This window comes from Chiloscyllium punctatum, unplaced genomic scaffold, assembly GCF_047496795.1.
Source record: "Chiloscyllium punctatum isolate Juve2018m unplaced genomic scaffold, sChiPun1.3 scaffold_100, whole genome shotgun sequence".
In the NCBI taxonomy this organism is placed as follows: domain Eukaryota; kingdom Metazoa; phylum Chordata; class Chondrichthyes; order Orectolobiformes; family Hemiscylliidae; genus Chiloscyllium; species Chiloscyllium punctatum.
Genome location: NW_027309834.1, coordinates 884,854 through 956,942, shown reverse-complemented (window position 1 = coordinate 956,942; position 72,089 = coordinate 884,854).

The window sequence follows — 72,089 nt, the reverse complement described above, 5'->3', positions numbered from 1 at the left end:
ATGTTTACATTCGTTCTGCTTTATTAAATTGTGTGTTATCCTGTCCATACCCATTCATGGATGTGTGGAGAAGCACCCGCTGAGCTTCCTAGTGTGCTGCCATTCATTTAGTACTACCCTTAGTCATCGCCTTTATTACGGTTACGATCCGTCTGTCATTGGTCGGCCCATCTGACCGTTCCATTTACAACTTCCTGTAAATTTAGACCTTCTTCCTCATTTCCAACCAAATGGCTAATCGTCTTTAAGGTTACAAAATCACACCATGTTATAGTACAACAGTTTTATTCAGAGACACTAGCTTTCGATGCGTTGCTTCTTCATCAGGTGATGATGTGTTTCGAAAGCTGTTGCCTCCAAATAAACCTGTTGGACTATAATCTATTGTTATCTGACTCTTAACTTTGTCCACCCCAGTCCAACATTGGCACATCAGAATTACAAGTCACAAGGAAACAACACCGATCACTGTGGTGCACTTTTGGACATCAACCTCCAGTAACACAAACAGCCTTCTAACACCATGCTCTGTATGCTAACACTAAATTAATTTGGATGCAATTTGGCAAATCATGGATGAGTGCGAATTGTTCCCTTTTTAATAAGATTAGGTTTCCTCCAGTGTGGAAACAGGCCCTTCGGCCCAACCAGTCCACAAAGAGTAGCCCATCCAGATCCACTTCCCTCTGACGAATGCACCTGGCGCTCTGGGCAATTTAGCATGGCCAATTCACCTGACATGCATATCGTTGGACTGTGGGAGGAAACCGGAGCACCCGGAGCACCCGGAGGAAACCCACGCAGACACAGGGGGAACTGGCAAGCTCCACACAAACAGTCGTCCAAGGAGCGAATTCAACCTGGGACCCTGGTGCTGTGAGGCAGCAATGCTAACCTCTGAACCACTGTGCCGCTTGAGGTACCAGCGGAATATCTGGGCATTTTTCCTAATCTTACCCTGCCAGCAGTTTCCATGCCCCTGTTTGAGTCAGTCCCCTCAAGTGCTTGATTTGCTTCTTCTTTCTATTTTAAATGTCCTGTCCCTTATCCAGCCATTAGTTGCCTTAAACGTAGATTAGACAGACAGAGAAACATGCTGTTTAATTCCAACTTGTCATATGTTCAGTGAGTTTTCTAAGTTTCACTGCGGTCACCTCTCAATCTCGCTGTTTGAGGGATTAATCTGGGGAATGTCCATTGCACTTCCTCTGCGGTCAGTATATTCTTTCTCAGATTGAGTCACCAACACTGTACACAATACTCCAAATACAGTCTCACCAACACGCTGTGAAACTGTTTCAACATATCTTTCAATCTATATTCTGATTCCCTTAAATGAACGCGAACATAACTTTAACTTTCCACTTACATATATTCCTCAAAATGCCTTTCACATTTTTATTATGAACTCACTGTATGAGTTCTTACCGAAAGCCTTCTGATAATCCAAATATGCCAATTCTACTGGGTCCCCATTATCTATGCTGTAAGAAACAATTTCAAATAATTCTGAAGTTTGTCAAGTATGTTTTCTCTGTCAGAAACACATGCTGATACTCTCAATTGTTGCTGTTAATTTCTAAATATCGAACATCACGTGGTCTGTAGTAGATTCCAACGGTTTTCTTATGGATGTCAAGTTAATTGGTCTGCGGTATCCACACTGTCTCCTCTTCCGTTACAGATGCTCGGATCCATTCCATTTACCTACAATTCTTGGAACATGTTTACTTCCTTCCATTTATCTACAATGGCTTCAGGCCTCTGCACAAAGTGCAGGAAAATAAAACACAGCCATCGACAGCACAGATAGTACTTCTCTGCTGATATATTGCTAATATTTTGATGTGAAGTACATCTGGTTTGTCAGACTTAGAAATGCGCAATCCAGCTACAGGTTCACGTATTACCTTGTTACTGACTTAAGTGTCAAAAGTTCCATATGATCATTTGGTAATTCTGGGTGATTTTCTGGCTCTTCCTCCATGAAGACAGAGGCAAAGTAACTGGTTGATATCTCGGCCATTTCCCTGTTCCCAACAATATATTCTCCGCTCCTGATTACACAATTTCCTATTTGACCTTGCTTTATTTTGTTTTCTTTGAAATACAGATTGTTGATTTATGCAGATTTTGTGCTCTAACATTGTGCAAAAGGCCCTTGGGCCCAGCAGTTCCACACTGCCCCTTCGAAGAAGAACCCATGCAGACCCATTTCCAAACGATCTACGTTTACGCCAGACGAATGCACCTAATGAACACATCCCTGAACACTATGGAGCAATTTAGCATGGCCAATTCACCTAACCTGCAGATCTTTGGATTGTGGGAGGAAACCGGAGCACCCAGAGGAAACCAGCGGAGACAGGGGGAGCATTGGAAACTCCACACAGACAACTTCCTGAGTATTCTCACGTTTTCACAATGTCTGAAATTCTTCTGAAGTCACTTCCTATGATTAATATAATTTTTAATTTCTTATGTTAACCATCATTATGTCACTTCCCCGACTTTGGTAATTGAACCTTTAAAAAGACGTATTTTTCAGACTATGCAATATTTCTATAGATCTCCTGGTCCTGACCAGATATATCCAAGAACACAGCAATCGGGGAGAGAAGAAATTGCGGGAGTTCTGGCTGATAATTTTGCATCATCGTTAGCCACAGGTGAAGTCACCGAATGCTGATGGGGAGCGACTGTTGTGCCCTTATTCAAGAAGAGCTGCAACGAAGAACATAGGAACTATAAACCTGTTAGCTTCACAACTGTGATAGGTAAGTTACTTGAGAAGTCTCTGAGATAAGATATATATATATATATATACACATTTGGAAAGACACGGAACAGTCAGCACGGCTTTTTGCATGGAAGATCACAATTTACTAATTTTTAGCGTTCTTTGATGAACTGACCATGAATGTTGACGAGGGTAGGGTGACAAAAGTAGTCGACATAGATTTCAGAAAGGCCTTTAGATTGGATTAGATTCCCTAGTCTGAGAACATGCCCGCCGGCCCAATAAGTCCACACCACCCCTCCGAAGAGCAACCAATCCTGACTAATGCACCTAACACTACGGGCAATTTAGCATGACCACTTCATGTAACCTGCACATCTTTGGACTGTGGGAGAAAACCAGGAGGAAACCCACGCAGACATGGGAGAATGTGCAAACTCCAAACAGTCAGTTGCCTGAGGTGGGAATTGAATCCAGGTCCCTGGCGCTGTGAGGCAGTAGTCCTACCCATTCAGCCACTGCGTCGCCCCAAGGTTCCATGTGAAAGGCTGCTCTGAACTGTTCGATCACATGGAATTCAGAGGGAGCTGGAAAACTGAACATACAATTGGTTTGATGTGAGATAGCAGAGTGTAATAGTGGAAGGACGCTTGTCGGATTGAAAGCCTGTGGCAAGTGGAGTGCCTCAGGGGTCTGTGTTGGGACCATTGCTGTTATGTCTATCAATGATTTTGTTGAGAATGTACAAGGCACGATTAGTAATTTTGCTGATGACACTAAAATAAGCGGTATAGTGGACAGTGAGGAAGGTTATCAGAAATTGCAGCCGGATCTTGAACAGCTGGGTAGTGGATCGTGAAATGACAAATGGAGTTTAATATAGGTTAATGTGAGGTCTGTCATTTTGGAAAATCAAATCAATGTAGGAGTTTCATGGTGAATGGTTAGGCCTTAAGGAGTGCAGTGGAAGAGAGGGTCCTTGGAATTCAGGTGCACGGTTCTCTCAAATTAGAGTCACAGGTAAACGACAGTGTGGAATGCTTTTGGTACACTGGCCTTCATTAGTCAGGGAATTGAACAGCGAAATTGGGGAGTTACGTTGCAGTTATACAGGATGTTGGTGTGGCTGCGCTTGGAGTACTGTGTTCGGTTTTGTTCAATTTGCTCCATGAAGGATGTGATGAAATTGGAAAGAGTGCAGAAGAAATTCACAAGGATATCGTCAGTACTCAATAGTTTAGTTATAGGGAGAGTTTGGACAGGCTAGGTAATTTTTCTTTGGAGTGTCCAAGACTGAGATGATATATTGCAAAAGTATATAAGATCATGAGAGACATGGATAGGGCGAATGCACTCAATCATTTTTCCAGTGTTGTGAATCATAGACTAAAGGGCATCAGTTTAAGGTCAGAGCGGAAAGAATTAAAGGGAACCTGAGGGGCAACGGTTTTTACACAAAGGCTGGTACACATTTGGAATGAGCAGCCAGTGGTTGAGGGGGTTATATTAACAACATTTAAAAGGAATTTAGACAAATACATGGATAGGAAAGGATTAGATTGAAACGGGGGCAATGGCAGGGAGATGAGGTTAGTGTGGATGCACAGTTTGGTCGAAATGAACCTGTTTGGAATAAAGGGTCTGCCTCTGTGCTTTAGTACTCTATGACGCTAACAACCATTGCTTGTCTCCCACTGAATGTCATATTGTACTTTCCCAATTCACTGGAGCGAAATTGACCCTCCAGCCTCCAGGCTTCCATGATGTTTGACTATCATGTTCAACATTCGATATGATATGCAGATGCCGTGTAAAATGCAACATATTAATGTCACTTTTCCTCAGAACAAGGTTATTAATTAGTCATTCTGAGCAGACATCACCAAATCCAAACAAACCTTGTCTTTAGTTTAGATCACAACATACTCTTCAAGCTACCTGATACACATTTCTGGAATTTATTTTTCACAGCATTAGCAGTCACTTAGTTTACGCAGTTTAAGTGTAACGTGAGATAATTTAGTATCCCTGCAGCATCAACAATACCAATTTTCCACAGCATAAGATATACAAAATTTGAACGACAATTTTACACAGCATGCTTTTTTTAACAATTTTACAAGGCCACTTGCTCCAAATACCTGGTCCACGTAACATAGGATTTCATTCAATCCCTCCAGACTGACACACACAGTTTGGTGTGGGTTAGAAAATGTTATTGGGAAATACAGGCTGGGTTCGAAAGACACCTCTGGTCTCTTTACAGAGTGTTTCCGCTCTGCAACTTGTGGTTCGTTTGTTGGTCATGTAGTGGACCCAGATTCACTGTGAATACAGCTCACCGACATAACTCAGAGATGATACACAAAATACCTTGCTCTCTCTGACTGCAACATTCAGGAAAATTACAACCATTAGCTTTCCAGTTACAAGATATGAGAACATAAGGAACAGGATGAGGTAATTCGGAAAGTCAATCTTGCTGTGCCATTGTATACCATCATGGATGATCCACTGTCAGCATCAATTCCATTCAATTCCCAATTCTTCACACAATTCTACTCAATGATATTGGGCAAAAACCAATCTACTTCCTCTGTAAATACTTTCACTCCCCGAACTCACTTGTCGAGAGAGTTCCTGACATTCACTATCCTCTGTGAGAAGAAGACACTCCCCACACAGGCACAATAACCTATTGATATGTTCAAAAGAGGTGAATACAGGAGCCCAGCTGAGAGTGACAGACCCTGATAACAAGGCAGGAGTTGGCTCAGGATGGTATCAAGGAACGCTGACTCAATTACATTTAATGGGAATCAACCACAATATCTCCTCTGGTTTGGGCCGTCCATAGCACAAAGAAAAATGTTCGTAGTTTGTGGACACCAAGCCTTTCACTCCCAGGACAACCCTTCAGGAGTTTTTCAGGATACCTTCCTGAACACAAACGTCTCCAGCTGCTGCATCAATGTCTTTCCTCCACCATAAGATCAGAACTTGTGATGGTAACTGAAGATCAGACAATTTTCAGAACATTTTGTCTCCTGTCATCTCCTGAACCAGTCTGTATCCATGAGCAGCGAGACCCGACAACGTTCAGGCTTGTGCTATTAAGATGCCGGTAACAGCCAGACACTGCACATTTCCACAGTTAAAAGAGGAACACATTCATAATCTCATGCTGGTTGCACATGGATATGAGGAAGTATTGCAGTCCATCGAAATGAATGAGCAAGGAGAGGGACAAACCATTAAACCTTGTGCTTGTTTCACAGGAAAAGATGCAGTCTATCCAGTGCATCTAACAGGAACGTGCAAATTCCAATCAGACCCTTGTACGTGTTCGAACGCATTTGCGACCAGGACGAGAACATTCAGCCCCTCAAGGGCTTATGCAGGAACAGGAAGATGTCATTGATGCTCCAACGTGACAAACCAATGGAGCAGAGACTACACTCAGAGACGACTCCATGATGTTCCTCGTGGCCCCATTGCATGTGGACTGCGTGCTATATTAACATGGTTTCCTGGTAGTGAGGAGAGAAGCCAAATGTTTTGTGCCAAGTCTCAAGGAGGCATCTTCCACCTCCGAGAACACAGACCCATGTTCTCCATCGAGGAGAGAAGCTGTTGGGAATAGTTAACTGTTTTAGTGTGAAGGTATTGTGGCTGCTATCGGGATTGTGGATAACATGACGTTCAGTGCAGAATCACACATACCGAATGCACTATATTAATTTCGGGAGACTGTATGCAAACCCTGAACCTGTCTCTTTCAATCGACATGGAAAGTAGGGCAGAAGTAGGGGAAACGTTCTCAGAGGCACTTAAACTATCGAGAATTATAGCCCGAGTAAAAACCAAACAATGGAATTATCACGTTCTTACTGTCTGTTTAGAACAGAATGAGTGATTGTCCATTCCCCTCAAGTTTCAATGCAATCATCTCTTATTCTCTCAAAGTGCTAGAGATTAATATTCACTCACTCCTCATGGTACTATGATCCCAGTGATTAGTCTGTTGATGCTATTTCACACTCTCTCTGTGACGAGGAGATAATTCCTTATAAAGGAGAGAAAATCTTCCAACAATACCCTAAATTCTGCCTCAACAACACTCTCAGGGATGATCATAATAATTCCCTTCCCTCACTTTGCCGTCTCTGTTTCTTTACTGTGGTGTGAAAAAGCCATTCCCTTTCTATGCCCTGAGACTGACGTGAAATTTACAAGTTCCTTACCTCTGTACATCAACATCAATAAAGCCAACACCAGAGATGGAGATGAATATCACTCTTGTGGAGAACTTCAAAGATGTCGAATAAACTTAAAACAAGGAATGGTCACCTACCCCAATGGAAATGATCTGTCGGAATATGGTAAACAGGCAGAGGAAGGAGCTATCTTTCCTTTGCTCTTCCCTCACGGGATGTGTGCTGCCCTGGTCAGACCAGCATGTTATACCGATCTGAAACTGAGTGGCTGGTTCAGCTGTTCCACAGGACAGTAAAGAGTAAACTACATTATTGTGGGATTGCAGTCACACGGAGACCTGACCAGGCAAGGATGACCCATTGTCTTCTCTAAAGGACATGAGGCAAGCAGACGGGCTTTTTCTCACAAATGATAATGGTTTCATTTTAATTGTATTAATTTCCTTCATGTGATATCAATGGATTATTATTCGATGGCAGTAGATTATGAGTCAATGACTTGAGCACGATACACTGTCTTACATCTGACAGATTTTGTGCAGCGAACAAGTTAAACATCTCAAGTGCAATTATTTTGTAACGGACACGAGTTTGAAGAGACTTGAAGAAACAGCTGTAACGGATTTCACAAAAGCACAAACAACAGTTCATTCAGCAGTTGCACTGAGACTGAGTCGGAGACTGGGATATCATAATGGTGGAATTAGACAGGATTGGCATGTGGGGATGTTATGGAAATATAAATCTGTGCAGGACAGAAAGGATTATGGAGTTTGAAAACAGTCTGATTCCTTCTCGCATATCAGTGAGTAATTTGAAAACACTAATTTGCTTTATATAATTTACAAGGAACTATGTTTTTGATTGGAAGTGAAGACATTGATTTCCATTTTCCAAACATAACATATCATGAGCAGAAATTCAGTTTAAACCAGTTTCACAGTCAAAGCGAATGACTTACTAGGAACACCAACTATAGCGAGGATGGGATAATAACCACCTCGAAAAATCCAAAGGATATCCTGGATCCGCCATGCTAATGGTATCCAAAGTTGAGAAAGGAAGTAAAGACCCAAGGATAAACTCCTGCCCATTGTTGGAACATTCAAGTCTAATGTTCTCAGATTCTAATCTATTGTTTGAACAATTCAATCTAATGTTCTCAAATTCTGATCCATTGTTGGCACATTCCATTCTCGTGTTCTCAGATTCTGATCCATTGTTGGAACATTTCAGTCTAATGGTCTCAGATTCTGATCCATTGTTGGAACATTCGTGTCTAATGTTCTCAGATTCTGACCCATTCTTGGAACATTCGAGTCTAATGTTCGCAGATTCTGATCTCTCCACCCCTTCTCTCTGGAGGTGCTGATCCTTGTTAGTGCTGTCGGTGATGTTCCCTCTCACTCTATGGCATAAAACATTGACAGAGTCCATTTATCATTTATCGATGGAAACCTCCACTGGGATAATTAGAATCCACAAAGATTGACAATAATCACAGTCAGTGAACAAGTAGCTCCAGTTAAGCCATTTCAATTCAATGTTGATTTTATTAAAATTCAAGATAACGTTTAAGATTTAAACATTCAGCATGGGAAATGTGGGAGTGACTGAGGGAAAGGATGTTGGAGATAACAGATTTCTTGTGTGTAAGCATTCAATCTGCCTTGGATATGGGAGTAATTAAATAGGACTGTTGGAACATAAACTAGTTTCTCCATGTATAAATGGAAACATACAGCCTGAAATTATTGATCAGTGATTATAATGTTGAGTGAACTTTTATAGTCCATAATCTGGTGGGAAAAGGTGCTCAAGACAACATGCATGATAACAGGCAAACTACATGGATATGTTCACAGAGAATTGTTCGTGATAAATACAATTCAGATTGTTATTCGAGGATCAGACGGGGCAAGTGAGGGTCATGCTGCTGATGTTATTGATGTCAATGAACTATGATGAAGTATCATTTACTGGAATTCAATTACTATGTGATTATGACATTGTGGAGGGGGCAGAAATTAGAGAGAATTTGAGGAAATTGCTGATGAGACTGAAGGGAGAGATAATGATATTGCCAGTCGTCTGTATTGGAACGTGCCTCTTTATAAATCAAAAGGTCAGATTCAGGACGCATGTATAGTGAGGGATGAGGACAGCCAACATTTACCGTAAGACCAGACGACATAGGAGCAGAAATTTGGCCTTTCAGCCCACTGAATCTGCTCCGCCATTTGATCATAGCTTTAAGCTTCTCAATACCATTCTCCGGCTTTCTCCACATAACCCTTGATCCCCTTGACAATCAAGAACCTATCGATCTCAGACTTGAATATACTTAATGACCATTTCTCGATAGCTTCTGTGGCCTTGAATTCCACAAATTCCTCACTCTCTGGCTGAAGAACTTTCTCATTATCTCTGTTCTAAAAGGTCTTTGCTTTATGCTGGGCCCTTCGGTCCGAGTCTCTCCTAACAATAGAAACATTTTTCCAACGTCCTCTCTGTCCATGTCATTAAGTATTTTGTAAGTTTCAATTAGATCCCCACATATTCTTCTAAACTTCATTAAATATTGACCCAGAGTCCTCAAATGTTCCACATATGTTAAGCTTTTCACTCCTGGAACCATTCTTATGAATCTTCTCTGAACATCATGCAGTGCCAGTGCATCCTTCCTGAGATACAGGGCCCAACACTGCGCACAATACTGTAAATGTAGTCTGACCAGAGCCTTATACAGTCTCAGAAGTATATCCCTGCTTTTATATTCACACCCTTTTGACATGAATGGCATAATTACATTTGCCTTCCTAACTACTGACAACCTGCAAGTGTACTTTGGAAAACTCCTGGACTAGAACTCCCAAGTCTCTTTGCACTTCAGACTTCTGATTTTACTCTTAATATTGAAAATAGTCCATGCCTCTTGTCTTTCTGGCAAAGAGCACGACCACACACTTTCGCGCACTTTACTCGACCGAGCAGTTCTTTAACCAATCTGCCAACCTGCCCACATCCTTCTGCAGGCGAAGGAGAGGACTGCAGATGCTTGAGATTACAGTCCAAAAGTGTGGTTCTGGAATATCACAGCCGGTCAGGCAGCATCAGAGGAGCAAGAGGGGCGATATTGCAGGCATAACTCTTTGACAGGAGCGAGGGGGATGGGCTGAAGGGGGCTGAAAGATAGGTAGGAGAGGGTGAGGCTGGGGGTCTGGTACCGTGGAAGGCGATAGTTAGATAAAGGTGGGTTGTAGTCATGAAGGTCAGAGAAGATGGACAGATTGAACAGTTCAAAGAGGCATTGCGAAGTTAGAGTGTTAGATGCGAAGATAGGTGGAGTTGTGGACAGTGAGGAGGGCTGTTGTCGGCTGCAGAGGGACTTAGATATGATGCAGAGCTGGGCTGAGGAGTGGCAGATGGAGTTCAACCCTGCCAAGTGTGAGGTTGTCCATTTTGGAAGAACAAATAAGAATGCGGAATACAGGGTTAATGGTAGGGTTCTTAGTCAGGTGGACGAACAGAGGGATCTTGGGGTCTATGTACATAGATCTTTGAAGGTTGCCACTCAGGTGGATAGAGTTTGTAAGAAGGCCGATGGAGTATTATCGTTCATTAGCAGAGGGATTGAATTCAAGAGTCGTATAGTGATGTTGCAGCTGTACAGGACTTTGGTTAGGCCACAGTTGGAGTACTGTGTGCAGTTCTGGTCGCCTCACTTTAGGAAAGATGTGGAAGCTTTGGAGAGGGTGCAGAGAAGATTTACCAGGATGTTGCCTGGAATGGAGAGTAGGTCGTACGAGGATAGGTTGAGAGTTCTCGGCCTTTTCTCGTTGGAACGGCGAAGGATGAGGGGTGACTTGATAGAGGTTTATAAGATGATCAGAGGAAAAGATAGAGTAGACAGTCAGAAACTTTTTCCCCGGGTACAACAGAGTGTTTCAAGGGGACATAAATTTAAGGTGAAGGGTGGAAGGTACAGGGGAGATGTCAGGGGTGGGTTCTTTACCCAGAGAGTGGTGGGGGCATGGAATGCGCTGCCCGTGGGAGTGGTAGAGTCAGAATCATTGGCGACCTTTAAGCGGCATTTGGATAGGTACATGGATGGGTGCTTAATCTGGGTTAGAAGTTCGGCACAACATCGTGGGCCGAAGGGCCTGTTCTGTGCTGTATTGTTCTATGTTCTATGTTCTATGTTCTTTCAAGTTGCAGGAAGGTGAAATGAGCAAACTGGTGAAATTGACATTGATATCCTGTGGTTGGACGGTCCCAAGAGGATGAGATGTTGTTCCTCCAGGTGTTGGGTGACTTGAGTTTGGCAGTGGAGCAGCCCCAGGACTGGCATGTCCTTGGCGGATTGGGAGGGAGAGTTGTGTGTGTGTGTGTGTGTGTCTGTGTGTGTCAGAGATGTTCCCTGAAACGTTCCAAAAGTTGGCATCCTGTCTCCTCAATGTACAGGAGACAGGGAACAATGTACACAGTACAAAGTCTACGGGGTGTGGAAAGATCCTTTGGGACCTTGGATGGAGGTGAGGGGGTAGTTGTAGCCACGCATTGTTGAGGACAATGTGGGGTCTATCCTTGTTGTGGTAGGAAGCGTAGGGTTCAAGTACAGAGGTGTGGGAAGTTGAGGAGATTTAGTGGAGCACCTTTCTGCAAGCTCTCCACGTCTTCAATGCTATCCGACCCTCTTCATATCTTTATACTGTCTGAGCATCAGGCTGTGGGTGCTTTGGTGGCTTAGTGGTTACTACGGCTGTTTCACCATACTAGTGGCCCAGGTTCGATTCTCACCACAGGTAACTACCAGTTTGGTGTCTACCCCTTCTTCCCATATCTGTATGGGCTCCCTGTGGGTATTCTGGTTTCCGCCTGCAGTCCAAACAGACCTAGATTAGGTGAAATGGGTATGCTAAATTGCTCATGCATTAGGTTATTAGTCAGCGGAGAATGGGTCTGGTTGGGTTACTCTTTGGAGGGTTGGTGTGGACTTATTTTGCCAAAACGCCTGTTCCCACACTCGAGTGATTATAATACTAAAAATTAGCCAAAGTGCCCTCAGTTCCTTCATCTAAATCGTTAACTGTATGACGTGACATTTGGTGATCCCAACACTGAATCTTGTGGAACAATGTTTGTCACTGACTGCCAAGACACATTTTATCCTTACCCTCTGCTTGCTTCTATCGATGCGAGCACGTTGCCTCTGACACTATGGATCCCCTTTCTCAATAACCTCCAGTGTAGCAATTTGTCAAAGGACGTCTTGAGGTGCAGGTAGATAATTAGATTTAGATTATTTACAGTGTGGAAATAGGCCCTTCGGCCCAACAAGTACACACTTACCCGCCAAAGCGCAACCCACCCATACATTTACCCCTTCACCTAACACTAGGGGCAATTTGGCCTGGCAAATTCTTCTGACCTGAACATCTTTGGACAGTGGAAGGAAACCCATGCAGACATGGAGAGAATGTGCAATCTCCACACAGTCAGACGCCTGCGGCGGGAATTGAACCGGAACTGTGGCAAAACACTGCGAGGCAGCAGTGCTAACCATTGTGCCACCGTGCCGCCCACAAGCATCCATTGGTTCTACTAATCTGCTCAGTACCTCCACAAAACATTCTCGCGGGTTTGTCAGGCATGACCCCCCCCCTTGTTGAAACCATGCTAACTCTTCCCAACTTTACCATCTACATCCAAATAATCAGAAATGGCACCCTTTACATCTGACGCTAGGTTAATCAGTCTGTAATTTTCTGTTTTCTGCCTTAATCCCTTGTCAAACGGGGTGTCACGTTAGCGATTTTCCAGTCCACTGTGTCCTTTCCTGATTGTAGTCATTCCTGCAAGATCACAACTAACTCTTGCACGACATCTTCAGCTATCTCCCTTACAAGAGTGGGGTGTAGTCCATTTGGTCCAGATGATTTATCTAGATTCTGGCCATTCAGTTTTCTAACGCATTCTCTTTGGTGATGACCACCATACTCCGTTCTTCCGCTCACTCTGTTGAATTTTTGGGAAATTAATCGGACTCTTCCACCGTGAAGACTGATGCAAACTTCCTCAGCCATTTCTTTGTTCCCCACCACTACCTCTCTGGCATCATTTCCTATTTCTACTTCGGCCTCTCTTTTGAACTTTATATATCTAAGTGGCTAGTTTACCCGCTTCTTTAATTTTCTCCCTCCTTATACATTTTTGTTGCCCTCTGTTGGTCTTTGTAAGCTTCCCAATCCTTTGGTTTCACACTGTCCTTCACCACATTCTGTACTTCTCTCTTTTGATTTGATGCTATCCCTGACTTCCCTCATCAGCCATTGTTGCGTCATCCGCTCGTACCATGCCTCTTTCTCCTTGCAATGAATCTCTGCTGTGTCTCCTAAATTGCTCCTGTCATTGCTGTTCTACTGTCTTTCCTGCTAGGCTACTCTCCCAGTCAATTCTACCCAGCTTCTCCCTTATGCCTCAGCAGTTGCCTTCATTCAGTTGAAATACTGTTGTCTCTGATTCTATCTTCTGTCTCTCAAATTGCAGAATAAATTCAACCATGCTATGATCGCTGCCTCCGACGATTTCCTACAAATTAAACTCGCTTATCTAGTCTGCCTCTTTGCACAACACTAAAACCAGCATTTCCTGTTCCCTCGTGGACTGCACCACAAGCAGCTCAAAATATTCTTGTAGACATTCCATTAATTGCTTTTCTTACAACCACTACCAAACTGATTTTCCCAGTCCTCCTGCATATCGAAATCCCCCATGATCAATGTAACCTTGCCTTTTCTACACATCTTTTCTATCTCCTGATGTATATGATTGCCGAACTCCTAAGCACTGTTTGGAGGCCTGCATAAGACTCCAACTGTGGTTGCTTTAACATTGTGCTTCCTCAGTTTTACCAATGCAGATTCTACACCATCTGACCCTATGTTATTTCTTGCTATTCATCTAATTTAATTTTGTACTAGTAAAGCAACACCATCTCGTCTGCCCACGTGCGTATCTTTTAGATAGGGTACATATCCTTGAACAGTTAGCTCCCAATCCTGATCCCCTTGCAGCCATGTCTCCGTGATGCCAATCACGTCATACCTGCCAATTTCGATCCGGGTCACGAATTCATTTACCTTATTCCTTACACTGCATGCATTCAGATATAACATTGTCAGTCCTGTATTAACCATCCCTCTTCTCATTGTCATTCGGTTTTCAGTGTACTTGAAGTTTGTTTGTTAACCATTTCTAGATACTCTATCCTATTTATGTCTGTGTTGGAGATTTTAAGAATCTTTTAATTCAGGTTTCTAATTACCCCTATAACTAATTCCCGTTCCCCTATCGCCACCACCATTCCTATTCCATTTACATCCCTGTCTACCGCCCTAGTTATACAATTGAATTGGACTCTTATCCCAGCATGGATCTGTTGAAGACTGTCCCATTGGAACAGGTCCTTTCTTCCCAAGTAATGAAATGTGTTTATTCAACACAAAATACAGTGACAAAATTATTTTCTGGACAAAAGAAAATATGAAATTTATAAAGAGATAAGATTGTTAAAATACACTCATGATATTGAACTATATGAAGTGAAATGTGGTTTACTAAACCATGGAAGTGGTGTGCAAACCTTTTCAGTCATTACTTGACCCACAGCTGAGATGCTGATTTCCCCTCTGACAGTGATCCCCCTCACTGAGTTTCTCTGGCCCAGTCTTTCGCACAGTCTCTCAGGAGGTTATCAGTTCCTGCTGCTATTGGCACAGTCCATTTAAATTAATCGACATTCGCTCTGGAGCCAGTCAATTGGTCTATTGGATTCTGTTTAGCTGTCAGCCACTCAACGCTGTGATATTATAGGAGATAAGTGACTGGGATCATAACCAGTATCAGCATGGTGCTCTCAGGGTATGGCTCTCAGACGAAGAGCTTGCGGTTCAGGGGAATTTTAAAATAAAGCTTCCATCTTTTGTATATTTCTCCTCATGTTGCCCCCTGATCTATTTAATTTCATCTCCGTTTCACACCCCTTCATTTCTCACTCACTCTGTAACTCCGTTTTCTCTCCTCTCTGTTTATCTCCCATCACATTCTTTATTTCTGCTTCATTCTTTTTCTCTCTCTCTCTCTCTCTGTATCTCCAATAACTCTCTCTGCTCTCAGATAGTGTAGTTGGAGTGCTCTGGGTGCACGAAGGACTGAATAGCTTCCGTCTGTGCTTTATTAATTCTGAGGTTCTCTGACCCACAATAAAAGTGTTAGGTGCCTCGAGAGACAAGCAGATTCAGTGAAGGACACAGGGCACAATCATTCATTATCTCTTGCTGTTCTCTTATATACAGCGACCTCGAAATATCTGTTAAAACAAAATAGATTGAAATTCGAGCAGTTGGAAAGACGTTCGCCAGATGATATTGCATTCAGGATTTAATAAACAGTTGCCACACCCAAAATGTGAATTTGCCTGATAGCTGCTGCTCCCAATTATCACTCCCTAGCTCCTGCCGAATACTGACGTAACTTGCCTGACCCCAGTTCCATAGCTTCTCAAAATGTCCTGACTTATCCATGATCTTAGCTACCTTAAAACTGAAGGAATTTCCAAAATGTTTCCAAAATGCTGTCCCCTGTAATTTCAGTCACCGTTCCAGGCTCATTAGCCAATACGAAGTCGAGTAGAGGACTATCCACATACCGTTTCAAGTAACCCGCTTGGATGCACCAAACATATTCAGTCTAATCTCAGCCACTTACTCTATGGAGTCCCAGTCAATATTGGGGTTGTTGAATCACTCACTTTGACAACTCTGTTTTTATTACACCTTTCCATAATTGGCACACAATTGTTGTCAAAGTCTAGGTGGCTGTTGAAAGGAATATAGCATAATCCGAACACAGTAATTGCATCAATCTTATTTTTGTTATGTACTCATATTGCCTCAGCGGATGATCCCTCCAGTACGTCCTCTCAGTGCAAATGCAACATTATCACTGATTATTAATACAACTCCTCCGCTTATTTTAACTTCCTCTCTATCTCGCCGAACAGAACAAAATCCTGGAACGTTAAAATTCCAGTCCTGACCCTCTCCAAACTAAGTGTCTGTAATGGCTGCAACATCATGGTCCCATGGATTGATTCAGACTGGAAGCTCATTTGCCTTACCCATAATAATTATTGCGTTGACATAAACACACTTTGCCCAATGCCATCAGATCCTGACCTGATAGTTGGTTTGAGTTTCCCTGATGTAAATTCGTCTCTTCTATTCTCTGCTAATCAGTAATACAGACAATATTTAAACAGACAATTCCAGCTTCCTCCCTTGTTCCTTCAATACGTACATTGAATCACACACTGTCCAATTCCAGTAAAGTGCTGAATAATTATTTTACATTAAACAACTGTCTCCAGCCACTCACTGTATATTTTACAACTCTCTCTGAACCAATGGATTGACATCTCCCTTGTCCCTCTGTCAAACAAATTTCTATAATATTAACATAGCAGTTATATATATTCACCTAAGCTCCAAGTTCATCCGTCTTGCCTGTCATACTCCTCATACAATAATCAGCACACTTCAGACTGCCAGGCCCATTGTGTTTGGTAACCTCTTCTGTTTGTTGTTGGTCTTAGCTGTACTGGCATTAGTCGCCAACCCCGCCTCAGTCGTGTACTTGTGGACCTACTGCACTGGTTCCCTCTGTGCCCCCCTCCCCCCAAAGGCCACACTAGTTTAAACCCTCCTGAGTGACAATAGCAAACCTGCCTGCCAGGAGATTGCAGCCGGTTCAGGTATATCTCATCCTTCTTGTGCATATCTTATCGACTTGGGAATCCCAATGATTCACATATCGGAAGGGCTGCCTCCTCGACCAGCTCTTTGCCGATGTATTTAACTGTACTTCCTTCCTATTCCTAACCTCATTGGCACATGGAATAGTCTTGTCGCATCAAAATTTAAATATAATTTCAGCATAACTCTGTAAAGACTTTATTTCTTTAAATAGACAGACTTGACAATAAATACTTAAGAAGGAGAAAATGAGGAGTGCAGATGCTGGGGATCAAACCTTACCAATGTGTTGCTGGAAAAGAGCAGCAGGTCAGGAAAAATCAAAGGAGCAGGAGAATCGACGTTTCGGGCATATGCCCTTCTTCAGGATTAAAGAGAGTGTGCCAAGCAGGCTAAGATATAAGTTAGGGAGGAGGGACTTGGGGGAGAGACGTTGGGAATGCGATAGGTAGAAGGAGGTTAAGGTGAGGGTGTTAGGCCGGAGAGGGGTTGGGGGCAGAGAGTTCGCGAAGAAGATTGCAGGTCAAGAAGGCGGTGGTGAGTGTGAGGGTTGGGACTGAGAAAAGGTGGGGGGAGGGGAAATGAGGAAGCTGGAGCAATCTGCATTCATCCCTTGGGGTTGGAGGGTTCCTAGGTGGAAGATGAGGCGCTCTTCCTCCAGGAATCGTGTTGCCATGGTCTGGCGATGGAGGAGGCCAAGGACCTGCAGGACCTTGGCGGAGTAGGAGGGGGAGTTATAGTGTTCTGCCACCGGGCGGTTGTGTTGGTTGGTGCGGGTGTCCCAGAGGTTTTCTTTGAAACGTTCTGCAAGTAGGCGGACTGTCTCCCCAATGTATACGAGGCCACATCGGGTGCAACGGATGCAGTAACTGATGTGTGTGGAGGTGCAGGTGAATTTCTGATGGATATTGAAGGATCCTTTGGGGTCTTGTAGGAAAGTGAGGGGTGAGGTGTGGGCGCAAGTTTTGCATTTCTTGTGGTTGCAGGGGAAGGTGTCGGCAGTGGAATTTGGGTTGGTGGGGTGTGTGGATCTGACAAGGGATTCGCGGAGAGAATGGTCTTTCCAGCACGCTGATAGGGGTGGGGAGGGAAATATATCCTTGGTGGTGGGGTCCGTTTGGAGATGGCAGAAATGACGAAGGATGATCCGACGTATCTGGAGGTTGTTGGGTCGTAGGTAACGGCTAGGACCGCACCAAACTCCAGAAAGAACCCCACTAGTCCTCAGCTACTCCCCCACCAATCTCCAGTCAGAACCCAACTGGTCCTCACCTACCACCCCACCCAACCTCCACATATGTCAGATCATCCTTCGTCATTTCCGCCACCTCCAAACGGACCCCACCACCAAGGAAATATTTCCCTCCCCACCCTTATCAGCATTCCGGAAAGACCATTCCCTCCGCAACTCCCTTGTCAGGTCCACTCTTCCCACCAACCCAACCTCCACTCCTGGCACCTTCCCCTGCAACCACAAAGAATGCAAAACTTGCACCCACACCTCACCCCTCACTTCCCTCCAAGGCCCCAAGGGATCTTCCATATTCGCCACAAATTCACCTGCACCTCCACACACATCATTCACTGCATCCGCTGCACCCGGTGTGGCAACCTACTTGCGGAACTTTTCAGAGAACACCTGTGGGACACCCGCACCAACCAACCCAACCGCTCCGTGGCTGAACACTTTAACTCCCCCTCCCACTCCGCCAAGGTCCTGCAGGTCCTTGGCCTCCTCCATCGCCAGACCATGTCAACACGACACCTGGAGGAAGAGCGCCTCATCTTCCGCCTAGGAACCCTCCAACCCCAAGGGATGAATGCAGATTTCTCCAACTTTCTCATTTCTCCTCTCCCCTCCTTATCTCAGTCACAAGCCTCGGACTCAGTACCGCCAAAACGTCGATTCTCCTGCTCCTTTGATGCTGCCTGACCTGCTGCACTTTTCCAGTAATAAATACTTAAGTATGAGTTCATTAACTGGGAAAGAGGAGTCTCTGATTCAGTCCAGTGATGACAGCATCTCATACTATCACCTCCACCAAAGCTGCTTAACAACTAACTCAAGTTTGCCAGAGCAGCGAGGAGAGAACGAGGAGGGAAGCGAGGGATGCGAGAGATTAGGGCTTAATTTATATCTGGGCAGTGGCTATAGCCGAGATACAACACGTGTATCTCCCTAATGCCGCCATCCTCTAACCGGAAGGAAAAGACCCTGTAAGGTAAGGCTTTTATTTCTTAAGCTTCTTCTTCATTTATTTAAGTGCTTTGTTTGCTTTTAGTTAGTTCATATATAGCTAACCGTACAATGACAGGGGAATACAGAGCCGTGGTATGTGACTTACTTGATGTGGGAGCTCAGGAACTTGTCTGACGTTGCTGACTCTGACACTTGCAAGAAGCGTGTCCAGCTCCGGGTGTTGTTTGACTGCATGACGGTTTTGCAGCTGCTGATGGACTCACTGAGCAGCATCCGTGATGCTGAGGAGTTAATAGATAGAACGTTTAGTGAACTGGTCACACCGCAGGTTAGGATTGCTGAGTGAGACAGTGAATGTCTCCAGCTACGACATGATACAGAAACAACACATTAACCGACTCACCATCGTTATTGTATATAACTAGTGCTGAATTTGTTGTTGATTTTTTTTGTTTGTTTTTAACTGTTTTTTATATCTCTGCTTATGGAACATGTAGCCAATAGAAGAACAAATTTCAATTTAAGGAAGATTCATATTTCGCAGAGTCCCAATTAGCCAATGAAATCACATCCTTTCTTTGTCAATCTTGCACATTATCTTCTGAAAGAATTCTGGCAGACTTGTCAATGGGACCTCTCCTTGACAAAGTCATGCTGACTCAGTCCTATTTTACTACGCACCTCCAAGTACTGCATTACAAAGGCCCAGTTCTTCAGCGAAATATCCCAGGCCAAGCCATCTCCAGCTGCTTCATCAATATCCTTCCCTCCATTCTATGCTCAAAAGTAGATATGTTCAATGACAAATGTGCAATTAATGCAACCCACAACTCCTCAGTTGAAATTTAACATAACACTATCAATTAGAGAATGGGTTACTTTAGATTTTGTACTATGCAATGAGAAAGTCTAACTAATAGCGTTATAGTATTGGACTCCGTGAGATCTGACTGTAGCGCAGTTCATTCTGAAACTAGAGATTGAAATTTGAGCAAAGGAAACTAAGAGGGTATGAGTGGCAAGTTGGCTGAGTTGGCAGGATGGTGTTTTGGGCAAATCACAAAACACTTTGCTGGTAGACAAGCAACAGCTAGTATTTGAAAAAGATACATCATTTATAACAGATATACATTCTTCAAATAAATAAAAATCTAATTGAAAAGATAAATCAACCATGGCTAATGAGGCTGGTACAACTGTAACATTTAAAAGGCACCTGGATGGGTATATGAATAAAAAGGGTTTAGAGGGATATGGGCTGGGTGCTGGCAAATGCGACTAGATTAAATTGGGATATCTGGTTCGGCATGGACGAGTTGCACCGAAGGATCTGTTTCCGTGCTGTACATCTCTATGACTCTACTCTCCAGCCTCATTGTTAATACTAGGCTCGAAAAACCCATTAATGAACGATGTCAGGCCAAATGCCTTATGATTTCTTGTCTGTTGCCTCCTTCCTTCCTTGCACAGAAATTTTACATTCCGATTTTCCAGTTGTCTGGGATTGTCCCTGACGATACTTATTTCTGAAAATCCACCAGCAGTCCTCCACAATCATCTCCTCTATTTCCTTGAGAAATTTGACTTGTTATCCTTCCAGTCTGTGTGCTTTATCCATCTTCAAACATTGCAGCTTCCACAGCACATACTCATCAGCACCGACCACCACCCTCATCTCTTGCCCTTGACTGTCTTGCAGTTCTGGAATGCTGCTCGTTCTCAACCATTGTGAGGACTGATGCAAAGCACCTATTCAGTTCATCCTCCAATTCTTTGTTCTCCGTGTCTCTGTAGCCAGCCTCGTTTTCTAGTTGTCCAAGGTTCACTCTTGCATCTCTTCCTTTCATAGATCTCAACTAAACTCCTGGAGTCTTCTTTTATATGGCGAGCAAGCATATACGTTCCACATTCTCCAACTTGTTGTTTTTTAAATTATCTTCTGCTGCGAGAGAAAGGCTTCCCATTCTAAACAAAAAGACTGACAGAGAGTATTCCACGAAAGTGACTGCTGAAAGCAACATGTAACTCCAATAATCCTGTCACCTATCATTGGTTAGCACGGTGACATGACTCTGTTGCCTCACAGTGCCAGGGACTCGGGTTCAATTCCAATCTCTGGAGCCTATCTGTGCAGTGTTTGTACAGTCTCCCCTTGTTTGCATTTGGAGCGTTAACTCCTTTCGTCTTTCCACTGTCTGTATCTGTGTTTATGCCATTGGCAGTACTTTTGCTTTAGGACGATGAAGAAATGCAGCAAATGCAACCGGTTTTCGTAAAAGCGACCCAGGTGCTCAGGCTGTCCTGGGTGTTTAGGAGACTTGCGTGTACACTTGTGTGAGTGCAGTGTCACTGGCTCCCACTCTATTCCTATCAGTTCCTCAGTCCATCCATCACTGCATGCAGCCTTTCCTCGAGCCACTCCTGAGACTCCCTAGAACTCATCACCTGGCATTGGATGCTCCCAATGCAGGGCTGTGTCTGCAAAGCCACTGGGCACTTTCTGACCCACGAGGGCTGCTGGGTAAAGACCCTGCCATTAAAAGGAACAGAATAACTAAAATCCAATTGAAAATCAAATCAGAGTAGACGGGCTAAAATGCATCAATCTGCTCTGTCTCTTTCTGGTCTTTTGGACTAACTTCTGTTTATACTTGTCCATCTGCAAATAGAAGTTCAATATCGAACATAGAAAATTTACAGCCCAGGAACAGGCCCTTCGGCCCTCCACGCCTGAGTCCATTCAAATGTAATGTCTAAACCTTTCAGTCAATTCCGACGCATCGGTATCCCTTTTTCCCCTACCTACTCATTCATCAGTCCAGACGCATCTTAAATGAATCTACCGTACCTGCCTCTACCACGTCCGCTGGCAACACCTTCCAAACGCCCACCACCCTCTGTGTGAAGTACTTGCTGCGTGTATCCTCCTTAAACTTTCCACGTCTCACCTTGAAAGCATGACCTCTCGTTATTGAATCCTGCACCCTCGGAAAAAGCTTATCTCTACCACGCTGTCTATACCCTTCATGATTTTGTGAACCTCAGTCAGGTCCCCGCTCAATATCCTTTTTTCGAGTGAAAATGTACCTAATCTACTCAACCTCTCTTCATAGCTAGCACCTTCTATACCAGGCAAGATCCTCATCAACCTTCTCTGCCCCCTCTTCAAAGCGACCACATCTTTTTTGTGACATTGCGCCCAGGACTGTACACAGTATTCTAAATGCGGTCGAACCAATGTCTTGTACAATTTTAACATGACTTTCCAGTTCTTATATTCAATATTCCATCCTATGAAGGCATGTGTACTATATGCCTTCTTGACCACTCTATCCACCTGTGCAGCAACCTTCAGTGGACCTGCACTCTCAGATCTCTCTGCCCATCAACTTTGCCCAGGGCTCTACCATTCGTTGTACAATTAGCTCTAGAATTAGACTTGCCTAAATGCATCACCTCACATTTGTCTGGATTGAAAGCCATCTGCCATTTTTCCGCCCAACTCTCCATTCTACCTATATCCTTCCATATACTCTGGCAGTCCCTTATGCTTTCTGCTACTGTTCTAAATGATGTATCTTTTCAAATGCTAGCTATTGCCTGTCTACTGGTAAAGCGTTTTGTGATTTGCCCAAGACACCAACCTGCCAACTCAGCCAACTTGACAATCATAACCTCGTAGTTTCCTTTGTTCAAATTTCAATCTCTAGATTCAGAATGAACTGCGTTACAGTCAGATCTCACAGAGTCCATTAATTTAACGTTATTAATTCGACTTTCTCATTGCATAGTACAAAGTCTGAAGTAGCCCGATATCTGATTGATAGTGTTATGTTAAATTTCAACAGCGGGGTTGTGGGTGGTATTAATTACACATTTGACATTGAACTTTCCTACTTTTGAGCTTATAACGGAGGGAAGGATATTGATGAAGCAGCTGGAGATGGCTTGGCCTGGGATATTTCGCTGAAGAATTGGGCCCATGCAATGAAGTGCTTGGAGGTGCATAGTGAAGTAGGGCCGAGTCAGGACTTTGTCAAGGAGAGGTACCGCTGACATTTCTGTGAGAAGTCTTTCAGAAGATAATGTGCAAGATTGACAAAGAAAGGATGTGATTTTATTGGCTAATTGTAACTCTGCGAAATATGAATCTGCCTTAAATTGAATTTTATTCATCTATTGGTTACAAGTTGCATAAGCAGAGATATAAAAACAGTTAAAAATTAATAAAAAAACAAATTTAGCACTAGTTAAATACAATAACGATGGCGGGTGCTCGTGTTTTGGATAACCACCTCTATCCACCTACTATATTCTCTCATACATTCTTCTCAAACCCAGCCCACTCGCATTTATCTCGCCACAGTCAAGGCTCTGAAGCTCATTGCTGATGAAGGGCTTTTGCCCAAAACACTGTTTTGCTGATCCTCGGATGCTAACTGTTTTGTTGATTCAGTTCCATGTTTGGGTGTCTTGAACGTGTGATTCCGAACAGGACGTTAGTATCTGAGACAGGCTACTTTGAGTGGATAGGAAAACACCAGTGTCCCAATTGAACTCAAACCAATTCTTCAGCACCATTTTATAATCCTCAGGTACTGGAGCCGGCTGTGTCCCTCTTCCGAAATATGGGAACACTATTTAGGTTTAGCTGATGAGTGGCAAACAAGAATAATTCTTTAATTTGACCAGGCAGTAATTATCTCAAATAGGAAAGAATCCAGAAGCTTTCTATTGATTTCAGTGACATAATCAATATCCAAAGACAAATATCCAGTGTATAAAGATTGATCAGAAATTCAACTGGACTGGCCGTGGAAAAACAGCATTTCAGATGATTTGAGTAACTCACCTCCTAAAGCTCCCCAAAATCTTTCCATTACATACATGGCACCAGGCAGCGAGTCTAAAGGAAGACCCGCTGGTGCCTCGATGATTACCATGCAAGAACTGTTGTCGAGGGAAAAGCAGACGGCTAGTTAACACTGCCTCCATTGGTAGTCAGTAATAATGAGTCGTTGCAACACTGACACACAAGATGCACTGTATAGACTCTGTCCCAATAGCACTATGGATTACCAACACCAACTGCACTGGGGCTTCTCAGAGGCAATTAATGCTGGTCCACCTCCGTTAAAATCCCACACGAATTAAAAAACAAACTCAATTTTCCAATAATTTTTGAACAATGCAGATTTTCTTATTGATCTGATGAGCCTGTAGCTATCTCTGAAGTTGTAGAAATCAATTCACGCATAAAATTAAAGACTAACTGACAACTCAGGCACAGGTAATACAAGATAACACAGCATTTAAGAAGCAGCTGATTCGTCACTACAAATGTCAGGGCAGAGTAAACTATAATCTCAATACAAGTGAGATTAATGCATTTTGTTGGCTTTTGGCTGGCATATATCTGTTGGGCTGTAGAGCCTGTCTTTATGCCGTATGGCTTTACGAATTGAGTTCTTGAGAACAGAAGATGTAGTCCCACTATTGCCATCGCTGTGGTGAGGAATGCACAGTATTCTAACTTGAATCAATATCATTGTCCCTTCACTGTCACTTGTTCAGAATACTGTGGCTCTCTTTGAAACATATCAGTTAGTCTCCCTGCAACACGAGGATCACTGGGGTTCACCACCATATTCTGAATGGAAATTAGACACAGGCAATAAATGTTGTTCTTGCCAACGGAATTCATCTTACGAGAACAACTGAATAGAATCTGCTCTATTTAATGCACCCATTCTAACCGATCTGATTTATGACGCAGTTTTAATGAGGCTTTTACTTTTACCTAAGCATCTGAACTTTCTGTAACTCCATGAAACTTCCACGAGAGTGTTCGCAGTGCTGTTTAAAAAACAAATTTGCACATTGTGCTCATCATTCTAAAATGGAGACCCTTGTGCGCTTGGAAATGCTTTCATTATTTGTCAGTATCTAAAGGCAATAGCAACAAAAAAACTAAGATCAGGAATAAGTGATTGGACAACTTGAACCAAGTCTGCTCTGTGATAAGATCATGGATGATCTGATTGTGGCCTGAAACACACATTCCTGCTATGCCTTATAACGTTAATGCATCGTTCTTAGGCGGTAAACTGTCTACCTGTGTCTAAGAATATTCATTGTCTTATTCTCTGGGAGCGGAGTTTCCACAGATGCAGAACCCTTTGAGATGGTTAAAACAATCACCAACAGTTTCCAGCAGTCCATCCATTTCTGGAAATCTCTCGCACAAATTGAAATATTGTTTCAGCATTCAACTTGAATCGACTATTCAGAATTAAATGGGTTTAAACGGGATTATGCGTCATTTGCCTAAACGCCAACTGATCCAAGTCCATTCTGACAAAGTTTCCTCCAGAGATAAATGCTCCTCACAGGAGTCAGTTGAATGAATCTTCTCTGGACTGCTTTTCATGTCATTGTGCCCTCAGCTCCTCTAATGTGATCTCACCGTACCCTGCAAAACTGCAGAAAATCTTCCTTACTCCTGAGTGTATTCTCTTTCATAAGGTTTGAATATATATATTGCCTCCCTATGATGTGCTCGCAATGTGTTCTTTTGTGATCCAGGTGCCTGATTCCTTTGTGCTTCACGTTTGCAATCTCTCCATTGGAATATTACACTATTTTTCCATTCATACCACCAATCTATTCAAACACAGACGCATTTCTCCTGCTCTGCGCCATATATCAATATATCATTCAGTTGACCCACTTCGAACTTTCTATAATATTATGAAGTTGAGGTCAACATCCATCTGATAAGTAAAAGCAAAGCACCCAGTAAAGATTTCCTCGCCTTATAATATGATAAGGGAATGTGACAAGTGATGTAAGCCACCTCCTTTTTGATACCCAGTTTGTTATGATGGAGTGTTTCAATGAAATGGAATCCTTTCAGACATTCTGTAATTAACAATTAACTATTTACCTGCCTAGGGGAGGCCCGATGGCTCAGAGGTTAACAGTGCTGCTTCATAGTGCCTGAGACTCCGGGTTCGATTCCAACCTCGGGCAACTGCCTATGTGGAGTTATCACATTCTATGCATGTCTGCGTGGGCTTCAAACACGTGTTCCTGTTTCCTCTCACAATCCAAAGATGTGTGGGTTCATTGAATTGGGCATGATAAATTGCCTGCAATGTTGACAGGTGTGCGAACTAGGTGCATTAGTCAGGGTTATATATAATTAATAGGGTAGAAAAATGCATTTGAGGGGTTTACTTTTTGGAGGGTCAGTGTGGTCCTTGTTCGTCTGAAGGGCCTGTTTCCCTAAACTAGGTATTCTATGATTCTAACTTTAACAGTGTACAAACCACTAACAAACTGAACAATCACTCTGTAACTCATTACTTATTCTGAATAAAACAAGATTTTCCTGACATGCAGTTTCACAAATGCGCATTCCACACATAAATCCATTATTCGTAAGAACAAAATTAAAACTTAGTTTCTTAAAGTTCATACAGAATGGACTCTGTTGAAATTTCTGTATCTTATTCCCTCATCTTTTTCTGTCTGAAATGCCTTCTTAGTTGTTTTCAGGTTTCAAGTATATTTGCTCAGCGTGTTGTGTGCCTTTATTGATGGATGCAGCTTTTTAGGCAGAGTATGGAGATTTTTGTGAGACCCCAATATTTTTTCGCAGATGACACTTCCCTGTCATATTTCTTTTCGGATATAAGTTGACTGTTCCCCTCTGTCCAATTGCCTCTCTTTTATATATCCCTCCTTGACACATACATTGACACCGAGATCTCTCTGTTCATCGACACTTCAAAGAATCTTACCATTAGCCTAGTACTCTTTATTCCTTTTGCTCCTTCCAAAGTGAATCGCCTCACATTATTGCACATTAAACTCAAGTTGTCACCACTCAGCCCAACTCTGTAACCTGCGACACCCCTATGTCCCTCAGTAACCTGGAATATCCTTCACACTATCCACACTTCACCAACCTTAGTATCATCATTAGATGTACTAACACATCATTCTGTGCCCTCATCTAGGTCATTTAAAAAAATGACAAACAGCAATAATCCCAACAAGTTCCTCTGTAGGAACTACAGTTTGTGGTGCTGTCTGTGAAAACAGAAAGCATTGCTGTTGTGCCTCTGCCATTTTTGAGTTTTTCTTTGTTACCTTGTCAGTTTCATCCTGCAAAGAGCTATCACTTAGTTTCACTTTGTGCTTTTTTTAATGCAAGAATGAAAGCTACTGGTATCAGTATTTATGATTCCATTCATTTCCTTTCATAGCTTCTTTTAATGTTGTCTGTTAACCTTTTGCTGAAGTTTTTTGTTTGTTTTCATTAATTCCCAGAAAGAAGGCATTTATGTGTAGGCCAGCATGTATTGCCCATCCGTGATTTTCCAGAGGGAAGTTAGGAGTTATCTACATTCATGTGGATCTGGGGTCACATATCGGCCAGACCAGGTAAGGATGGCAGTTTCCTTCCCAATAGGACATTAGTGAAACAGGTGAGCTTCTACTCACAATCTATTCATATTCACCATCAGCTTGGTAACCCCAAATTTGAATTCAAATTCCACCATCTGCCATGGCAGGATTCGAACCCAGCTCCCCAGAACATTATTTGGGTCTCTCGATGAGCAGTTCTGCTGTAATGCAGTAAGCCACAGCCTTACCCAACCCCAGGAGCATGACTAACTTGTGTAGTATGATTTGCCCTAGTTTTTGAACTCATACTGTCATTGACTTCCTTATCTCGACATGGATATTTTTTTCTGTCATGCAATTCCGCTTGTCTCACGAATGTACTTTAATTGCAGGTATTTAGTATCCCCTGAAGTATTTGCCAAGTTTCTTCATCTGTCCTGTTTTTGACTGTTCACACCCTCGCTGACGATGTCTGAAAATTACTCTTCCAAAGAGGTTTCTTCCCTTGATTTTAATTTGTAACTGGACTGATCTTCATTTTGTTCCCTCGTGCCAATATCACTTCTTAATATAGCCCGGGTATCATCCTTAACCAATACATCAATTCCACCTCCTTTATCTATCCTTTTGTAATACCGAATACCCATGGGCAGTTCACTGTCCAGTCCTGATCTTCCTGTAACCATGATTCAATCATCCTTACAAGGTCATGCCCATTTATCTCTGTATCTCCTGCCAGTTCATCAATTTTATTCAAATTGCTGTGTGCTTTTAGGCCTAAGGTTTTTAAATAAGTTATTTTGATTTGTTTTTCCCCTTTAATGTTTTCTTGAGTACGAACTTCCTAATCTCACACACCTCACTCCTTTACGCCCCCCATACATTCCATCTTCATTTGTTAATCTCTGATAAACACCTCTATCATTTATTCCATGCTCCATCTCACATATTGTAGACTGTTTTGAATCCTTCTCGCAGCATGGTCCTGAGACTGGCGGTGCCTGATGCCCTACTCACCTCTACCTTCTGCTCAGTTCCTGACCTGCTGCTCTGTTTCCCAGCCTCCTGGTTTATTATTTTAAATCCACCCAATTTGCACTAGCAAACCTCCCCACCAGGATGTTCGTGCTCCTCCAGTTAAGATGCAATCTGTCCATATTCTAAAATTACCACCTGTCCTGGAAGAGGGTCCAATGATCCAGGAATATGAAACCCTCACCCCCTCAGCTAGTTGTTTAACCATATGTTAATCTACACTGCCTTCCTCACCCTTACCTCTTTTACACGAGGCACTGGGTGTAATTCAGACATTACAGAGAATTGTTTTTTTTCTCTCTCACACACACACAAACACACACACACCCTGCAACCAGTAACGTTATAAATGATCAGAATGATAAGTGGAATGAAGGAATCAGTTAAAGGTAGGATGCAAGAAATTAGACTTCATAGACACTTCATTGATCAGAACAGACGAAAATGTGATCAAAATAATGAATAAAATCCGGGTAAAATAAGAATACTCCGTTTCTCTTAACTAGCATAACAACATTCCATTTCAAGATCGTCAGCACAAGACCTCGGAGTGAGATAAGGCAAAAGTTTATTTTTACTGAGAGAGTTGTTAGGATTTGGAATGCCCTGCCTGGGAGATTTGTGAATGAAGATTCAGGAGCGAACTGGATATATATTTGAAAGTTCCGAATTTAAAGGGCAACAGTGAGAGAGGGGGCAAATGGGAGGATTTGGGAGACATTTCACAAGCTGATGCATACACAGTGGCCCAATAGCCTCCTTGTGTACATTAAAGTTCTGTTCTCTAACATGTACAAATGCAAGTCAAAGCCAGTATCAGATTATTTCCAGTTGTAAATTTTGGGAAATATCTGATCATTTTGCTGCAGCATAACCATTTAAAATGCAAATATTGCAAGGTCAGCTTGATGATGAAGTCTAATTAGTAATCAGTATAAGAAAATTTTAAATCTTGTATCCCAATTACTAAATCAAATCTTTCCTTTCCTTTGCCACAAAACTCTTTGAAAATGTCTGACTGTTAACTCACAAGGAAGTATGCTCATCGTTCTTTTTCAAATTTCACATTAAATACCATGCATTCTAAATATTGCAAGGTTTCAAATTATTGTTCACTTCAATTTAATAATACAATTCATTTATGTAAACTAATATTCTCTGTTCATTTTGAATTTTTGTCATTTTTCAATTGTTGGTAAAGAGCTGAAGCTCGCACATTTATGTGAAATTAAACTGATTGATTATATAAAAATGTGTAAGTACGCTATTTATATATGATGATCCAATCGTTTTCTCACTCTAAAAATTCAATCATTCAGAAGCCAACGACTTTCCAAATATTGGAGCGAGGATGTATTCATTTGAATACTGACAATGAGTATGTACTTGTAGTGAATTTTGAGAAGATTTGTAGCTCAGGTTGAGGTTTTGGGTGGAGGTTTGCTCGTTGAGCTGGGAAGTTCATTTCCAGACGTTTCAACATCTTCATCTTCAGTTGGCCTCAGGCGAACCAATGCTGAAAATTCTTGCTTTCTATTTATATGTTTGGGTTTCTTTGGATTGGTGATGTAATTTCCTGTGGTGATGTTATTTGCTGTGGTGAAGTCACATCCTGTTTCTTTTCTCAGTGGTAGTAGTTGAGTTCAAACTCGCTGTGTTTGTTGATAGTGTTCAGGTTGGAATGCCATGCTTCTAGGAATTCTTGTGCGTGCCTCTATTTGATTTGTCCTAGGATGGATGTGCTGTCCCAGTCGAAGTGGTGTCCTTCCTCATCCGTATGTGAGAATACTAGTAAGAGAGGATGATGTCCTTTTGTGCTTAGTTGGTGTTCATGTATCCAAATGTATGTAATTGGTGATCACCACTATAGTCAGATAACATGTTCTTTGTTCGATATTTGTCCGTATTTTTGTATCATAAAATATTGGCAGGAAAGTATATTTTAGTTCCATAAATATCTGATCATATGACATCAATCTAATTGTTTTCAGAGATGATGCAATTACTGTTTGTTTGAATAATGATATTTCACAATTTCGTGAATCACAATTCACGAACATAGCAAATATATGATTTTTTTCAGATCAGCTTGCAATCATATCCTACATTGAAAAAAGATTTTGGAAGATTTGAATTCAGTCACAGCTGCCAGTGAGACTGGGTAAGACATTGTTCTGCTCTTAAATGAATCCAGAGAGCTTACACCTGGGTCAGAGCAGTCATTCAAACATTATTTCACAACAAATTATTTCGACTTCATCTTCGTTCTGAGCATTGCACGGGGGCGGATGAATGGACATGGAGTGTCAGAATCACATCGTACAAGTTACTTATGGTGATGGCATCTGGCTTGCCTTCCAGACTCCAAGTATCTGCCACCTGGACCAGACACTGGGCGAAGACGTCAACAAGTTGACAGTATTCTGCAGCACATTTTGTCTCGCAAAGAAACCGCTAAAACGCTGTCCAATAGATGTCACCTTCACATTCATCAGTATCAAAATAAAATTGTACATCTCTGTTGATGGACAAAAAATAATACATGGGTCTCCCAACAGAATCTATCTGAAGGAAACAGCCTTTAATAACTGAACTTGACGGATTCTGTCTAGTGTAGGTCGTCACACACATATTGTACTGGTACTCCGGTGACTGTAAGAATGCACACCATTAGAGGACGTCTTGGCCTAACGCCCTTACAAAGCTTCCTGATTTCACACACATCACTCCCTCACACATTCAACAACTGATAAAAATCCACAAGCTAGGTGAAACAGGAAACACAGAACAGTGCAGCACAGTGCAGACTTTTTGACCCTTGACGTCCAGCCAACCTTTTATCCTACTCTATGATCAGACTAACCGACATTCCCTTCATTATTCTATCATTCATTTGCCTATCCAATAGTCGCTTAATTTATCCCCAATGCAGCTGACTCTACTACAGTTGCCAACAGTACATTCCAACCATCCACCATTCTCTTTGTAAGGAGCCGACCACTGACATCTCCACTAAACCTTCCCCCAATTACGTGAAAGTTTTTCACCCTCATGATCGATATTTGCACCATGGGAAAAAGTATCTGGCTATCCACTCTATCTTTGCCTCTCATCATCTTGTCCACCTCTATCAAGTCATCCCACATCCTTCTTTGCTCCTCTGAGAAAAGCCCTGAACTCTTCTTTGTTAGCAACCTGATAAAGCTACTCAGCACCCTCATTAAAGGTTCCACATCCTTTCCAAAATGAGGCGACCAGAACTGATCACAACATTCTATGTGTGATCTCACCAGGGTTCCATAGAGCTGCAGCATCAACTTACAGCTCTTAAACTGTATCCCCCTGCTAATGAAAACATCATACACCTTCTTAACAACCTTATCAAACTGGGTGGCAACTCTGCGGGAGCTATGACATGGACCACGAGATCAGCCTGTTCATCCACAATGCAAGAATACTGCCTATTTTTCTACATTCAAATTCGATCTTCCAAAATGAATTGGTTCACAAATTTCCAGTTGAACTCCATCTGCCACTGATCAGTCCCATTGCAAACTACAACAACCCTCCACACAATCCACAACATCAACAATCTTTGTTATATCGACAGACTTACTAACCTACTCTTCCACTTCCTCATCCAAGTGAGTTATAAAAGTCACAAAAGGCAGAGGTCCCAGAACTGATCCCAATGGAACACCACTGATCACCGGGCTCCAGACTGAATACTTCCCATTTTCCACCACTTTGTGACTTCTGTGTGCCAGCCAATTCTGTATCCAGTCAGACAGGTTTCAATGTATCCCATCACTCCTTCCTTTCCGAATGAACCCGACTTGGAGAATATTATCAAACGCCTTGTTAAAATCCATGCTTTCCACATCCACTGCTCCACCGACTTCAATGTGTTTGAGCCCATCCTCAAAGATTTTAATAAGTTTTGTGAGGCATGCTCTGCCTCTCACAAAGCCATGCTGGCAATTTCTAATCAAACTATAATTTTCCCAGCCATCATAAATTCTAAGTTTGTGAGAAGATTTGTAGCTCGGGTGCATGTTGTTGTGATTTTGTTCGCCGAGCTGGGAATTTGTGTTGCAGACGTTTCGTCCCCTGTCTAGGTGACATCCTCAGTGCTTGGGAGCCTCCTGTGAAGTGCATCTGTGATCTTTCCTCCGGCATTTGTAGTGGTTTGAATCTGTCGCTTCCGGTTGTCATTTCCAGCTGTCCGTTGCAGTGCCCGTAATGTAACGAGGACATACCACAACCCAAAGGACTGGCCACACTACCGTATATCAAGAGCATTTCCGAACTGACAGCCAGACTACTACGACCACTAGGACTTATTACAGCACACAAACCAACAGCCACTCTCAGACAACAACTCACCGGAATGAAGGACCCGATACCCAGCATGAGCAAAACCAATGTAGTGTACAAAATCCCATGCAAGGACTGCACAAAAAACTACATAGGACAAACAGGAAGACAGCTAACAATCCGTGTCCATGAACACCAACTAGCCACGAAAGGACCAGCTATCCTTAGTAGCCACACATGCAGATGATAAGCAACATGAATTAGACTGGGACAACACTACTATTATAGGACAAACCAAACAGAGAACAGCCAAGGAATTCCTAGAGGCATGGCACTCATCCACAGATTCAATCAATAAGCACATCCACCTGGACCCAATAAACCAGCTACTGCAGCGGACAGCTGCAACTGACAACCGGAAGCGAAAGATTCAAACCACTATAAATGCCGGAAGACACATCACAGAAGCGCTTCACAGGATTCTCCCAAGCACTGAGGATGTCATCTAGACAGGGGAAGAAACGTTGCAACACAAATTCCCAGCTCAGCGAACAGAACCACAACAATAATAAATTCTGTCTCTCAGAAACCCCTCCAATACTTTGCTCAATACTGATGTAAGACTGACTGATCTGTAATTCTAAGGATAATCCCTAGTACCTTCCTTGAACATGGCGTAACGTTTACCGCCCTCCAAATATCTGGCACTACTCCAGTCGACAGTGAGGATGTGAAGATCATCGCCAAAGGCACAGGAATCTCTTCCCTGTCTTCCTGCAGTAACCTCGGGTTTTGTCCATCTGGCCCATGGGATTTGTCTATTCTTGTGTTTGTACTTCAATCAATCTGTACTTCACCTCAAAATGTCTGCTCCCTGTACAAACAAATGATTGACTGCTTTCCATTTCAGGTGTCTATACAGTGCTGCCTTCTGGAACACATATGGTTCCCAATATCCTGTCAATAATGGAATGGAAAACATGGGAAGGCACCAATGCCTTCTCGATGAAGGGCTGATGTCCAAAGTTTTTACTCTCTTGTTCCTCAAATGCTGCCCGATTGGCTGTGCTTTACCAGCGCTAGAGGACATGCAGTTCTCACTTTCTCCATTACTTAGAGCTCTCCCCTCTGCACACTGAAAAGGGAATTAATCAGCAGAAACTCATTGCATGTGGAGCTGACTGTTGAGTTCTGGAAAGTTTTATTTGATGATAACATTTATTAAAAGAGAAATTTCATTCAATAAATATTCATTCATTCCCAGAGTTACAGTTTTAGTTCATGAATTGGGCAGCTTGACAACAAACAATGAATGACTGAAGAACTTCGTGTTACAGAGTATTCCAGGTGTTACATTCCAGGCTGGCTGTCCTCTACCTTAATGCTGGGAATTTTATCCGACAGGCAGATATGATAAGGGAATAAGGTGAAATAGGATAGTGTGACATTTTTGACATCACAGAGATGTGTTTGAGGGAGGTTAGGGCTGACAACTCAATATTCTGTGGTTCAGGATCTATAGGCACGACAGGAGAGTTGGAAAAAGAGTAAGTGGAGTTGCATTATTAATTATGGAGTCAGTTACTGCAGTAAGAATGATCTCCTAATGAAGCTTGGTGGTTAGAGCACAGGATCAAATCCATGACAGACACACCGCTGGGGATATATTGTAGACTACCAGATAAAAGAAAGTACAGGAGCTGATAAAAAACCAATTTACTTAGGTGTGTGAATACAACAATAGGATCATCATATTCAGGCATTTCAATTCCAAACATTCATTCGGGCAATGATAACTTATTTAGAGAGGGCAGATGCCTTGAAATTTATTCTGCAGAGCTTCTTATATCAACTTGTAGCTGACACATCAATGGGCGGGGCTGTGGAAGATGAGTGAGGAGATTACAGTCTCTTAACTTTTCATTTTTGTTTTGCCTCTGACCACAGAGAAGGTGTGATAGGACAGGATAACATCTAATATTGATACAACATTCAAACAGAGTGCTAGAAATACCACATGGGACTAAAGACCCCCAAGTCTCACATTAGTGAGAGGGAAACAAATGTAGAAAAGTCTGTGGGCTGTTGAGGCTGGATCAGTAAATATATTCAGGGTTGAGGCAGACTGATTTTCATACAAGGTTTATGGGGAAAATGTAGACAAGTGGAATGGGGGATTATCAAAATAGATGACATCTAATTGAGTGGAAAAGCAGACTCAGTAAGCGGATAGACATACTGTTGTCCCTATTTCGAATTGTATCATTTTTACAATAGCCTTGTATTAACTGGAATATCAACCTCTCTCGCTGTGGAGTGAGACACAGTTTGGAATGCAGTCGACGGATTCAAGGAATTAATAAATACAGTACTATTAGACAGAAAGGACCAAGGGATTGGGACAACGCAGATTGGTTGTCGGGGTGAAGATTAGCATCAGCGCAGTCAGCACTACCAAAAGGAAGACCTCAGTAAGACACCCTCCAAGACCAAACAGTGACTTTGGCTGGAGAGCAGGTAGTCAGTGGCCAGGTGTCAAGGAGTGCCTAATGACCAAGTGCTATATCGCTGCAGTGTCTTCCTCCTTCCCTAACCAAAGGTAAATGTGAAGGGGTACAGAGAGACATGCTATTGGTAGCAGAGTAAGTAGTAATGTTTGGCTCAAGTGGCTTTGGAAAGCAACAGCTCAGCAAAAACTACAGGCAAGCTCAAATAAAGTCCTTTCAACTTTAGTGTTGCAGCAGTGGGGATAGCAGTTAAGACAGTTGTTCGTTCCTCCTACGGGATGTGGGAGCTCAGGTAAATTTCCACCGTCTCTGAAGACGAGATGTGTGGAAAGTGAACCCAGCTGCAACTCCTGGGAGACCGTGTTCGGAAGTTGGAGCTGAATGCAATCAGGATCATCGGAGATAATGAGAACTTCATAGAAAAGAGCTTTCTTGTTGTGGTCACACCCAAGACCCGCACCAATCATAACTGTAATATCGCATCCCACGTTAAGATCCATGCCATGAGTTCATCGGGCTTACGTGTCAGTCCTGTTTCATGTAAATAAAGAACATTTAATACAACAGGCAGTTCTTGCTTCCTGTTGTGTTCAAGACAGAGAGGAGGTAGGCGACGACCTGGAATGGCGAACGGAGTAGGCAGAAAGTGCAGGAATCCACTGTGACCAATCCCGTCGAAAACAAGTACCCCATTTTGAATACTGTTCAGGGGAATGACGGTTCAGGGAAAAGCAGCAGTAGCCAAGTTGGTGGCATTACCATTGACTCTGGGGCACAGTGGGAAAGGGTAACGGTAAACAGGACCTTAGAGACAGGAGAGTCGATTGTTAGAGTGACAGGTCGGAGATTCTGTGGCCTCAAACGGGAATCCAGGAAGGTGTGTTACCTCCCAGGTGCCAGAACGTCTCCTTGTGGTTGCAGAAAATTCTCAAGGGGGAGGGGAGCAGCCAGAAGTCATTGTGCACATTGGCACAAATGATACAGGTAGATCGAGGAATGAGGTCCTACAGAGTGATTACTGAGAGCTAGGAGAAAAGTTAAAATCTAGGAACTTGATGGTGGCAATCTAACTGATTACTTCCATTGTGATGAGCTAATGAAAGTAAGAGCAGGGGGATTTGGCAAATAAATAAGTAACTAAAGAAATGGTGTGGGGGTGGGGGGAAGAGAGATTCAAATTTTTAGATCATTAGGGTCTTTTCTGTGACAGGGTTGACCTGATCAGGAGAGACAGGTGGCACATGCAATGGGGAAGAGACCAATATCTTGTTAGAGAATTTTGCAGGTACAACAAGGGAGGGCTTAAACGATATTGGCGAGGAGGGTTGTCCTCATGATCAGGGAGTGAAGTGCGAGGCTGGAAGGAGATACAGTAATCAGAAGCAGTAAAGTGAAGAGACAGGTTATGCTGGAACATGACAGGGAGCAAGGAATGCCTGTTGGATTATTTCGATGCAAGAGGGCTGGCAGGTCAGACCAATAAACTAAGGGCGTGGATAGTAACGTGTGATTGGGATAATACAGCCTCCATAAAAAACATGGCTAAGAGAGGGACAGGACTGGCAGCTAACTTACCAGGGTATAGGTGCTTTAGGCGGGACAGGGATGCTGGAAGGAGGGGAGGAGGAGTTGAATTTATGATTAATGGGATTATCACAGCAATAATCAGAGATAAAATAACCGACCAATCATCCATTGTGGCTTTGTGGGTGCAGCTAAGAAGTAGGAAGTGGATGATGATGTACCGGGGTTGTACTATCGGCCTCCAAATTGCTAACGTAAATGAGAGTGACAAATATGCATGGAGAAGGGAGTCATTCAGGACCAATGTGGTTTTCATAAGAGTGGATTTTAATTTTTGTAAGACTAAGACTACCGGAGCGTTAAGGAGTTTGATGGAGTGGAATCCGATAAGTGAATTCAGGAAAGTTTCCTCAAGCAGTATGTATAGGGTCCTTCTTGGGAAGGGGCAAAACTCGAACAACTCCTGAGAAACAGAGCAGGACACGTGTCTGAGGTGACAGTGGGGGAGCACCTTGGGACCAGTGACCATCGTTCTGTTAATTTTCAAATAGCTATGGAGAGGGACAAATCTGGTCCACAGGTTCAAGTTCTAACTTGGGACAAGGGGAATATTCATGGGATTAGACAGAAGCTTGCAGGGGTCAACTGGAACAGTTTGTTTGCAGGTGAAAGGACTGCTGGTTAGTGGGAGGCCTTTAAACGTGAGGTAGCTAGAGTTCAAGGTGTTTATATTCCTGTGACAGTGAAGGGCAAGGGTCTCAGGAATGGGGAATCCAGGATGACAAGAGATATTTAGGCATTGACTGCAAAAAGGGAAATGCGTGGCTCAGGCACAGGCAAATTGGATCAAGGGAATCCCTGGCGGTATATAAGGGATTTAGGAGTTTACCTCTGATGGAAATCAAGAAGGCGACAATGGTGCTATGAAATAACCTTGGCTGAGAAGATTAGGATGAATCCAAAGAGTTACTTTAAGAGTATGAAAGCTAAGCAATAACTAGTGAGAGAATAGGATTGCCTCAAATACCAAAGTGGACAAATATGTGTCGAACGATAAGAGATGGACGAGGTCCTCAACAAAGATTTCTTCTCTATATTTACTGTGGAGAAAGACATAAATATTTGGGAACTTGAGGAAGTTAGTGGTGATATCGTAGGGGCAGTCCATATCACAGTAGAGGAGGTATTGGGCGTACAAGGATGTTTGACGGTGGATTATTCTCAGGGTCCTTAGCAAGTATATCCATGAACACTGCAGGGATCTAGAGAAGAACTTGCGGGGACACTGGTTAAATACATTTATCACCATTAAACAAAGTTGAGATTCCGGAAGACTGGAGGATAACAAATACTGTGCCCTTGTTCAAAAGGAACGGGAAGAAAGAATCCTGGGAACTATAGACCAGCAAGTTCAACATCTTTGGTAGGTACATTACTTGAGAAGATACCATGGAATAAGATGTACATGCATTTGGAAGTGCAGGGTCTGATTAGGAATAGTAAGCATGGCTTTGTGCATTGAGGTTTATGCCTAAAAAACTTTTAAAGTTAATTGATGATGTGACCAGGAAGATTGACTTTGGAAGGGTGTAGACGTCGAAACCTATGGTGTGGAAAAGCACAGCAGACCAGGCAGCATTCAAGGAACAGGATAATCGATTTTTCAGGCATAAGCCCTTCATCAAGAATGTCCAAACATCGATTCTCCTGCTTCTCAGATGCTGCCTGACCTGTCGTGATTTTCCAGTGCCACTTTTTTTTCGCTCTGATCTCCAGCATCTGCAGTGTTCACTTTCTCCACGGATGGTAGAATTAGTCTGTATGGATTTCAATTACAACAGAACAGGATGAATGTTTTCAGCCCCTGGACACTGATAAACAGTTACAGCAGGAGGTGAATCAGCCCCTCGAGCCTATAAAACTGTACCCAGAGTAGATCACGCAGCATCAGTATCCTGATACACAGCAACAGTCTATTCAGTCTATTCAGTTACTTGAAGTCCGTAACACAGGAAATCGAAGTGACCACAAACTGCCTGGACTCTGGGGTAGAATGCAATAACACGAGGCCATTTAGCTCCTCAAGCCTGCCCTTGCCTTCAGTAAGATCAGGGCTGATCTAGTCTCGCATGCAATTTCTCTTTCACGCCTAATTCATTGTAGCCCTTGAATCTCTGACGTGTCAAAGTTCATTGACACCCACTCCCACCCCCTTCCCAATCATTTCTGTAATGCAGCTGTCTGGGACAGAGAGTCCCCAACAGTCTCTACTCTCTGAGAGAAGGAAATACTCCCCACACATATACATTGGCCTATTGACATAAACAAAAGATACGAACTAAGCGTCAGAGTGGCTGTCCCTGACATTACGGCAGGATTTGACGGAGCAAGGTGTCAAGGAGACTGAATAAGATTGAACTGAATGGGATCAGGTGTAATCTCCCCACTGGGTCATTCAGAAAACAATGCGGCTGGTGGACAGCAATCCTCTTAGTCGCTGAATATCTCTGTGGGCGATCCTTCGGGTAGCGTCTTCAGCACAAACACCTTCAGCTACTTTATCAATATCTTTCCCTCCATAATTCGATCAGAAGTGAAGATGTTCTGTAGAAATCACATAAAACTTCAAAACCTGAACAACATTCAAGGTTGTTGTTAACGTTCATGTAACAGCATTGCTAAACCCTGAACATTTTCACAGGATAAAAAGAGGAGCTCTTTCAGCATCTCAAGCTGGTTTCACAGGAATGTGAGAACGCCATTCAGCCCATTGAAACAATTGGACAAACAGACTTGCAGCCAATTGACTCTCTCCTGCCTATTACACCTGAGGAGAGTTTGTAAAAATGTAATTGTTGAAAAGCAGGCGGCTGGAAGACCAAACCAAGCAAAGCAGCATCAGGAGGTGGAGTAGTCAACACCTTGGGAGTAACATTTCTTCAGGAGTGGGGATGGACGTAAGGACTTTTACAGGTAAAGAAGCAGCGTGGGGAGGAGGATGTGGTGTTTTTGAGGTGGGGATGAATCAACACTGTTCAGGGTACCACCGGGTTAGTTGGTTGTAGGAATTAATCCAGTTGGAAGCTGGAAGAAGGGTGGATCAGAGGAATGGAAGGGAGATGGACGGGCTGGGAAGGGAGGGGGAGGTGATGGGAAGAGAATGGCAGGGATTGGGAAGGGAGTCAGCAGTTTGGAAGGGACGTTATTTGAAATTGGAGAACTCAGTGTTCTCGAGACACTCGAGACACTGACACATCAAAAAGAAGAGGCCATTCAGCCCCTCCAAACGGTGATACTGAAACAGGAGGATGTATTTGATGCTGCAACATGACAAACTAATGCAGCAGAGACTGTGCAGACAGACTACTGGCTCTATTGCTAATGGTACACACGTGTTAAGTTAACATTATTTGCTGATCTTGAGGAGGGAAAGTGAATGATTTATACCAAGTTCCAAAAGGGCATCTTCCATCACCGAGATGTTATGGACGAGTCTAGATCACTCAAACCATTCTTAGACAAACAGCCCGGAGCATAACTTCGCAATTTGTTTCATTAAGTGTACAATGAAAATTACATGGTGTAATTTCGCTATGTTGACTACTGGATTTTAAAACAGACAAAAACTTTACTCACAAAAGTGCACAATGAAACACAACGAACAGAATAAAGTACCCCTACAGAACTCAGCTAGATTTAATTATGCTGTTCCGAATGCACATAACAGTCCCAATAAGCAAACTCGCTTTAAAAACCAGTATAAATGGAACACAAGCTTACAGTTTGAAGTTCAAGGCCAGAAGAGAGAGAGAGAGTTTCCACACACCTCACTGTTGAACTTCCCAATTCAAGACTCAACTGAAAGATGCTCAGCTCAGCTCAGCTAGTACAGCTCAATGAGCTCACTACTCCCCTTTCATTACACAGGTCACTTCTAAAGCATGACCACTTTGGCCTTCAGTCTTATCTGTTTACAGATAAACAAAAGGCCACTGAAAATCCTTTTAGTCTCTGTACCAAGCCAGACTGACCAGAATCAGGTCCCTTTTTATTGTCCCTCTGAAAGAAAATCAAGGACAGAGACCACCTGAGCCAAAAAAAGCTTCTTGAAAAAAATGGGACTAGCTTTGTGACGCCTCCCCCTTAAAAATGAACCTTCAATACCAAAATATGGCGGCATTTCTAACCATTCAAAACCAGTTGGTAGTCTAAAAACGCGTATATGCACTATAGCAACTGTAAACATGCAAACATGCACAATCCCATGCAAATTCAGGTCGCAGTGCACTCACAACCAAACGCCTCCATATCTCATTCAAGTTTCAGAAACGCATCGGCAATCACATTTTCACAACCTGCCACATGCACAATTGTCATAATGAATGGCTCCAACAACAAGCTCCATCGAAAGAGTCTGGCATTTTTGTCCTTAATTTTTTCCGCAAAAATCAATGTGTTGTGATCAGCGTATACTATTGTCTCAGATGCATCGCTGGTGATATAAACACTGAAATGTTGTCATGCCAACACCAAGCTTAAATTCTCTTTATCCACGGTTGAATATTTCTGTTGATGAAGTTCAACTTCATGGAAAAATATCCGAAGGATTTTTTGATTCCTTCGCCATCCTCCTGCAGGAGCACCGCACCGACACCCACATCACTGGCATCGAGAGCCACCTTGAAAGGCTTTGTGTAATCCAGTGGGACTCATACTGGGGGCAGTGGTTAACACAGTTTTTAGGCTGGCAAATTCCTTTTGACAGATTGCTATCCACTGAGTGTTCTTGCCCTTTATTAATAATTTGGTGAGTGGAGCAGCCACACTGCTAAAGTTTGGCACAAACATTCAGTAAAATCCAGTCAACCCCAGGAACCATAATACTACTTTTTGTCGATGATGTGGGAATTTTGTATCTCATGGGGCTATTGGTCCATGTCCAATAACATGGCCTAGGAACGTGACTTGGGCTTTCGCAAATTCACTTTTAGCTAGGTTTGTAACAGTGTTGACTTTGTCATAGTCCCTACATGACTGTGGGGTACCATCTGGCTTTGGTATCATGACTATAGGTGAGTTCCACTTTGATTATGCCATCTTGGAGCATTCACTCTATCTCTTTCTGAACCTGTGCCAACCTTGGAGGGTTATGCCTAAAAGGATGTTGCTTAATCGGAACGGAATCTCCGAAATCTGCATGATGCACAATTATGCTAGTACTTCCCAGTTTAATACCGTATATATCCCAAAGTGATAGTAATAAATCTTTTGGGTCATTTTGATTTTCTTGTGGAAGGTAACTCAATAATTTATCTTAATGTTTGACAACTTTCTCATTGTTCAATCTGATTTGAGGAATGTCCCATTCAGAATCCTCTGAACTTGGTTCTTCCTTCTGTGCTGTAATCATGAACACCTTCTCCTCTTCCTTTCTTTCACTATCAAACTATCTTTTGAGCACATTGACATAACACACTTTGTGAGATTTCTTCCTGTCTGGTGTCCTTAGCAAGTAGTTCATCTCACTAAATTTCTTATCAATTTGACAAGGTACGCAAAACTTTGTTTTTAAAGGCTCACCTGCTACTGAAAAGAACACAGATGCCTTATTCCCAAATGCAAAATTGTAAATTTGTGATTTCCTATCCGAATCCTGTTTCATGGTATGCTGTGATACTTTTAAATGTTTCAAGCCAACTCTCCAGCTCTATTTAATCGTTCCCTAAAATTTGACACATTGTCCAAATGGGTGGTCTCGGAATTCTGACTTATTAATTTCTCCTTCATCAATTTTAATGGTCCTCCTAGTTCTTGTCCAAAAATTAACTCAAATGGACTGAATTTGGTCGATTCATTCGGTGCTCCATCATCGAAAAAAGTTCAAAAGGAATTTCCTTATCGCAGTCATCTGGATAATCCTGACCATAAACGCTCAACATGGTCTTCATTTTTTTTAATGCCATCTCTCTCCTGTTCTCTGTGATTCTGGACAGTGAGCAGTAGATTTGAATTGTTTTATTCCCAAGTTATCCATCGCCTCCTTGAATAGTTTGGATGTGAAGTTTGTTCGTTGATCTGACTGTATCATATTGGTCGTCCGTATCTAGGAAAAATATTTTTTTTTTTCTACAACCTTTATAGCTGTGATGCTGCATAATGAGATTGCCTCTGGATATCTTGTCGACACATCCATTACTGTTAATAAATACTTATTCCCACCTTCTGTTTGTGGTAGTGGACCGACGCAATCAATCAAGATACTTGTGAAAAGATCGTCAAATGCTGGAATAGGTATTAAAGATGCAAGTTTTATGACTGTCTTCGTGATATGTTTGACACGTCTGGCAAAATTCAGCTACATCTTTGTATAGTCCAGGTCTATAAGCAAATCATTGTATTTTAGCTGGTGTTGTACTCACCCCAAAATGACCTCCAACTGGTAGCTCAAGTGCCAGTCGCGGCACCTCCTTTCTATAGCCAACTGACAAAACAATTTGATGATTTTCTGCCCATGTCTGATCTGTTTGAAATGTCTTCATTAAGACATAATTTGTTCGGTAATAACAGACAGGAATGCTTTCTTTCTTTCTTGGTAAATGCCTTTTGATATAACTATTTTAATTCCTCATCTTTCTGCTGCAGGTCAATCAACTTAGCAGAGCTAACAATACTTGCATGTTCTCCTCCTTGCTCCTTCTCTGTTCTACGTATCTGATCAAAATAAGATTCGGATAACTCTACATCAACTTCCTTTGATCCCTCCTGCTTCTACCTGAATATTGTGATCTGTGATCACACGGTCAGGGAAGATTCCTGGATAAGCATTCTCCACTTCTTCCCTTGCCTGAATCTCCACTGGATTTTCAACTGGAGTAGGCAGCATACCTACTGGCGAATCAGCTATATCATTTGCAAGGACAAATTTTATTTCTGGAGCTGAGAGTTTGAGGTCCAGTACTCCTATCACACATTATCCACTGTTCTCCCTTTATATAACTGAGCACTCTTTGTCTCACCAAGAATTCTTGTTACCAGCACATTTTCTGGCAATAGTCTCTCAGTGTGCCTATCTTCTCATCCCTCAGTACTGCAGCCTGAGAAGATCCGGTCTCCTTCAATATTGGAACCGGCTTATCTATGAATCCTAGTCTATGTGAATAAACTTTACACTTGTATGTATATTTTAAGCATATTTGGCACATATTCCTTGATCAACTTCTGATCATCTTGTACACTCTGAGGCAGTTGTCTTACTTCCCTTATGGTTTTTGTTACTGGTCCAACAAATCTTACAGGCTTGTCTGGTTTTCCTACATCTGGTTTTCCTCGGCCACCAACACTGTGATTTTGTGTGGCCCATTTTATTACAATGAAAACACCGGGGGCATTTAGCAAGAAAGAGAGTGATGCATTCCTATCTGTTACTACTTAACAAATTATGTCTTAATGAGGAAATGGAGGCTATCACTTCTTTGTCCCTCTCAAGGGTTTCTTTTTTAGCCTGTGGTAAATTATCCTTATTGTCTTCACTGAGATCTACCTTTTCCTTTCCACGTGAGGATACCTCTTTGCTCCAATTTCTATCCCTCATGGACTGAAATAGATTCTGGAAGCCAAACTGAGTTTATGGACCAACAGATAATCATCAGCCACTTTAGCTGATAACTTTGCTGTTTTAACTCTCTTTTTATCCACATGAGGTCGCACTGCTTCAAGCAGTGAATATTTGAATTTCTCCAAATTACTTACCGCTCGAAGTGCAACATAGGATTGCTTGCTTTATTCAAGTTCTTATTCATCTATCAAAATTTTTCTGTTTGATCCTTTCAAACTCAATGTAGTTTTGACCAGGATCCCTCATTAGATTCCAGAAACCAGATCCATCCTCTGAAAGGGATGCGAATGCCTCACTAGCCCTACCTAAAAGTTCCATTTGGATTAACAAAACTCGCATTGACTCTGGCCATTGCATTTGTCTAGTCACCTTTTCAAATGAGTTGAGAAAGCCTTCCATATTCTTCTCATCAAACTTAGGCAATGCTTGACCGAGGATAGGCTTCTGACGACCAGGGATTTGCTCATCCTCACTCATTTCCTTACTCACCCTACCCTCAGCCTTTATCTCGAGCGCTTTACGCTGACTTTCCTTTTTAAAGTGTCAGTTTTTGCTGTTCAAAAGCTCTCTCTTTCTTTTTCCTCTGCTGCTCTCGCTTTTCCATCTTTTCTGCTTCTGTTTTTCCCCTCTTCTGCTTTTAAACTGTTTCATTTCTGCTGCCCTTTCCTTATATCTCGCCACTTAACTCAAGCTGCCTCATTTGCAATTGAATTCGTGCCAGTTCTGTAGATTCTGATGGTTTCTCCAGCAAGTGTAATTGATGAGCTATTGCTATAAGTATCTCTCCTTCCCTCACAGAAGCAGGAAGGTCCAATTCCAGCTCCTCTGCTTATTCCAGCAGCTTGGTCTTATTCACTTTTTTCAAACCTTCAAAAGTCATTGCATCCACATCTAGAAAACGTTTGGCGACTGTAAACCATTGCTATCCAAAGCTTCGTCTACCCAACAAACCCAACACCCGAAATAAAGACACGAGCACCTCACACTCTCTGTGTGAACTCCCGCAAAGTGAGCCAGTCTGTTATGGACTCGGCTCGACCACTTAAAGCATTCTTAAGTAGGCTGCCCAGAGCATAACATTGCAACTTGTTTCGGTAAGTGCACAATGTAAATTACCCGGACTAAGTTATTGAGATTGTCTACTAGATTTTAAAACAGACAAAAACTGTATTCAAAAGATTACACAATGAAACACAAAGAACAGAATAAAGAAGCCCTACTGAACGTAACCTATGCAGAAAGACATAATTACGCTGTTCCAAATATACACAACAGTCACAATAAGCAAACTCCATTTAAAGACCAGTATAAATGAAGCACATGCTTTCAGGTTAATGTTGAAGGGAAGAAGTATCATCTGTTTACATATAAGCAAAAAGCCTCTGGAAATCCTTTTCATCTCTGTACCAAAGGAGACTGATCGGAGTAAGGCCTCGTTTTATTGTCCCCCTGATAAGCATCAAAGACAGGTCTCCTTGAGCCAAGGACCAGCTTTTTAAACAAAAAAAGGACTAGCTTTGTGGCAGAAAAAATAGGCTAGTTTTCTGTACGGGAGTCAGTAATTGGCGAGAATGGCGAACTCCATCAGAATTCGACTGCTGACAGATTTGTGAAAAACTTAACGTTCAGTGCAGGCTTACACACCAACTACACATTGAGATGATGAGCGTTCATTCAGAACCTGGAGCTCTCTCTCAACCAACATGGGGTCGAAGGGTGTCCAGAGAGCTATGTACATTATCATATAGTCATAGAGACCTATCGCACGGAGACAGGCCTTTCGCCCAAACTGGTTCATGCTGACCAAAATGTTCATCCATGCTCAGCCCATTTCCCTGCACTTGGCCCATATCATTCTCAATGTTGCCTATCTATATATTTGTCCAAATGTGAAGACGTGTATTGCAGAAAACACATTATATTTCACTCTATCATCGTTTTGTTTTGGAAATAATGAGTGTTAGTCCATAACGGTCAAGTTTTAATACAATCAGTTTTAATTCTTTTGTAGCATTACAGATTAAACACTAATTTCCTTCACACTCTTCTCATGGTACTTTCACTGCAGGGATTAGTCTGGTGAAACTCGTTTATTCTGTCTCTATGTAGCAAGGAAGTAATTCATTATAAAGGAGAAGTGTCCCACGTACTATAGCAAGAACACTCTACAAATGCAAGAAGGTGGCTTCACTCCTACACTTTAATCATTTTGCAATGAACTTACTGTCAGTGACTCATCACCAAGGGCATCTAGCTCATTTTCCCCATTAACACTTTCCATTATCTCGCCTTCTCATAAATACACAATGAGAAGAATGGTATATTTTGCCAAAGCATTTCTTTGCCTTATGAAGCAAAGCCACTCCAACAGCATCATCACTATTGCCATTGGAGATGGTTGAAGATGCTGAGGAGGCAATGGTGTCGCTGTATGATCTCTGGAATATTAATTCAGGGACCCAGGTAATGACCCAGACCAAGGATTGGAATTCCACCTCGGCAAATGTTGGAACTTGAATTCAATAAAATATCAGGAATTAAGAATCAAATACAACAATGAAACCATTGTCGATTGTCCTACCTGGTACCCCCATGCCCTTCAGGGAAGGAAATCCATAATCCTCACCTGATCGAGCTTACATGTGACACCAGACCCACCTTAATGTGGTTAACTCTCAGTTGCAGTTTGAAATGGCCAAGCCAGCGACTCAGTTATATCAGCCACAATAAAGTCTCAAAGAAATGAAACCGGACAGAACAAAGCACTGACTACTTACAGCCCACGGCCTGCACTGGTCAGCAAGGCAGCTCATAAACACCTATTTAAGGACAATGGGCAAAGGGAATTAAATACTGGCTCAGCATCCCATTAATGAATAAAATAATATGTTTACACTCAAGGAAGAGTGACAAAGCGACATGACTTACTTTAAACAGTGATGTTGATATGTACCGTACATGGTCACAGTTTTCAGTAATATGGTAACAGGAGAAAAATAAATAAGCTTAATCTCGTTTGTTTTCCACCCAGCTAATCATAAACTATCTGTTTGTTTGCTTCTTTCCCTCTATCTTTCTCTTTCTCTATCTATTCTAATCAGTCCTTCTCCCATTTACAACAAGCGTCCCTGTCACCAACATCAATCACAGCAGCGTTCAGTTCTGATGTCTAGTCATTGGACTCAAAATGCCAATTCCTTTTTTTCCCCCGCTGTGAGGCTGCCAAATCTGCGCAGTTTCTCTGGCACTTTCTCGTTCTTTTTGATTCTGATCTCTTGCATCATTCTTTGATTTATTTAACCTTTACTTTTGTTATTACAAGGGATGTCTGGATCGCTGACAGGAACAGGATTGGTTGACCCTTTACTGTGAGCTCATTCCCGAAGGTAGTACAGAGCCAAGCACATGACTGTGGGTCTGATGTCAGTCTTAAGCCAGATCAGGTAATAATGCTAGATTTCTTTTGCAAACTACATTAGTGAAATAGATAAATTTATAGACTAAATGCTGGTGATGTTATGGTCAGAATTAGTGAAACTTGTTTTTATTTCCAAATCCTGCCATTTGAATTTACGTTCTGACATAATTTGTGGTAGGATGTGAAACAGTGTCTTTATGTGTAAAAGCTTGTGCCGCTGAATTACATTTATTGCAACATTATTACTCTGACAGTTTCCCTCTTATGAGATTATTTTAGAGACAAGAACAAGGTTGTGATCGAAATATTTAAAACTGAAATCATGCTTCGAGAAGAACTGTAACCATAAAGGCATGAAAAATTGTTTATTAAGCGTCAGCATCGATGCCAAGATGGCGACTGGGGATATTATTGAGCTGAAAGTGGATAAGTTTGATGATGGACAGAACACCGAGACATAAGTGAATTCCGGGTAAAAATGTACTTCAGGATTGTGAACAATCTTGCTCTCTGGTGTTTGTGAGGGCGGGGTTGTGGGCGGTTCTGAAATTTGTGGATAATGAATTGACTTTGCATTTGAATCCGAAGACAACGTTTTCCGCCTTTGCCAAATATAGGTAACAGAAATAGCAAGGAAGTTCGCCATGGTTTATGGAATTAGTAAATGGATAGAGATGGAGGTACTTCCCAGGAACACCAACGTTAGCGAGCATGGGATAGTAACCTGTCTGAATAATCATCAGTATACCGTATATCCGATCTGATAATGTCGACCAATACCAGGAAAGATAGAACAGCCCCATTACAAACTCCTGTCCATTGTTGCAGCATTCCAGTCTAATGTTCGCAGATTCTGATCAACTAATGGAGCATTACAGACTATTCTCAGATGTTTGCCTCTCCTTTTCCTGTCTCTGCAGCTGCTGATCCCTGTTAGCAGCAGAGATGATGCATCTGCTGATACAATGGCAAGAGCAATGCAAGAAACCCCTTATTAATAGGAGAGCGAAACCGTCCAGTGACATCATTAAGATCCATGGAGACTGACATCAATCATAGTCACTGAACAAACAGGCGTTGTTCATTTGCAATACTGTAACTGCCTGAACCTCCACCACCACCACCCTCAAAAACCACAATCTAGATGTTGTTACCGTGCTGATCGCTCCTCGACTAGAAAAGGCACCAGCTGATGGATTTACAGAGGATACCTTGGCACTCCATTACACAGGAAATGTGGATTTGCCTGATCATTCCTTTCATTGACCTAATGAGGCAATTTTGTATCTTCAACACTCAATGTGCGTTAGCACCTTTTTTAAGTAGAAACTCACAAACACCTGAACACAAGTTATTGGCTTCAAAGCAGGAAGACTTAATTGTTTGAGTTCAGTCCAAAGCCAAATGTGGTAATTTGTCACCTTTTGCAAGGTTATATTATACATGAATTTTCTTCTTCATTGGGGTTCTAAATGACCCAAGATTCCAATATGTCTGAGTTTTGAAAGGTTCATTTGTGTTCCTTTTGTTTATACCTAACTGGTAATGCCTCAGGCAGAACGCATTCAAGTCTTTAAATAAAAACATGTGCAAGCAAGCGGACGTGGCCAGCTCTCTAGCTGGGCAGATCGATTCAGTTTGGGGGTTAGCTGAGTTAGGGTCACTATTGGAAATGAACGCTCTCCCTCTCCTTCTCTTCCGACCTCATTACCTGTAAGCTTTTTGTATCAGATTTACTTTTGGTGATAAAGCATTTGTTTATTGGAATTCTTGCAAGTATTTTGGAGCAACATCCTAAAGTCTGGATAGCCTCTTGGTTGGATAAAGTAAGTTAGTTGAATATTCTATTTTCAGTTTCATGTGCTTCATTCCGAAATTTGGTAAAAATGTTTGTTTCACACTCGGCAGTCTGACCAGCTAATTCACTCCGGAAATATCCACTATACACTAACCTTCAACAAATACCAAAGTTAGGTCTGGACTACCTGCTTAAAAATGTTTTGAGGGATCGGGCCAGATTGGGGGGCCTTTGCGGAATTTAGACAGCGAATGGCAGTTTTTAGAGTCTCGTTTTTCGTGTGTGGATTTGGTGGGTAAACATAACTTCAGAAAACAATAGCTCTGGAAGTCACAAAGGGTGTTTGGGAGATGGGAGAATCGACCTTGGGACTGTTACAAAATGCACATAAATCCATGCTGCGGGAATTAGTAGACAAGGTGGAATTGAAACTACCTCCTAATGTGAGGAAATATTAGATGTTTGCAGCAACAGTTCCGCATTCCAATTTGCTGGAAGCTCCATTGGGGTCTGTACAAATGACTAAACTTTAATCGGAAATAAAGCAGCTTGAGTAAGAAGCCGAAGTGAAGCAGTTTGCGTTATGACTAAAATTAAAAGAGAAACAAAGAAAACGAATTGGTTTTATCAAGGAAAGAGAGAAAAAAAAAACGAATGGCTTTAGCAGGAGATAAACAAAGAGAGAGAGCGTTTGAGCTTCAGCGATGTACACTGAGAGTGGAAAGTCAGCTGAAAACGATGGAGATGAAGGCTGAAGGAAAGCTTACTGAGAAACAGCGTGAGGATTAGCAAACCCATGGTAGTCAAAAGCCTGGTGAGATAATTTTTAGGTATATTTATGCCTTGCCTAAGTAGGATATGGAAAACCTTTTCAGTTCGTTTGAATAACTGGCTAAACAATTACATTTGCCAGTGACCATGTGGGTTTTTTTGATCCAAATGAAACTTGTAGGTAGAGCTAGTGAGGTATCCGCATTAATACCAGAGGAGGGATCTAGGGAGCATAAGGAGGTGAAGAAAGTGCATATGAGCTTGTGCCAGAAGCCTAAAGACAACATTTCAGGAATCGTAGGAGTGACCCTGGTTAAACCTATATTGAGTTTGAAAGGGTCAAAGAAAGTAATTTTGAAAAATGGATAAGACCTTTAAAAATCGATCTAATGTATGATGCACTTAGAGAGATAATTATTTTATAAAAAATCAAAGATTCATTGCATGAATTAGTGCAAACTCATGTGGAAGAGCAGAGAGTTAAAACAGCAAAGTTAGCAACTGAAGAAGTTGATGATCATGATTTGTTTCATAAAACACATTTTGGCTTTCAGAATCAATTTCAGTGCATGATGGATAGAAGAAATCCTCACGTGGAAAATGACATGTAGATCTCAGTGAAGATCAGAAGGATTACTTACCACAGGGTAAAAAGGGAACCTTTCAAGGGGACAAAGAAGCTAAAAATCTCCGGTGTTTTCGTTGCAATAAATTAGGTCACAGGAGAGTACTCTGTTGGTGGGCTAGGGAAAAGAAAACAAATGTAAGAAAACAGGATAAGCCCGGGAGTTTTATTGGAGCGGTAACAGAAAGCACAGTGGAGGCTAGAAAGCTGCATCAGAGTGTACAAGTTGATCTGAGGTTGGTCAAGGAGGAAGTGCCAGATCTGCTTATAAATTATACCTGCAAAGGGAAAGTGTATTCACGTAGGTCAGGAGTAGCAGGTAAAGAGGATGCACTATTTAGAGACGCAGGATCCTCTCAGTCTGTGATGCTGAAAGATACAAAGGTATGTATTCCTGAAGGACTATTTCCAGAAAAGGTACTGCTAAAGTGAATTTATGTGAGACAAAAAGCGCACAATTATGTAAAGCAGGGATGGAGTATCCAGTAAAGTGTGGAGAAATTGCGGTGGGAGTATTGGACAAACTTTCAGCACCAGGAATACAATTTGTCCTTGTAAAGTATGTAGCTGGTTCACTGGTAGAAATGCTGCCTGCTCTGGTTGAAAAGCCAGTGGAGTCACAGGCAACTGAAGCAAAGCAGGCACCTCATCCTGGAATCTTTCCTGATTATGGGGCAACAAGGTCACAATGTCACCAGCTGAAACAGGAGAGATCATAAATGTAAAGATGAGAAAGCTGAAGTGGCATTGGCAGAGATGTTGTTTCATCAGATAGTTGAAACAAAACAAGAGTAAATTTGTGATTATGGAAATATGTTTAGATCAGCTAAACTAATTGAATTACAGAATAAAAATGAAAAGTTAAAGCAGTTATGTCCCATGGAACACAGGGAAATTTAACCAATTGGATGCACAATTGTCTTGAAGGTAACGGATTATTTTCCAGACTGGAGGCCTGTGGCCAGTTGTGTGCTGAAAGAATCAGTGTTGAGCTTGCTGCTTTTCATCACGTATATGCACAACTTGGAAGTGAATATCAAAGGCATGATTACTAGGTTTACTGATAACAGCAAAATACGGTGCAGTGGACAGTGAGGAAGATTATCTCAGATTACAAGAGCACCAATGGAAGCGGGTGTAATTAGACATTGAAAATATATCTGGATAGATACATAGGTAAGAATGGTTCAGAGGTATATTGGCAATATGCTAGCAAATAGGACTAGATCAGATTAGGATGTCTGGTCAGCATGGACAATTTGGACAAAAGTGTCTGTTTCCGTGGTGTCTGACTCTCTGATTCGATAAGATTGATTAGGAAAAGTTCTAAAGGCCTTTCGAGTGGAAATTCTCTTCCGCAAAAGATTGTGGTGCTGCTTTGTTTACATGTATTCAAAGATGTATTAGTTAAGTATTTGTCCATGAAGTGAGTCATGGATAATTGGATACAGAGAGGAAAGTGGGGCTGAGACCACAACTGACCAGCCACAATCTTAGTGCCTGGGGGAGAAAGCTCACAGTGTGTAATGACCCACTACTGTTCCTCAGTCCCATGTTTCTGTGTTCCATTCAGCCCCTGAAACCTGCTAGATAGGAGCACTGGGAGGCCACGTAGTGCTATCACCTCGTGCACAGAAACAGAGGAAACTATCTCAATACTTTCCCACACGGTTTAGGTGATTTGGAAAATGTAATTGTAAAACCCAGACTGGGTATCAAAGAGGCCCCTCATCTCACTTTACAGAGATTCCGCATTTTGCTAAATGTGCTTCATTTGTTGGTCACGCTTTCGAACTAGGTTGACTGTGAATACAGCCCGGACATATCACCCAGAGATGGCTCAGAAAATCCTCTGGACTCCCAGACGATAACATTCAATAACCAAACTTCCAGGAAATTAACACCCTGTAATTTTCCAATACTAGAATGTGAGAACGTAGAAAAAGAAGCAAGTCGTTCGCTCCCTACCCCCACCCCTGAAGATTGCCTTGTCCTTCAGTAAGATCATGGCTGATCTTCTCTCGGTCTCAAGTTCTCTTTCATGCCTAAATATTCATTGCACTCAACTATCTGACAGCTCAAAATCCATTTGAAGCCTCTTTAAATACTTTCGTAGAACAGAGAACGTAGGACATTACAGCACAGTACAGGCCCTTCGGTCCTCGATGTTGTGCTGATCTTTTATCCTTCTCTAAGATAAGATTCATCGATATACTTTCGTGCATTATCTTTCATGTGCCTATCCAAACATTTCTTAAATGTCCCTCAGGTATCTGACTCGACTAGCATTGCTGGCAGTGCATTCCACGCACCCAACACTCTCTGTGTAAAGAACTGAACTTTGACATCTCCCCAAAACCATCCTCCAATCACTTTAAAATTATGTACCCTCGTTCCCTCGTTAGAGAGATTTCTGCTAGGGGAAAAGGTATCTGGCTATTCACTCTGTCAAGGCCTCTCATCATCTTGTACACCTGTATCCAATCACCTCTCATCCTGCTTCACTCCAATGAGAAAGGCCCTCACTCCCTCAATCTTTCTTCATAAGACCTGATCTCCAGTCCAGTCAGCACCCTGGTAAGTTCCCTTTGCACCCTCTCTAAATCTTCCTCATCCTTCCCAGAATGAGGTGACCAGAACTGAACACAATATTCCAAGTGTGGTCCAACCAAGGCGCTATAGAGCTGCAGCATAACCTCGCGGCTCTTAAACCCAATCCCCTGCTAATCAAAACTAAATTACTATATGCCTTCTTAACAACCCTATCACAATTTGGGTAGCAAACTTAAGGGATCTATGGACATGGACCCCCAAGACCCATCTGTCCCTCCACACTGCCAACAATCCTGCCTTTAACCCTGTATTCTGCATTCACATTCGAACTTGCAAAGAGAGTCACTTCACACTTTTCCAGGTTGAACTCTATTTGCCACTTCTCAGCACAGTTCTGCATCCTGTGAATGCCCCATTGCAACCGAGAACAGCCCTCCACACTATGTACCACTCCACAAACGTTCGTGTCATCAGCAAACTAACTAACCCACCCTTCCGCTTCTTCATCCAAATTATTTATAAAAATCACAACAAGCAGCGGTCCCACAACCGATCTATAAGAGGATAAGCTAGTATCCTTGTGCTATCTTATCGAACTCACCTCATTCACTACCTACTCAATCTCACAGTGTTCCTCTGATTCAATGCCAGCCCGATTCTCCAACCCAACATAACTGGAGATACTCACCAGCACACTGATGCCCCTGGATATTCCGTGATAACTGGCATTGGTGCCATTTTTCAAGTGTCAATGGGCACACGGTTGATCTTTCTCAGTTTGGAGCAACACTGTACAGTTGACCCCGCACATGGCAGACAAGGGGAAGTAACACAACGAATTTTCATCTCTCTCTATCTCTCTCACTCTCTACATATGCACTTATTTTATATACAATCACAATTAGTAATTCTGGCTATTTCACCTTTCTCACTTTATTGTAGGAGAAAGTGAGGACTGCAGATGCTGGAGATCAGAGCTGAAAATGTGTTGCTGGAAAAGCGCAGCAGGTCAGGCAGCATCAAATGAGCAGGAGAATGAACGTTTCTGGCATAAGTCCTTCTTCAGGAATGTATTGTATTCAGCCAAACACCACTTCAAAACATTTGTCCCGTTATGAAATACAATTTCGAGTAGAGAACGTTTTATCCTCTGCTGCTATCTTGACCGCTACCTTCCCCTGTGAGGAACGATATAAAATACTGGTGTAAATTGCCTGTCTATTCCCAGCAGCCAGTTCCCTAGTCACACCCTCCAAATGTCCTCAATATACTTTCCTGACTTTCTTTCTACCAAAGAGCACACACCTCTTTAAGTCTTCTTATGTACACGGAAAAGCTCGTGCTTGTTTTTATATGTCTTGCCAATTTGCTTACATCACATCTTTTGTTCCCTTTTCTTATCTTTCTGTAATCATGCAGTCAAATCGCGCACAAACACAATCTTTGGTCCAACTTGTCTATGCCGGCCAGGTTTTTCAAAGTAAACTAGTCCCACTGGCTTGCATTGGGCCCGAATGCCTCAAAAGGGTTCCCATTCATATGTTTGTCCAAATGTCTTTCAAATTTGCATCTGCCAGACTTGCATCTGTCAGTCTTCCTCTGACAGCTCATTCTATAAACTCATCACCCTGTATGTAAAAAATGTTCCTTCTTCCTCCCTTTTAAATCTTCCCTCTTACACCATAAACGTATGCTCTCTCTCTCTGGTTTGATTTTCCTATCCTGTAGAAAGGACTTTGGCTTTTCGCCCTGTCCATGCCTCCCCTGAATTTATAAATTTCTATAATGTCACCCCTCAACCTCCTACACTCCATCTGATACGAACTTCAAGAACAAGCATTTAAAGATAAGCACCGCAAATTTGAAACAATATTCAAAATGACAGGAAAAAGAACTCAGCCCAAACTTCCAACTGTTTTTTCTTTTATTTTTCTATGTTATAATACTAAGGCAGCATGAAAATCTTACTTGTGCCAATAACACTCCAGGCACCTGAATTCCTTTGGCGGCGGTGATCATCTCTACAGTGAAAATGTATCTCTGGCCAGATCTTTCTAATACTACATGCTCCACATCCTCCCTCCTGGCCTCCCTATGACCTTGAGTCTTCTTTATCTTGCATTCAATAGAGAGAACCCCATTCCCCAATTCACATCTTAATTTAAACTCATTTTGCATCATCTTCTCGTTCACCACTGCTGGAAGTCTGTTTATCTGTTGTCACGCCCTCTTTTCACTTTCACCCACGTCTAGCAACGGCTAAAATGCCCAGTTTCCAATCCTTGTCATTTCTGAAGAAGTGTCATACTGGACTTGAAACGCTAACTTTGATTCTCTGTCTCTGTAGAGGCTGCCAGACCTTCTGAGTTTGTTCAGAAATGAATAGACACATAACCAATTTTCAATTAAACCAATAACAATGGATACTGGAAATAGAAATGCACAAATTGCTGTCGAAACAAGGACCCTAAAGATGCACTCTGCTGTCACTCCACAAGATGCAACCTGCTTAGTTTGTTCAGCAATTTCTTTTTTTGAACAAGTTCCAAGGAAGTGTGTCAAACCTGCTCAAACAAAGTGCCGTACATTGGGAAGTCAAGAAAAATGCAAAGTGCACAAGTTCATTGGCTCTGAAACGAGATAAGGCTGGCATCACTGACACGACAGAGGTCTTAATCTTGGTCAGGGAGAAAAACAGAGGGGAAAACATTCACTTCAAACACAGTAGATGGTATTATGGGAAAGAAAACGATTCAGATGAATATGTTAAGGTATTTGAGTTATGTAACATATTGGAGGCGTGACATCAGGGAGAGACACTCAGCAGAATGAGAATATGATAATGGAAGTGAACCACATCAGAAACCAGTTTAGGTCACTGTCTACAGGCCTGATGGGTGAATGGGTCCCGGTTTGAACTAGGGGAGAGTCAGTTGAATTGCAGATATTGCAGCTCACAATGGGTTATCATCTGATGTTGTAGATCACAGCAGCAGCCGCAGCAGAATTGCATTCAATAACAATCCATAACTTTCTTCCCCAGGATAATCCATCACTCTATCATTACCATCAAATCGAGTGATGGTTCAGTGACGGGTTTGGGTGAACATGCCAGAGTAAGGACCATGTGTATGTAAACATGATGACAACCCATTAAACCTACCACACTTGACTGGTTACATTCCAAACAGCAGAACTACAATCTGATGGAGAGGGGGAAATGATCCCAAGACTAACAGATAAGATCGAAGCGCTGAAGTCCTGCCACATTTAGTCATCAATGTCGATGGACTGTTGAACAATTTACTAGAGGAGAGGACTCCACAAATATCCCCATTCTAAATCAACGAAATGCTCTGTACATCATTGTAAAAGACAAGGATGTAGTATCTGCACTATCTCAGACGTGTTGAGTCGACAATCCACCTCACCCTCCTCATGATGCTCACAGATTCACAGATGCCACTCTTCAAGCAAATTCGATTCACTGCACATAACATGAAAAAAAGCTTAACATAGTAGACACGACAAAGGCAATGGGCCCTGACTCCATTGCTGCAATAGGACTGAAGACCTGTGCCGCACAACATGCCGTGTCCCTGGGGAAGATGTTTCATTCCAACTCCAACTTTGACATCTGCCTGGCCACGTGGAAAATTACTCAACTCTATCCAGTCCCATAACAAGGGAATAACTACAGCCTGAACATTTACCACGCACTCGGTCCCGTCCCGATCGTCAAATCGGTGGGCGTTCGTTTGACAGAGCTGTCAAGCAGCACAGAAATAACCTGCTTAGTGTGGATTCCAAAAGGTCCCCATCTAGAGATGGTGCGGTTGTGGAAATGCCATTGAATTACTAATCTAGACCAAGCTAATGCTCTGGTGGAAGTTAAAAACAATGAACAAACTATCGAGATCTAAAATCTGGCGTCAGTATAAGTGATCTTGAATTTAATGCCGATTGTAAACATGTGTTCCTTCCCCAATGTACTTTCAGAAAGTGTATCTCCTGGTCTAGCCCGCAAGTGTCTCCAGAAACACAGACATTTGATAAACTCTACAATGGGCTCAGAAACAGCCAAGCAAGACTCTCAATTGTATCAAATTGCTCTGAATTCTAAAAGGATAAAACCGGACAGAACACCCAGCAACAAGCTTGGTTTTGGAAGAGGGAACGGGAAACACGGTCGTTTTCACCTTACAGATGCTGCCTTCCTGATGTTTGAGAGCTTGTGACATTAGTTACAGAGCTTTCCCACGGAGTGCACAGAAGCATTAGGAAAGAAGCAAGGCATTAGACACTTTAAGGCTTAACCGTTCCAGATCTTGGAGACAATCTCCTCAATGCATTTTTCCCCACACAGTGTTCATATCCCTTAGTATGTTTAAACATCGGGATATATCAAATAAGAATTACTGTAGTTCATTCGGTCCATCAAATTCGCTCCTCTGTTCAACATAGAGACAGTTCTCTATTAACACGTGTTTATTAAACATGATTTGACTGCAAAACTATTGGTTGCGCACCTTTTTATAACGAAAGCTCCTATTCTCTGTTCCGTGATTCTACACCTGACACCTGCTGAACATTAAATCCCAGCCTCAGGATTCTCTGTCTGCAAAATGCACCCTCAATTTGTTCAGCTAAAACAGAAATGCAATTTGCTCTGCAAGCCTTGAACCTGAGCCTGAAACTGGGATTCTAATCTACATTTAGAAGTAAGTTTATTTCAAACCGGAAAGAATCTTGATGAGAGGTGGAATTCCCCTTTGGCATCACGTGGTCAGTCAGCTTACGCCTTTTTTGGTGAAGATCTTAGTGAAGATACAGTGCTGTAGTCATTGACTGTAGTGGAGAGTGTTACGGTTACTGCACTGTTTAATTACAATATATGACTTAAAGATTTACTTAGACTGTGCTAGTGTGTGTGCTGGGATAACCTCAGTTTTTGGTTAAAACCAATAACTTGCTGGTTCGGCCTTTACCTTCTTTTTCCCATAGCCCTGAATATTAATATTCATAGTTTTCTATAACATCGTGCATATTGTAACATCTACACGCATCTGAAACATCTTTGCCCATTCACTCAAGTTGTCTCAATCAACTTGGAGCTTTTTTAGATCCGGCTCCCCCACCCACAATCAGTGTCATCAGCAGATTTGGGAATATTCCGTTTGATTCCGTCGACCAAAGGTTTGGTGTGTATTCGGAAAGCTGGGAGCCAAGCTCGATTCCTGCTATATCACCCAAACCTTCCACTGGAACAAAACATTATTGTATTCCTTCTCGCTGCTTCCTGTCATCTCTCCCATTCAAAAACCATGTCCACATATTAGCCGCCGTTCCATAAGATTAGAATTTGTATGGTAGCCTTGGGGCTTTATCAGTAATCCTTTTGAAAACCTAATCGTTTTGCATTGATTGCTTCTCCATAATTTTGCCAAAATCACTTTCTCAAATATGACTCCCTTTGATATATTTCCCTCTGATGACTTTTTCTCTGCCCTGTAATGTCAGTCCCGATTCTTTGTCTAAAATGTTTATTTGCTAATTTCATTCTATTCACTTTTTTCTCACCATATTAAAGTTTCCTCGCCTTGCTGGGAATATTTCTTTTTCATTTTGTTGTCTTCTGTGAAGACATAACCTTTGTACATGCTCCATAGTTCTACCTTGTCCCTGTTCTCTATTCTCCATTCTCTGGTTTCAATCTGTAAGGAAGCCACACATTATTTCCCTTATTTTTGCCAGTGACATACTTTTAGAATCTATTACAAGTTCACTTTTATAACCCTAGTTCAAAATTCTTCAAATTCATCAATTCCTGTGTTATGCTGCTTAATGATTAACGTTCCACAGCCAAACAATCGCAGAAGCACTGACTCTGTACTGTCCTAAATGAAGCACGATCTACATTAGTCCCACTTCCCTATATTACTTTCCATAACCATGTATGTTATGGCACTTCAAGGGCACGACCATGTACTTATTAACAGTTGTGAGGTTACCTGTGCCAATTGCCCTCTCATGAAGTGTATCCCTGAACCTAACACTCTCTGGGTGAAAACCAATCCTGAAATCCTCACTCAGTCTCAAACCCTTCACTTTAACAGGGTACTCCCTTGTCATTGGCTCTTTGACTGAAAGGAACAGCTGCTGTCTACCCAACCTGTCCATGCACCTGGTAATCTTATCCTTCTCAATCACGTCTCCCCCTCAGCCTTCTCTGCTGCAAAGTAAATAACCCTTTCCAGGGGACATCCTGATGAATTTCCTCTGCCTCCCCCCTCCCCCACCTTCAGTGCATTCGGATCCTTCCTGTATTGTGGCTCTCAGAATTGAACACAGTATTCCATCTTGGCGTAACCAAACTTCCGCAGAGCTCTTATAAGCTATGCCTCGATGAACAAAGGTTATGTTTATGGTCGCCTATGCTTTCTCAATTTGTGCATTAACCTGTTTCATCACATTCAGGGATGTGTGGAGAAGCACCGTTTGTGCTTCCTAGTGTGCTGCCATTCATTGAGTACTCCCCATCTGGTTCCTGCTTCCAAAGTGTATCACCACATTTTTATCAGGGTTACATTGCCATTGATCCACACATATGACAATTCCATCTGTAACTTCCTGTAACATAAGGCCATCCTCCTCACCTACAAACACCTGGCCAATCATTGTGTCAAACGCCAACTGATTTATCACACTCACCCCACCCCCTCCATATTCACAGCTGCATCATTTAAGAATACCACAAATAATAAGGTTAAAAATCACAAAACGCCAGGTTATGATACAACAGTTTCATTCGGAGGCACTATCTTTCGGAGTGCTGCTTCGTCATCACGTGATTATGCTCTTCGAAATGTCGTGCATCCACATAAACCTGTTGGACTACCATCTAGTGTTCTGTAACTTTTAATTTTGCCCAAACTAGTCCAACATTGGTGCCTCTAAATCACAAATAAGAAGGGACACAGCACTGACCCCAGTGGTACACGATTGGGCACTGGTCTCCAGTCAAACAAACAGCCTTCTACCAGCAGACCTTCTGTCTCCTACCATTAAGTTGATTTGGATGCAACTTGTCAAGCCACTAATGAGTCCTAACTGTTCCCTGGTTATTCTGTTCCGCTGGACAAACTTGTAGTTTATGTGTGGATTCTCCTTAATCTTGCCCTGCCAGCAGGTTTCCATCCTGCTGTGTTAGTCAATCCCGTTAAAGCGAAGAATTGCCTTCTTATTGCAATTTGCAATTGTCTATCCTTTATCCTGCCATTCATTGCCTTAATTGTAGAGTAGACAGCCAGAGAACCATCCTATTTATTTCCACTTTGTCATGTGTTTAGTGATTTTTCTAAATTTCACTGCGATCACCGATCATTCTTTGAAACTTTGGAGGACACATGAGGCAATCTCGCCATCTGAGGGATGAATCTGGAGAATGTCCATTGCACATCCTCTGTTGTCAGTACATTCTTGCTTAAATTGGGTCACCACCACTTTACACAATACTCCAGGTACAGTCTCATTAACAAACTCTGAAACTGCTTCAACATGACCTTCCACCTATGTTCTGATTCTCTTAAATGAAGGCGAGCCTGACTTTAACTTTCCTCTTACATATATTCCTCCAATTACCATTCACATTACTTCATTTATGAACACACTGCATGAGTTCTTATAAAAAAGCCTTTTGAAAATCGAAATATGCAATTTCTATGTTGCAATAAACAAGTTCAAATCATTCTGAATTTTGACAAGTATGATGACTCTGTCAGTGTATACTGATTCTCTCCAATGTCGCTGTTAATTTCTAAATATCCAGTATCAGATCCTATATGATAGATTCCATCAGTTTCCCTACAGATGTCATGTTAATCGGTCTGCAGTTCTCCACACAATCTCTTCTTCCCTTTGCAGATGCTTGGATCCCTCCCATCCATCTACAGTGCTTGGAACACATTGACTAACTTCGATTTATCTACAATGGCGTCCAGCCTCTGCAGAATGTACATGAAAATAAAACAGCCATCGACAACACAATTCATGTATGTATTGCTGATTTATTCCTAATATTTTGATACGAAGTACAACTGGCTCATCAGATTTAGCAATGCTCAATCCAGCTACAAAAGTACCATACTAGTCTTCAACTACTACCTTGTTAAGGATATGAATTGACTTTATCTCTTTAGTTCCAAAAGTTCCATATGATCACTTGGCATTTAAAACGATTTTCTGGATCTTCCTCCATGAAGACAGAAGCAAAGTAACTGGTTATTTTCTTGGCCTGTTCCGTGTTCTCCACAATAACCTCACCTCTACTGATTACAAAATTCCACATTTGATCTTGCTTTTATTTTGCTTTCTTTAAAATACATTTTGTAGATTTATAGTCTTCGTGTTCTTATTTCACAGAATCATGAAATGCCTAGAGCGTGGAAAAGGCCCTTGGGCCCAACAGGTCCATGCCACCCCTCTGAAGAGTGACCACCCAGACCCATTCCCCTCTGATTCTAACATTTTCCCGACTAATGCACCTAATCTATACATCCCTGAACACAATGAGCAATTAAGCATGGCCAATTCACCTAACCTGAAAATCTTTGGACTGTGGGAGGAAACTGGAGTGCCCGGAGGAAACCCACACAAACAGGGAGAGAATATACACACTCCACACAAACAAATCTTTGAGAATTCTCCGTTTTCCACAATACCTGGAATCCTTCTTAGGTCACTTCCTTTGATTGATATATACTGTTTAATTTATTATGTTAACCATAATTAAGCCACTTGCCCTTTATTCGGTGATTGTACCTTAAAGAAATAGACGTATGTTTCAGACATTGCAGCATTTCTGTGGATCTCCTGGTCCTGACCAGGTGTATCCGAGAACACAGCAAGAGGCGAGAGAAGATATTGCGGGGGCCCTGCCTGATTTTTTTGCATCATCGCTAGCCACAGCTGAGGTCTCGGAAGACTTGAGGGTCGTGAACGTAGTGCCCTTATTCAAGAAAGGCTGCGAAGAAGAAATTGGGAACTATAGACCAGTTAGCTTAACAACTGTGATTTGTAAGTTACTTGAGAAGGTTCTGAGAGATAACATATACATGCATTTGAAAAGACACGGTTTGATAAGGAGTAGTCAGCACTGCTTTGTGCACAGGATATCATGTCTTGCAATGTTTTAGCGTTCTTTGGAGGAAGTGACCTGGAATGTTGATGAGTGTATGGTGGTAGACGTAGTCTATCCAGGTTTCCGAAAAGCGTTTGATAAGTTTCCACATGAGAGGCTGCTCTGAAAGGCTCGATCGCAAAGAATCAAGGGGGATCTAGCAAAGTGGATACACACTTGGCTTGATGGTAGGACCCAGAGGCTAATACTGGGAGGATGCTTGTTGGACTTGACGCCTGCGGTTAGTGGAGTGCCTCGGCAGTCGGTGCTGGGCCTATTACTGTTTGTTATCTAGATCAAGGATTTGGATGAGAATGTAAAAGGCATGATTAATAATTAGGCTGATGCCAATAAAATAGGCAGTACTGTGAGAAGTGAGAAAGGTTATTCGAAATTACAGCAGGCCCTCTATCAGCTGGTGAAATGGGCCGAGAAATGGCAAGTGGAATTTGATATCGATATCTGCTGGGTGTTGCATTTTGGAAAGTCATATTCAGGTTGCAGCTTCGTGGCGAATATTAGACCCTGAAGGTGTATAGTGGAACAGAGGGATCTTGGAGCTCAGGTCCGTGGTTCTGTAAAAGTGGTAGCAAAGAGACAGGGCAGTAAAAAAAGCTTTTGGCTCACTGGCCTTCATCAGTCAGGGCATTGAGTATAGAAGTTGGCGAATTAGATTGCAGTTGTACAGGACACTGGTTAGGCTGCACTTGGAGTATTGTGTTCGGTTTTTTTTCACTTTGCCATAGGAAGGATGTGATTAAACTGGAAAGAGGACAGAAGACAGTTATAAGGATGTTGTCAGTTCTCAACAGTCTGAGTTGTAGGGAGAGTTTGGACAGGCCAAGACATTTTCCTTTGAGTGTAAGAAACTGAGGGGAAATCGTATAGAAATCTATAAGATCATGAGATGCGTGGATAAGGAGAATGCACTCATTCTTGATCCCAGTGTTGGGAATCAAGGACAAGAAGGCATCAGGTTAGAGGTGAAAGAATAAAAGGGATCCTGAGGAGCAACATTTTTATGCAGAGGATGGTACACATATCGAATTAGCAGCCAGCGGTTTGGTTGAGGCACGTACATTAACAACATTCAAAAGGCGTTTGGACAAATCCGTGGATAGGAAAAAAATGAAAGAATATGGGGCAAGGGCAGGGAAATGGAATTAGCAGGAGGGACATTTTGGTCAGGACGGATCACTTTGGTCCACAGGGCCTATATCCAAGCTGCAAGACTCCATGGTTCTATGACTATAACAACCATTGCATGTCTATCACTTCATGCTGAAACATTCTATATTGTATGCAGATGCCGTGTAAGATACATATTAACGTCACTATTCCTCAGAGCAAGGTTATTAATGAGTCCTTCTGACCACACAACAAATCCAAAATTACCTGCTCTCTTGTTTGAGTCACAACATACTCTCCAAACTACATGTTATAGGCTTATGGAATTTATTTTTAACAACTTTAGCAGTCACTTAGTTAACGCAGTTTAGATGCACTTTGAGATCATCCAGTAATACTGCAGCAGCCACAATATTTCCATTTCTAATTTCCAGAGCACATAATGCACAGACTTTGCATGAGAACATTGGTTTCGATACATAATACAACAATGTTTGTTTCTCTTTGCTATTTACATGATCCACCCAGACTGATTCTGTGGAATCTGGAATCTGAGGGACAGTGTCTACGGCAATATTAGTGATAGACTCGGGCAAGACATCCGGGGAGGCTCACCTCGACGCTGACAAGATCTGAAGAAATGACTGTCATCACAGGACAAGCACCAATATCCTCCCAGCTCTCTCAGGTTAAGTGTCACCTTACTCTGTTTGCTCGCTAACACTCACTATCTGTTATTGCACTTACCCCGGAACAAGGCTGACACTCTATCTCCAAATAAGGCTCACCCACTACCACTCTCACTATTGAATTCAGCAACCACCTCCCCACCCCCCACCCCCTCCCCCCGGCACTCTCTCTCTCTCCCTCCACCATACCCCCAACACTAATTACACTGCATGGATATAGCACTGCGGACTGACTCCCTCTGGACACGTCACCATTCTCCCTCCCCCTCCACCTGTATCTGCACTAAAAGCAGGGCCACACACTACCACCTTCACTCCCTCCCTGCCTTTCTCCCATTCCAGGAAATACGGTCTGTAATAGTCGAGAAAGGGCCAAGTCAGATGGTGGAGCACCTGATATCTGATCCCTCCTCCACCCCGCCCACCCGACATGTGGGGAGGACTCTGGTATGAGCCGGAGAGGAACAGTACGGGTCGAATGGAATTTCCGTGACATTAATGTCCCTCCAACTGAGTAATAAACATTGTTCAGTGAAGGGCAATTCGCACTTTACCCACTCTGTGTGTTCCCAAAATTTTCACCCTCGCACAAGAACAAATATCTCATTGCAGAGAGATGCAGTCACAAAAATACTCAAGAGACATGTGGAACCACGCCAATATACTGACACTCACAGTACATATATGGAGATGGACCCACACACATGTAGTGGCATACAGTCACACACAAATAGACACAAACACAGACAAAACGCGCAGGCTAATTCAGAATTGAACTGGTGTCAGTACATAAATACAAAGATACACAAACACATGAACGAACACACACAAGCACACATAAGACACAGAGACACAGACACTAATGCTCATAAGACAGCGATAGATAAGTTTTGGATGAAAAAAGGTGCCAATGGTTACAGACAGAAGTCAGCAGAATGATATTGAGAAAACTCTAAGCCGTTACTAAATGGCATTCAGACACGATGGGTCGAATGGCCTATTTCAGCGTTTATAATGATCGTTGGATGTCATGCTATCAGTTAATATCTTCCTGTTTAAAAAGAGTCAGTGGTAATATTTGACTGGTTTACAGGGCTGAATGGTTTATGTCTATACCTAAATATTCTGTCCTTGTGTTTCAAAAGAAGTGGCACTTTAATGTTAGGTTAACACAGTTTGAAATAACGGGTCCCACACTGAAATAAGGACGCCACTTTCACTTTAGTATTGTACTATCTGTCGGGTCCTCATCCTCAGGGAGCAGTGAAGACTCAGATTTTGAAGATATTCAAGGCTGAGCTTGACTGATCTTTGCTGGATAGGACAGTCAGTGGTTATCGGGAACAGACAGGAGACGGATGGTCAGACACACTCGGATCGGCCACGAGCATTCTGAATGGTGCCGCCGAATAGCCAACTTCTGTCCCTACCCCATGTGTATCTCAATCCACACTGGAGGCTGTTACAGAGATATACTGCTGTCCCTACCCCATGTGTTATTCTCTCAATCCACCCTCGATGCGGTTACGGGAATATACTGCTGCCCCTACCCATGTATTGTGCACTCCATTCATCCATTGAAGCTGTGATAGAGACAGAGGAACACCTCATTCAGCCAGTCATTATCGTGACCATGAGATAGGAGGAGACCATTCTGCCTCTTTAACGAGTTACAGAGGAAAATAGAAAGAATCATTTGAGCTCATTGAGTACATTCTACTGCACAGGAGGCCATATATACTGCGTGAGCTATTATTCAAGAAGCTTTTGCTTGCAGGGAATTGAAAGTAGTGATAAGTGCTTACTTTCACATTACAAAGCTGTAGCTGGTGGAGTGCCTCAGAGATCACTATGGGATCATCAACGATCAATATCTCTATCAAAGATCTGGAGGAAGGGATTGAATATACCAAAGCTCAATTAGCTTAACACCAACATGGTCATTCAGCATGTCATCAAATGGAGGTCGTGTGTCATCAATGTGATATAGGCAAAGGGTGGTTAGTGAGGAAACCTTCAGCAGATATAGCATAATTTGAGTAGTCTATTTTGGGTGGAAGGATAAAATAATGATAAACAATTTAAGTAGAGAGAGATTGCAGAGCTCTGCGATGCAGGCGGTTTTCATGATTCTGGTACATGAATCATATGTAGTTTGTCTGCACTTGGAGCAAGTGATTTGGAAGCTAAGTGGAATGATTGCGTTAGATTGAGTTAGAACGAACAGAGTTGTTGTCTCTGGTTTGTTACCCGTGCCACGTGATAGAGAGTCGAGGAATAGGGAGAGAGAAGAGTTAAATGCGTGGCTACAGGGATGGTGCAGGAGGGAGGGATTTCGGTATTTGGATAACTGGGGTTCTTTCTGGGGAAGGTGGGACCTCTATAGACAGGATGGTCTGCACCTGAACCTGAGGGGCACCAGTATCCTTGGGGGGAGGTTTGCTAGTGCTCTTGGGGGGGGTTTAAACTAACTCTGCAGGGGCATGGGAACACAGACTGTAACTTTAGGGTGCAGGACCTGGAGTGTAGGGAGGGTAGGAATATGGTATCAATCTTAAAGGATCGTGCCTGTAAACAGAAGAGTGGCTTGAAGTGTGTATACTTTAATGCCAGAAGTATACGAAATAAGGTAGGTGAACTCGCAGCGTGGGTTGGTACCTGGGACTTCGATGTTGTGGCTATTACGGAGACATGGCTAGATCAGGGACAGGATTGGCTGTTGCAGGTTCCAGGGTTTAAATGTTTTAGTAGGGTCAGAGGTGGGGGTAAAAGAGGGGGGGGTGTGGCTTTGCTTGTCAAAGATAGTATTACAGCGGTGGAAAGGAAGATGGATGAAGATTTGCCATCTGAGGTAGTTTGGGTTGAGGTTAGGAATAGGAGAGGTGAGGTCACCCTGTTAGGAGTCTTTTACAGGCCTCCTAATAGTCCTAGAATCGTTGAAGAAAGGATTGCGAAGATGATTCAGGAGAAGAGTGACAGTAATAGGGTGATTGTTATGGGAGACTTTAACTTTCCTGATATTGATTGGGAAAGCTATAGCTCAAGTTCGTTAGATGGGTCAGTATTTGTGCAATGTGTGCAGGAGAGTTTCCTGACACAATATGTAGATAAGCCAACAAGAGGTGAGGCCATACTGGATTTGGTTCTGGGTAACGAACCAGGCCAGGTATTAGAACTAGAGGTAGGTGAGCACTTTGGGGACAGTGACCACAATTCGGTGATTTTTAGTCTCGTGATGGGGAGGGATAAGTGTGTACTACAGGGCAAGAGTTATAGCTGGGGGCAGGGAAATTATGATGCGTTGAGGCATGACTTAGGATGTGTGGATTGGAAAAGTAGATTCCAAGGCAAGAGCGTAATTGATATGTGGAACTTGTTCAAGGAGCAACTATTGAGTGTCCTTGATAAGTACGTACCTATCAGGCAGGGAGGAAAGGGTCGTGTGAAGGAGCCGTGGTTTAATAAGGAGTTGGAATCCCTTGTTAAATGGAAGAGGGCGGCCTTTGTAAAGATGAGGCGTGAAGGTTCAATAGGGGCGATTGAGAGTTATAAGGTAGCCCGGAAGGACCTGAAGAGAGAGCTAAGAGCAGCAAGGAGGGGACATGAAAGGTCCTTAGTTGGTAGGATTAGGGAAAACCCTAAGGCTTTCTATAGGTATGTTAGGAATAAAAGAATGACTAGGGAAGGAATAGGTCCAATCAAGGATAGTAATGGGAAGTTGCGTGTGGAGGCTGAAGAGATTGGGGAGGCGCTGAATGAATACTTTTCGTCAGTATTCACTCAGGAACAGGACATTGTTGTCGATATGAATACTGAGGCACGAATAAGTAGAATGGATGGCTTTGAGATATGTAGAGAAGAGGTGTTGGAAATTCTGGCAAGGGTGAAAATAGATAAGTCCCCTGGGCCTGATTGCATTTATCCTAGGATTCTCTGGGAAGCAAGGGAGGAGATTGCAGAGCCATTGGCCTTGATTTTTGTGTCCTCTTTGTCTACAGGAGTAGTGCCAGAGGACTGGAGGCTAGCAAACGTGGTTCCCTTGTTCAAGAAGGGGAGTAGGGATAATCCTAGTAACTATAGGCCAGTGAGTCTCACTTCTGTTGTGGGCAAAGTCTTAGAGAGAATTATAAGGGATAGGATTTATGCACATCTGGATAAGAATGATGTGATCAAGGATAGTCAGCATGGTTTTGTGAAGGGCAGGTCGTGCCTCACAAACCTTATTGAATTCTTTGAGAAGGTGACGAAGGAGGTAGATGAGGGGAAAGCGGTAGATGTAGTATATATGGATTTTAGTAAGGCGTTTGATAAGGTCCCCCATGGTAGGCTGCTGCAGAAAATACAAAGATATGGCATTGAGGGTGAGTTGGAGGTTTGGATTAGGAATTGGCTCTCTGGAAGAAGACAGAGGGTAGTAGTTGATGGCAAAGATTCATCTTGGAGTGCCGTCACTAGTGGTGTTCCGCAGGGATCTGTTTTGGGACCATTGCTGTTTGTCATTTTTATAAATGACCTGGAGGAAGGGTTAGAAGGTTGGGTGAGCAAGTTTGCGGATGATACGAAAGTCGGAGGAGTTGTAGACAGTGAGGAAGGATATGGCAGGTTACAGCGGGATATAGAGAAGCTGCAGAGCTGGGCAGAAAGGTGGCAAATGGAGTTCAATGTAGCTAAGTGTGAAGTGATTCACTTTGGTAAGAGTAATAAAAAGATGGATTACTGGGCTAATGGTAGACTACTTGGTAGTGTGGAAGAGCAGAGGGATCTTGGTGTCCATGTACACAGATCTCTGAAAGTTGCCACCCAGGTAAATAGTGCAGTGAAGAAGGCATATGGCGTACTGGCTTTTATTGGTAGAGGAATTGAGTTCCAGAGTCCTGAGGTCATGCTGCAGTTGTATAAGACTCTGGTGCGGCCGCTTCTGGAATATTGTGTGCAGTTTTGGTCGCCATACTATAGGAAGGATGTGGAGGCACTGGAACGGGTGCAGAGGAAGTTTACCAGGATGTTGCCTGGTATGGTAGGAAGATCCTATGAGGAAAGGCTGAGGCACTTGGGGTTGTTTTCTTTGGAGAAAAGAAGGTTTAGGGGTGATTTGATAGAGGTGTACAAGATGATTAGGGGGTTAGATAGGGTTGACAGTGAGAACCTTTTTCCGCGTATGGAGTCAGCTATTACAAGGGGGCATAGCTTTAAATTAAGGGGGGGTAGATATAGGACTGATGTTAGGGGTAGGTTCTTCACTCAGCGAGTCGTAAGATCATGGAATGCCCTGCCAGTAGCAGTAGTGGACTCTCCCTCTTTATGGGTATTTAAGCGGGCATTGGATAGGTATATGGAGGATAGTGGGTTAGTGTAGGTTAGGTGGGCTTTGATCGGCGCAACATCGAGGGCCGAAGGGCCTGTACTGCGCTGTATTGTTCTATGTTCTATGTTCTATGTTCTGGAAAAGGGTACCAGGTTATATCAGGAATGTTTTGCTGCATCTATGCAGGGTAAAATTGAGGAGTGCAGATGCTGGAGATCAGAGTCGAACATTGTAGGGCTGGAAAAGCACAGCCAATCAGGCAGCATCCGAGGAGCAGGAGAATTGGCGTTACCGGTGTAAGTCCTTTATCAGGAATGTGCCTGAAACATCGTGTCTCCTACTCTTCGGTTGCTGCCTGACCAGTTGTGCTTTCCAGCATGAAATTTTTCGAGTCTACATCTGTACAGGGCGTTGCTAAGACCACATATGACACATTATGTTTAGTTTTGATCACTTACACTAAAACAAAAATGTTTTGGAAGCTTATCAACAATGTTTCGTTCACACATTTCTGGAATGCAAGCCTTTCGTTCCGAAACATTGATAGTTTTGGACTTAGATGAGAAATCCTTTTGTAGCATACATGATTTTGAGAAAGCATCAGCTGGATATATATTTTCTCTTCTCAGGGAGACTAAAACTATGGAATGAAGTTTAAGAATAAAATGCATTGCTTTTAGCACAGATATTATGAAAACATCAAACAATATTTTAAAATTAAGCATAAACATTCCAACATATCATCAAATTATAAAGCAGGAATTTTCTTTTTTGCTCATGAATGGCACTGTGTATAACAACAGCAATGAGGCTCTTGCATATATTCCATTATGATCCATTCTAGAGAATGTTCACGATGAGCACACATGGTCCAGTTTGGTGTTCAGTTAACATTATTGAATGTTTCAACACAGAGAGGGAGAAAAATGTTCTCTGCCTGAGAAGCTGCAACCGATTGATCTCTCCCTCTTATTTTGTTCCACCTGACAACAGAAAATCCCTGATTCACCTCTATCTGATGAGTCGTGGAGAATTCCTGATGAAAGATTAATTGGAACCTCTCTCCCGTCTGAAGCAAAGTGAGTTAAGCTAAAATGTGTTGCTGGAATAGCGCAGCAGGTCTGGCAGCATCCAAGGAGCAGGAGAATCGAAGCTTCGGGCATGAGTCCTTTCCCCATGCCTGAAGAAGGGCTCATGCCCGAAACGTCGATTCTCCTGCTCCTTGGACGCTGCCTGACCTGCTGCGCTTTTCCAGCAACACATTTTCACCTCTGATCTCCAGCATTTGTGGTCCTCACTTTCTCATAGGAGTTCAGCTAAATCCAAAGATTCCGGGGCGAGATCGCATTACAAGCAGCTTGTCTGAGCGGAATAACTTCTGAAAACAGAATAACATTAGGGACAATCGATCATCTAACCATTTGTTATGAGTTCAATTATTATGAAACTCTGGAAAGCTTTCATTTTTCTGTTTTGTCTTAAGATGTGAGTGAGTGTGTATATATATGTGTGTGTGTTTTACATTTTTCGATAAGATGAGCCAGGCTGACACTTATATAATTAGCCATATCACTAAACTTTGAAATTTCCTGTAACAAGTGGAGCAGTGAGACTCCATAAGACAACAGTGACCCTGCAACATTGGTTGGAGCTCGAATGAGAAATTCTAAAAGGGCTGTTCAAGTGGGAATTTCCTTCCCCAGATATTTGTGGTGCCTGGATGTTTGCATTTATTCAAAGTTGTGTCTGCTAAATATTTGATAGACAAGTGAATGTAGGAAAATGGTGCATGCACAGAAGAAGTACTGCTGAGACCCCAACCAGATCAGCTAAGATCTTAGTGCGTGACTGAGCAAAGACAAATTGTCTAATGGCCCACTCCTGCTACTCAGTCCTATGTTTTCATATTCCATTCAGCCTCTCACAGATCCTGCACAGGAACAGCTGGAGTCCACTTGGTCCAAATATCTGGTCCACAGTAATAGAGGATCTCCTTCTATTCCTCACAACTGTCGCACACAGTTTGGTGTGGGTTGAAAAATGTTAATTCAAAACCCAGTCTGGATTCAAAAGACGCCTCTGGTCTCTCTATAGAGTGTCTCCTCTCTGCAACTTGTGTTTCATTTGTTGGTCATGGTGCAGACCCAGAATCACTGTGAATACAGTCCCCATACCTCACCCAGAGACGAATCATCAAATGCTTTTCTCTCTCTAACTGCAACATCCAATAACGGAATGT